Source organism: Rhipicephalus microplus, chromosome 3, assembly GCF_043290135.1.
Source record: "Rhipicephalus microplus isolate Deutch F79 chromosome 3, USDA_Rmic, whole genome shotgun sequence".
NCBI classification, from domain to species: domain Eukaryota; kingdom Metazoa; phylum Arthropoda; class Arachnida; order Ixodida; family Ixodidae; genus Rhipicephalus; species Rhipicephalus microplus.
In genome coordinates this window covers 225,721,256-225,793,344 of record NC_134702.1, presented here as the reverse complement: position 1 = coordinate 225,793,344, position 72,089 = coordinate 225,721,256, and the positions used below count along the sequence as shown (strand labels likewise).

Genomic DNA, 72,089 nt, shown 5'->3' with positions numbered 1-72,089 from the left:
TAACGAGCAAGACTGCAGCAATATTTACGTCTCTTGAAGAAATAATTGCCTCATTTACTATCATTTATTAAAATACACTTACACGAACACATCCCTACAAATTACAAACGACTTTATCAGGCAAAGAGATATTGCCAACGAGGCATCCAGCTTAAAAATATTTCTTGCCAGACGTTAAAACTGTATGTTTGAGTACCCCCAAATGCTTAGTTTAATGAGTATCCTTGATTTTGCCTGCTATTGTTCTTTCTATTTTATGGTTTAAGTTTAGTCTAGGCAAATGGATTGGTCAATATATTACCAACTTACTGAAATGATACATCCCAAATAGTTTAATACCACTTCAAAACATTGGTGAGTTTCTGAGTGATTTTAATAAAAACGGGGAGTAATTTAGAGCAGAAAATTCAATAGCATACTCCTTATAACCTTTGTGAACATTATTTTTCAATACAAAATAATCACTGTATGCTAGTGAGATTTTTTTCCAGATAACTGGGAGGATGCTGCAGTGAGCGATGGAAAGGAAAATGATAGGTGTAACATTAAGAGACAAAAAGAGTGGAACAAACCAGGGATAAGGATATCATATTTGAATTCAAGAAAAAGAGATGGACATGGGCCGAGCATGTAACACGTAGGCAGGATAACTGCTGGTCATTAAGGATAACTGACTGGATTCCCAGAGAAGGCAAGCGGGTTAGAAGGAGACAGAAAGTTAGATACGCAGTAGAAATAATGAAGTTTGCGGGTATAAAGCGGCAGCGAGCACAGGACCAAGTTGAGTGGCGGATCATGGGAGAGACCTGTGTCCTGCAGTAGACGCAGTCAGGCTGATGATGATGATGAAGATAAATATTTTACTGAGGAATTCCCCTTACCAACTTTAGCACTTTGGGCCGCTGAAGCTCCGCTGAAGCTGTTTCTTCAGACTTTCTTTTTCGTGACGGTTGTCACCGACACGACCATCATTAGGGAGGCCCCGTCGCAGATTCTTGAATCTGTAGCCCAAGGCAACTTTCCACGAGTCCTGAGGGGGGTATGAACAATATTATACTATCTGTTGTACTCAAACTCTCAAATAACTTACCACAAAGAAAAGGCCCATAGCACAATTTCAGCAGGCATTATATAAAGAAGTAAGAAAAAAGCAAATAAGTTCGAACACAACTGATTTTAGAAACATAAGCTCAGTACCAGTGTTTTAATCACCAGAAACAAGTAATTAAATACATTACTTGTTACTCAAACAAATAAGAACAAAGGGGTTATTGTACGTTTGCTGCAGAAAAGGGTGACGCGTTAACTTTACTGACACAAAAAAGAAGTACCGGTTGTCACCTATGAATTTCTGAACCAATGTGATGTATACGAGATGACCCAGAAAATTGGTATGAAAATCAATGAGTAACATGGCACACCACATGATCAAAAAAGGTTAACCTAAACATGTTACATGTTAACCATCGAAAATTACAAAGAGCGCGTTTGAAAAGTGACCCATTATCGGTAACACCATTACTTGCACCGCATGTTCAACAATATGTCTGTACTAGCAATCAAAATTGGCTTTACACCTGTGCCACATGGGTGCTTGAAAGGCCACTAAACTGATATTTTATTGACTTAGTGTCCAAGTATGAGCTGCAAAGTGGATATAAATTATCTTTTAGTAAAAAGAAAGTAAAAATAAAGATCCACAGTGCCACATAGCTTTTATGAGAAAGTCCTGAACCACGTAGTTGCTGTTCAAATCTGGAATGTAGCAGCATGACTGAGTTGACAGAGTTGTGGCGTTTCGAAGGCCATCAACTGAACATCTTATCGAAACTTACAATGCAACACACGTATTATCTGCACCTGCAGTACTGTTGGAAAAAAAACAGGAACATAAGACACCTCATGGTACTCGGGTAGTAAAGGTTTCAGACACAATTTCTGAGAAAAAAGAAATTCAAGAGTTCATCGAGCAGTTCCTTTGCAGAAGTCATATCAAAGGTGTGAAGACGCAAGTACTACCTTTTCCTTTGTAGATTACGAAAGCTTTTGATATTACCCTAACTTTTTTTGTTTCATATCAAGATGCACATCAGGCAAATTTCTTGTTTACAGTTATTACCCTTGCAAAGGACCAGAATATTGCTGCTGAGCAAGCGCTCAACGAGCTGGGACGCAAAAGTATTTTTGTGATACTGAGTCTGAGCAAAATTGCTTTATTAAAACTCCCCAAAGACCAATGTTCCCAGTAAAATAACAATTTGCTTACAGATCCTCTTCTCAGTACATTCTTGAGTTATGGGTATTTTTCCAGCAGAAGTGAGGTCACTCGTGAGTAGGAATGACCAGATGGAAACCTGGAAATATTGGAAATATTTTGATTGGTTGTTTGCGAGATTCTAAGACGCGATTCTAAGGCGTGATTCTAAGACGAATGACAGCCTGATATTAACAACACTTTTAAGGACTTTGCGAGACAGCTGAAGAGAGCTATCGGTCAGTAGCTACTAGCACTGGTTGGTGGCTTTACCGGTTTCAAAAAAGAGATGATGGTGGCCTTCTTCCAGGCTCCAGGTAATTTTCCGGATATCCAAACTTGGTTGAAGAATGTTAAAAGTATTTCCACGGAGCGTTCGGAGAGATGGGCTAACAACTCGTAGTGTATTTTGTCGGGTCCCGGCGCAGTTTTCTTGCCTGCTGTCAATACTGTGCGTATTTTTGATAAGTATTGAGCGGTTGTATGGTTCGTTTGTGTTTCCACTTGTTGGAAGTCTTCGTTTTTCGGCTGCATGTTAATGTTTCAGAAATAATTGTGCATAATGTGACGAGCTGGAAACAGCACAGAAGAAATCACCTAGAATATTTGCCCTTTCTTCAATCCTTGTCTGTACGCCAGGAGGCGTCAGCAATGCTACAGTGAACGGATCAAACTTGCCGTCTATCTTCCGGACCCGTTCCCACATTTCCTTTGACGTGGTGGTGCTGTTTATGGAAGAGATGTACTTTTGCCACGGTGCTTTTTCAGCATTGTGACGAATGTATCTGGCCTTGGCTCTAGCTTTTTTTAAAACTTACAAAGTTTTCCGGTGTTGGGTACATGCGAAAGGTCCCCCAGGCTTTATTTTGCTTCTTTTTAGCTTCTCTACATTCGTATGTATACCATGTCTTGCGATTTGCATTTTCGAGTCCAGATGTCTGAGGAATAGATAGCCGGGCCGCTGTTACGCTGCAGTTTGTAATACATTCGTTTTGTTCATCTATGTTGAGGCCTTCTGTCTCATGTTTTTCCAGGCAAGCCTTTTCTTGGAATCGGGCCTATTCGGCTAAGTGTAGCTTCCAACGTCGCGGTTTTTCTTGAATGACGTTGTTGTTTGGCTGATTAGTATGGACAGATGGTCGCTTCAATAAGGGTCATTTAGTACATCCCCCTTAAAATCCATAAAAACAGAAGGTGAACAAATATTAAGCCTATGCAACTAATTTTTCTTGAGCTAGCAGAGCAGTAGGTTGCTATTCCTGTATTAGGTAGGCATATGTTATTGCTCAATAAAAATTTTCAATGATTTGGTCTCTAGTGTCAGTTTTTTCACTACCCAAGAAACAGAGTGTGCATTAAAATCTCCAACCACCAAAAATGGCTCTGGCAGCTGTTCTATAGGGCGGTATAAATCAGAAATGGATATTTTAGTATGTGGCTCCAAGTATGCGCTGCACAATGTGATCAATTTAAATATGCGTATGGTGGCCGCCATACCTTCTATTCTGGTTGTAAGTTTGTGTTCTCGCGCTGGTACTCCGCTCTTGACTATAATTGCAACACCACCTGAGAGCCTACTTGCCTGCTCTCGGTCGTGCCGGAATACACTGTAGTTTTTCAAAATGTTTCTATGTTTAGGACATGTTTAGTTTCTTGTAAACACAAGGCTACGGGTGAGAAAGTGGCTAGTATGTCCTTCATGGCGTTTGAGTTATGTAGGAGTCCCCTGCAGTTCCAGTGTATAAAAGCCATGTTGCATGTTACGGGTAGTGTAAAACTTAAGGTTACTTATCAGGCCCAGTGATTCTGGGCTCGTCTTTTTTCCGATCTAAGCAATCCCGCTATCGTTCTAACGTCGACGGTCCAGGACTACCGTGACTTGTGTCCACCGTATCGCCTGACACAGTGAACGCCCATCCTGATTGTACAGATTTTTTATCGTTTACATCTCGCCGCATGAAGAGAGACTTTGAGGCTCGCTGACCCTAGGGTTCGCACAGCCTGAGTTCGAGGTAGTGGTGCAGCGGGAGCTGCGTCCACTTTGTGCGCTGAGTGCCCTGCCCTGACGTCACTAGGTTGTCCTGGGAAGGCGCTCAAGGCCGCTGTGTTGCCGCGCCCTGTTGCAGCACAACGGAGTAGCTTCTGCTTTCTATCAACGAAAGACGCTTCCGCGCTTCTCTGAAACTGATATTTTCCTTAACTTTGAGAGTAACAATGCTTTTTTTCTTGTTTCCATATTGGGCAAGCAGGCGAGTACGCAGGATGACTACCCTCGCAGTTCGCACAGTGGTGTGGTTCGACTTCGCAATTTCGGAAGTGTGTTCGTGAGAGGCACACTTAGCACATGTGTTTTGGCCTCTGCAGCTCTGCGAGCCGTAGCCGTATCGTTGGCATTTAAAGCAGCGTCGCGGGTTTGGTATGTATGGGCGTAATTTGAATTTGGTGTATCCAACCTCCACAGTTTCTGGTAGTATGCTGGATGCGAAAGTGAGAACGAAGTGCTTTGTTTGTATTTCCTTTTTTTTCTCGTTTGATTTTGATTCTATACACATTTGTGACGTTTCGGTCCTTCAGTCCATCTAGAAGTTCTTCACTTACATATTTGAGGTCATCATCAGAAATGACGCCTGGTACAGTGTTTAGTGATCGGTGAGGTGCAATAGACACTGGAATCTTCGAAGGCAGTGATTTCGAAAGGTTCTCATACTGGTGCTTGTACAGTACTTCCAAAAGAAGGTCACTATTGTCTAGTTTTTTGATTTTACATCGTTGCCCTAAGGTGTCGGTCACGGTTCTGGATACTTCGAAGGGGGAGACATGTCTACCTGTTCTTCCTGCGTGCTCGCTTTGAATCACAAGAATCTTGGGAATGTGCATTGATTGTTAGTGAAAATTTTTGATGTTACATCGGTGCGCGTCCTCTTTTGAGGGTGGCGAACAGGTGAAAAGACTGGAGAGTTCATCTAATTTGCGTGTGCTTCAGCCGCAGTAGCAGCCGCTCACCATGGAGCCTAACGAGGGGACCGGACAGGGTCTCACGTGCAAGACCTGCCCACGCCAGCTGTATACCACGGCTATCACCGAATTTGTCTTAACTCAGGGTGGTTAGCCACACAAGGTTAACCCCTGCCGCCAGAGAACAAGGAAGCGAATAGAAGAGAGGAGTAGACATGACAGACAAAAAGTGGGAAGAAAGACGAAGATGTAGAGAGAGAGAGATAGGAAAAGGTGACTGCCGATTTCCCTGGGTGGGTCAGTCTAGGGGTGCCGTCTACGTGAAGCCGGGGCCAAAGGGGTGTGTTACCTCGGCCGGGGGGCCTTAAAGGGCCAATCACCCGGCGTCGGCCCAACCGCCAGGGTCGCTTTTTTCTCGGACACGGCAAAGCCACGCACGGCTAGGCGTGGGAGGGAGTCGAAACTCCCCCGTTAGCTCGGGTCCGTAGTGTTGCTACACCTCAAACGTCTGCTTACGCAGACGCCCCTGCTGGGACTAATAATTGGTGCAAGAATACCAAACAACACAAGCATCTCGATATAGCAAATTTGTTGTAAGGGGATTGATTGATATGTGGGTTTGAACGTCCCAAAACCACCATATGATTATGAGAGACGCCGTAGTGTAGGGCTCCGAAAATTTCGAGCACCTGGCGTTTTTCAACGTGCACGGAAATCTGACCACACGGGCCTAAAAGATTTCCGCATCCATCGGAAATGCAGCCACCGCAGCCGGGATTCGAACCTGCGACTTGCGGGTCAGCAGCCGAGTAACTTAGCCACTAGACCACCGCGGTGAGGCAAGTTGTGAGGGTTCCTTAATTCCTACTTAAGAATAAGTCATGCATGAAGCTTTTTGATCCATTTCACAAAATGGAGTACATAGAGTTTACATTCACAAATCATATTTGTATACGCTGGAATACTCATAATTGAGTGTTTCTCAAAATAAACTACTTGTCTTTTCAGATGCCACGAGTACAGTTCTTTTGTTGCCCCTGGTGTGCCTCTACCCACTTTTCTTAAAGGCACTATTTAGGCACCTACGTACCGCCCATGGCCATGAACAAAACTCAGTGTGTGACTTGGGTAGCTGCATGAAAACGTTTCGTCGGTTCTTTTCATACAAGAGGCATGTGTGCAGGAAACATGCTGCCCACATATAAGGTATAGGCACTCGCGACAGTGCTCAGATGATGATAACACAAGTCAGTACAAATGCAGCACATTCCATACCCCATCATGAAGAAGAGAGACCAAATGTGCCAGTCGAACTGCCTGAGGCCGTCATGTCTTCAAGTGACTACGGCTATCAACTGGCAGCACGTTTGCTCTAATGAAAGAATGGGAGCTGGCTACCCGAATACACTGTGCACGAATTAGCCAGAAGCCATTGCAGACCATCAGCAGATGCCATCCGACAACGATGCATGCAGCTGCCAACTTGCAAGAAATTTGCATGGACCAACTTGACCAGCGGCGGACAAGATATGGCCGTACAAGTTATTGGAAGGCACAATTTCCTCTTGTTGAATTCGGAACGATAGTGTTGCATGGAACTGACACTATGGAATACGTTCCGCTTTGTGACGTACTAAAGGAAATGGTTGAACGTTCGCAACTGTCGAATGAGCGTAATAGTTACTCAAAGGATGGTTACATGCATTCGGGGTTTGATAGAAGTGCATTAAAAATCACGAATGCTTTGAGGATGATACCAGCAAACTTTGTTTACAAATCTGCAGTGATGAGCTTGAAGTGTGCAATCCGTTAGGTAGCAAGGCGGGAAAGCATAAAATGACAGCTTTCTACTTCTCCGTGCTAAATGTGTAGGTGAACTTTCGGTCAACTCTGTCATGTATTTACCTCTTGCTCTTTGTCAAAGATCCACTTACGGTTTTGCCAAGATTCTTGAGCCACTATTTGTCGATGTCAATGCATTAGCAAGCCATGGCATCGTGGTGAATGAAAACCTTGTTAACAGATCTGTTCTAATTTTCACTGGTGACAATTTATTTAGCCATAGGATTAGAGGCTTCAAATGTAAGTTGAGCGAAGGCAGAATTTGTAGGTACTGCATGGCTGTGTGAACCGAAGCTGACTACAAACACTTGGAAGGCGATTTCGTGCTTCGATTGCCAGCAGGCCACAATCATCACTTGAGTATATTGAATGCAGGGCTGCCCACTTTGTTGATCTATGGAGTCAGAGAGTCATGTGCTCTTTCCTGCCCTGGCTTTGATCCGACACTGCATCTTCCGCCAGATAAAATGCCTGATCTGCATGAAGGAGTCATACCTTTTGCACTGCAGCATGTAATATCCTCATTAATTGAGCAATTCTTTTCACTTGGTGATTGGAACAAAAAGCATTTCAGAGTGGTTTTATGAACCTCATAATATCCGCAACAAACCAGAGCCCATTTTGAAGTCATATCATCAAGGAAATGCGTTATTCAAGGCAACACAAGCATTTTTCCTATTTTGCACAGCCTAACCTTGCTTGTTGGTGAGCTAGTTCCTTTACAAAATGCAGTCTGGCAGCTTTACCTCCTTCCCAAAAAAATTGTTGACACTGTCATTAGTCAGAAAATTTCAGTTGAATATAATGCCTACTTGCAAAGAAAGATTCATTTTTCAGTCTTGCCTTCAAAGCTTTGTTTCCGTCAGCAAAAATTTCATGTACAATGCATTTTCTCATAAACTACACTTCACAAATTAAAAAATTTGGAGCATTGAGCCAACTAGGGGCAATGCGATTCGAGTCAAAGCACCAGTATTTTAGAAACATTGCTGAAAAATACGCAACTGGAAAAATATATCTCGTGGAGTCAGGAGTATCAGACAAAACAAATTAATGTGTTGTGCGTGTATGTACTGTTCTTAACCTTGTAAAGATTACTTCTGTGTGGCGTGATTTTGATACTGGCGGCCAATGACCAAGCTGGGGCTTGATGAAATACAATTTAATATCTGTGAGTGTGTCCCATGTGCTCTGCCAGCAGTCCTGAGACTTCGTTCTAGAAAAGGTTTCAAGTAGAGTACAGGAACTGGTATCGATATATTGGAAGCGGTTTTCTTGACGGAACCAGCTAGCTGGTCCACCAGAACGTTGCCTTGTATTTCGCGGTGTCCTGAAACCCAGCAAACTACATCATGCTGCTTAGATGAGTAGACAGTGCCTAAGAGCGAATAAAGCGAGACGAGGACAGGGTTCTTGTGCTTTTTGAAAGTTTTCAGTGCTTTTACTACGCTGAGAGAATCTGTATATATTAATGCCTTGGGTAGTTTTATTTGTATAATGTGTTTGACAACCGCAAGTATCGCATAATCTTCGCCGGTGAAAATGGTTGAATAAGAGTGCAGAACGCTGGCTTCCCAAAAGGATAGGCGGACGGCTGCGTACGAGACACAAGTGTCGGACTTACAAGTATCCGGGAAGAATTCAGGACATGTGTATTTCTGTTGCAGTTCTAGGAAGTATGTATTGATATGTGCAATCGGTGCATGCTTCGTAACCTCCAAGAAAGACACGTCGCAATCTATTGCCTGCCATTGCCATGGTGGCTGACATACTGCGGGAGCCATCAATTGATGTTCAAGAGGCACACTGGTTTCCTTCTATGGGCCCCTAACACAGAGTAAGTAGGCTACCTCATAGAAGGCCGTTTTTCGAACACAGCATGGCTTGACATGCCAATAATTGTGAAATGTGATGGGTGATTCTTGTATGCATTTACATTAAGATAATATAAAAGACAGGGAACGTCTCTCTAGGGGGAGCGAACATTCGTTATATTCCACGTAGAGGCTTTCCACAAGGCTAGTGCGAAAAGCACACGTGAAAAGACGGATGCCTAGATAATGAACAGGGTCAAGCATTTTAAGGGCAGTAGTTGTCACAGACTGGTATGCTATTGTCCAAGTCTAGGCGGGTACACACGAGGCTCTTATACAAATTCATTAAACACTTCTTGTCACTTCTCCACGCAGTGCGTGACAACACTTTCAGAGCGTTGATGGCTTTTATGCACTTGCTTTAAATACTTAATACGTGCTATGAAGGTTAGCTTGGTTTCTAAGATGAGGCCTAAGAATTTGTGTTTGGTGTTAACAGAAAGGCGTTGCCTGTGCAGTTGAATATCAGGTTCGGAATTAAGGCCTCTCTTCCTGGAAAACAAGACACACGTGTTTTTCTGTGCATTCAACCGGAACCCGTTTTCTTCAGCCCAATTGGAGACTTTGTTCAAACCAAGCTGAACCTGGCACTCACAAAAGGCCAGATTGCAAGATCTAAAGCCAAGCTGGACGTTATCGACTTATGTACATTAAAACATATTGCGAGGGATGGACAAGCGCAAAGAATTTATTTTGATAAGAAAAAGTGTGCAACTAAGTACACCACTTTGTGGCACGCCTGTTTTTTAGACAAATGCTTGGGAAAGAATGATGCCTACTCGAACTCGGAATGTCCGATTTGACAAGTAACTTCCGATTATGTTAAAAATTCTTTTACACACGCCAAGATGGGCAAGTCTCTTAATATTTCAAAGCACCATGTTGTATCCTAAGCCTTCTCGATATTGAGGAACACAGAAAGAAAGTATTGCTTATGAAGGAAAGCGTTTCTGATCATTGCCTCGATACGAACAAGGTAGTCGGTGGTGGATCTACCTTCTCGAAACCCTCACTGAAATTCGTCCAGCAAATTGTTTGTTTCAAGGAAATGTACAAGTCAGCAGTTGATCATGTTTTCGAAAAGTTTGCACAGGCAGCTTGTAAGGGCAATTGGCCTATAACTCGGAAGTGAAGAAGGGTCCTTGCCCTGTTTCAAAATGGGAACAACAATAGCTTCTTTCCAGGAAGTAGGGATAGTGCCAGAGAACCACATAGCATTGTACAAGCAAAGTAAGGTTTTGTTTGTGTTTCAATTGGTAAGTGTTTTTAAGATTTCGTACACCACATGGTCAGAGCCTGGAGCGGAGTCACTGCAGAAGTTCAGTGATGTTTGGAGCTGAGATAAGCTGAAAGCTTGGTTGTACGTCTTGTGTCTTGTACATTTGTGTTCGAGTTTTGCTTTTCTATTTTTGTTCTGTATTTTGAAAGCGTCAGTATAGTGCGACGAGCTGAACACCCGCTTGAAGTGTGCGCCGAGGAAGTTCCTCTGATCTTCCAATGTGTCACCCTCTGTTTACGAGTGGGAGTGTGTGTACTTGTCTTCCGGCTACCCTACCAACCATCTATTTACAGTACCTTACAGAGCCCTCGAGGAGCATTGTGTATAGAGGGCGGTACAGATAATATGTTAGAAAAATATATATACATATATATCTACACATACATAGGCAAATATTGAATATAATAGGAAATGCAGTTCAACATATGAACATGTACGCAAAAATACATACTAGAAAAGTGAGTTACAGTATGTGAAGGTGAAGTACAAAAAATATTATGACAGTAACCACAACCTAACAATAGTGCAATAACATCGGCAACAGTCCTATAATCACAGATGATTACGAAGATGCGATAGAGCAGTTTTTGGTGCATAAGTATTTTTTATGAGTCTGATGGAGCTTTGTGTGGTCTTGTTATGACGCAAGATCATCTGGCAAATCATTTCACAAACGAATAGCTCGGAAGAGCCGACTGGTTGAAAGCGTTAGTGTTGCCTTACATGCGTGATAAGCTAAAGGTGTTATGTAGTCTGCTCGAAGTTCCATGTGTTAGATTAAGGTGAACAGACGGCATCACGCTGGTGTGGCATCATGCATGGTGAGGACACCATGTTCCAAACTTTAGCCTCCTGTGTATATGAATTGATCCCTGATAAAAACTTTTGCAAACTTTATCTTCTGTCCTGCCGATGCGTTCGCCTGGCTTGAGACTTCATTTTCTTAGAGATTTGAAGATTTTCGGCTGTCGGTGAGTTTCGAAGCAAACTCCATGCTTTGTTTTGCTATTTGCGTGCATTTCAGCACTCAGAGTTCTACCATGGCACACTTCGTTTTCCAGGGTGTTCATTCGTTTGCGGGATGCATTTTTTTGCTGCATCAATCAAAAACGAAGTGAAGTAGTTGACAGCAGCATCAATGCCTAACGTACATACGTCGCGCCAACTCAAATGAGTGATGGTATAAAACTGATCCCAATCGGATTTGCCTAATGGCCATTTGGGTACCTGTGGTGGGCATTCAGTTGATGTAGGCGGGCTCAAAACTACGGGAAAGTGGTCACTTCCGTAGGGATTAGTGATGACTTTCCAGTGAAGTAGAGGCACAACGATTGAGATACTATGCTTAGGTCTATTGAGGAATAAATATTGTTTGCGAGGTTATAATAAGTTGCCTATTTTTGATTCAGAAGACATGCACTGGAAGAGAGAAGAAACTTTTCAATCAGTCGACCTCAGGCGTCACAACAAGAGTCGCCCCATAGCCTGCTATGCGCATTCAAGTCTCCAAGGAGAACATAAGGCTCCGGAAGTTCATCGATTAAGAACTGAAATTGATGTTTTTTTAGGTGATAGCTTGGAGGTACGTAAAGAGTGAAAATTGTTACGAGTTTGTCAAAAAGCACAGCTCGAACAGCCACTGCCTCAAGAGATGTTTGGAGTTGAAAGTGTGTGCTTGCAATCCCTTGATTTTATATGATGGCAACACCACCGAACACATTCAGACTTCTATGGCTTCACAACCTTCCTCCGCCCTTGATCAATCTCTTAAGAGAGGCCGCACCGAAACTAATTTTCACTTCTCGACTGAAAGTAAAGTTACTTTCGCGAAGTACTACAGTATTTATAGTGAAAGCACATCTTTAAGAAAATTATCCCCATTTTTGGTGGCCAAGTGCCTAAAAGAAAAAAATCGGACCGGTGTACAAAGCATTCAAAATGTCAAGCGGTGACTTCCTTTTGGAGGTGACCGAAAAAGACCAAGTGCCTAAGCGATCCCAACTAACCAGCATTGGAGAAAGAGCTGTCACCGTTTTGGTCCATCGCTCTCTAAACACCAGCAGGGGAATAATCTCTGAGGAAGACTTCTTAGGCCTTAGTGAAGAAGAGCTCCTCGAAGGATTCCAAGACCAACACGTCATAAAAGTCCAAAGAATAGTATTCCGTCCCGATAATCAGGAAGTGCCCACCAAACACGTATTACTAACCTTTGGAACAAGTAAAAGCTCACCTCTCCTAAAGATGGGTACGTAAAAATCAATGTCGGACCCTACATTCCCAACCCCAGACGCTGTTTCAAATGCCAATGATTCGGACACGCCTCGCACTCCTGCAGAGGCAAAGAAACATGCGCAAAATGCAGCGCAAATGATCACAAATCGGAAAACTGCACAACCTCACCCCACTGGGTTAACTGTGACGGGGAACACCCAGCGTATTCCTGGTCATGCCCATGTTGGAAAAAAGAAAAAGAAGTGATAGGTCTGACCGTCAAAGAAAAAATATCGCTCAGTGAAGCGCGAAAACTGCTGTCATACCTTTTCCACAGAAGTTACGCCGATGTGACACAGTCGGGGGCAGCATCACGAAGGCCTCAAGAGTCCACCGCTACCCCATCCAATGGTCCTGTGGTGACTCAAACCGCCCCCTTAAAGGAAGCAGCGCCAGCTGCTCCATCCACATCAAAGGGCCCGCAGACTCCGGTCTCCCTGGGCCCTAAACTCAACCGAGTGCCAAGGTCCGAGATCCGTTTCTCAGCGCCACAGACAAGGCAATGAAGATCGACCACAAAACTCCAGTGTCATCGACACCGAAGGACACGCGCTCCCTCGAACGTGCCAAACAGGACAAGGACAAAGTCCCAGTAGCCACAATAAGTAAGCGATAACCGTAATGGTTATCGTATTTGGCTCTATTTCTATTTCTTAGTATTGTCACCTATCATGTTTTACTCATATTGATCAATATTTACCTAATTTTATTCCGGCATGGCTTTTATAGTACATTGGAACTGTAGAGGCTTAATTCATAGTTTAGGTGACATAAAGGACATCATCAACAAGTTCTCACCAGTAGCCTTTTGCCTCCAAGAGAGAAATCTTGGTGCAAAACATGACCATTTCCTAAAGGGCTTCAAAGTTGCCCTAAAGGACCGCGAACGCTGCAGCCGTCTTTCAGGAGGAGTAGCCATAGTTGTGCAGGGCAGCACTCCTATGCAAGATGTCCAAATAAACATATTTTTCGAGACCGTAGTCGTAATCATTTTATCGTACAAAACCATCACCATCTGCTCACAGTATACTCTACCTCACACCCTTTTCATCAGCAAAAACCTAAAAAATCGTGTGTAACAGTTGACAAAATCATTTATTTTAGTTGGGGATTTCAACGCTCATTCAACCCTTTGGGGCAGCGAAAAAACTGATGAAAGAGGGCAAGCCGTGGAAGATTTCATTTTATCAAACGACATCTGCCTTCTTAACTCCGGTGCTTTTACCTACTTTTCACCAACCTCATGCAATTTTAGTTGCTTAGATCTTGCCCTGTGATTGATTTGATTGATATGTGGGGTTTAACGTCCCAAAACCACCATATGATTATGAGAGACGCCGTAGTGGAGGGCTCCGGAAATTTTGACCACCTGGGGTTCTTTAACGTGCACCCAAATCCGAGCACACGGGCCTACAACATTGCCGCCTCCATCGGAAATGCAGCCGCCGCAGCCGGGATTTGAACCCGTGACCTGTGGGTCAGCAGCCGAGTACCTTAGCCACTAGACCACCGCGGCGGGGCGATCTTGCCCTGTGTTCACCGTGTATTTCTAACGATCTTAAATGGGACGTCGTCAACACGTCTTATGGTAGTGATCATCAACCCGGCATCATAAAACTCATACTATCCTACCCCATTTCAACAAGCAAGCCACGCCGGCGGAAACTGCAGCTCGCGAACTGGCTAATTTTCACAGAAAACGATAAGCTCAATGAAGTTTTCTCATCGGAGCCTTCTGTTGAGGAACTGAAAAAAGAGTTCTTCGAAATTTTAGTTTTAGCAGCGGAAAGGGAATACCGCAATCATCCGGCATCGTACACAATAAACTCAACCCTTGGTGGACAAACGAGTGTACTGATGCCAAAAAACAACAAAATAAGGCCTGGGGAATTCTACGAAGATACCCCACCTACACCAACCTCATCAACATCAAACAGGCAAAAGCCAGAGCCCGATTTATTCAAAGACAGACAGAAAAGGTATAATGGCGAAAATACATATCATCAAATAACAATTCAGTCACATCTAAACACATCTGGGACCAGGCGAGGAAATTAAAACCAGAGTACTCCTCCTACACAATACCACTGCTTACAAGTCCAGACACACAATCAACTCTAGAAGACCAGTTCAACCTATTAGGAGAACACTTTTAGAAGGTATCATGTTCAGCCAATTACACCAATGCATTCCTGAAATATAAACAAAATGCATAAATACAAATACTGCCTACTACCAGTACCTCAAATGAAAGTTATAACCTTCCGCTTACGCTGAACGAATTAAACAGGGTACTTTTTGCGGGTAAAAAAACGGCAACAGGGTGTGACCAGAACACTACGCAATGTTGGTACACCTATCCCAAGCATCCGCGGAGGCACTTCTTGAATTCTTTAACAAAATATGGGTCTCTGGCATAACGCTTGAACACTGGAAAAAAGCCATAGTTATACCGTTTCTTAAGCTTGGTAAACCCCCAACAACCCCTAGTAGCTACAGGCCCGTTGCTTTAACAAGCTGCCTAGCAAAAACTTACGATAGCATCATAAATATTAGACTTACCATCACTGTGGAACCGGAACACCTAATAGACACACACCAGTGCGGATAAAAAAAGGGCTGTTTCACTACTGATCACCTTGTTAGGCTGGAACAAGAAATACGACAAGCATTTCTACACAAACAATTCTGTCTCTCGGTCTTCTTTGACTTAGAGAAAGCGTATGACACAACTTGGAGATATGGAATTCTCAGACATCTAGCTAATTTAGGGATTCGCGGAAGAATTCTGAACTGCTTATGCGTTTTCCTATCGAATAGACCTTTCCAAGTACGTTTGGGTACGGTACTATCACGAATATTTGTCCAAGAAAATGGTGTACCACAGGGCTGCATTTTGAGCACCACCCTGTTTATAGTCAAAATCAACTCCATCAACAGGCCTGTACCCTGTACAGTCATGCACTCCATCTACGTTGACGATCTCCAAATCGCATGTCGTGCCTCCAGCCTATCATCCTGCGAAAGGCAACTCCAAATTACAATAAATCGGCTTACAAATTGGGCCGACCAAAATCGTTCCCGCTTTTCAACCCAAAAAACCACCGCTGTTCATTTTACGCAAAAAAAAGATTGTTCCCTGAACCTGCGCTCAAACTATACAACATCAACACTCCGGTAAAACAAGAACACAAATTTTTAGGAATTACAATCGACCGAAAACTTTCTGGCACACATAAACGCACTGAAAACTAAAGCAAACAGAGCACTCAACGTGCTCAAAGTACTATCCCATAAGCACTGGGGTTCCGATCGACTCTGCCATATACGTATTTACCGATTTCTTGTACGCAGCATCTTAGACTACGGATGCACAGTCTACGACTCAGCGCGAAGCTCATACATCCACCGTCTTGACCCTATACACAACCTCGGTCTCCGTCTGTCCAGTGGTGCTTACAGAGTATCACCTGTGCAAAGTGTATACGTAGAATGCAATGAGCCCCCTCTATCTCATCGAAGATCCTTACTAACCTTGTCATATGTTTTAAGAATGAGGTCGTCACCTGAACATATATGCTACGAAATTGCCGCAAAATATGACTCACGCTTACACTACCTCAACAAACCGAACCTAATCAAACCCCTTGTCCTACGTTTTGAGGAATACAGCCGCTTTTATATCACCCCTGATGGATCACTAGATGTCGCTATTAAACCACCAAGACTGCCGCCATGGTTTGACCTGTCATAGCTATGCGAATTTTCACTAAGCCATTTTAACAAAAAAAGCACCCCTCCAGAACACGTTATCCAAGACTTTTATACACTTCAGCACGAATTTACGGATTACGAAAAATTTTACACAGTAGGCTCAAAAACAAAAAACCACGTGGGTTTTGGGATCGCAACGACGAAAAGTGCAATTTCTGTTAAAGTACCTTATAGTTTTTCCATTTTTTCAGCTTAAGCTTATGCCTTGAGTGAAGCAGTTCGCAAAATCATCGCTGAAAAATACAAGGAAGCAATCATATACACCGACTCACTAAGCACACTAAAAGCACTACATATAAAATCCGAATGTGAGCCAATAGTGGGCGACATTTTAAACATGGTATACTTAAACAGCCAGACAGCCTCCATCCGTTGCTGCTGGGTCCCAAGTCATGTTGGGATACCTGGAAACGAAAAAGCAGATAAGTATGCTTCCCAGGCAGTCCACAAAACAGTAACAAAATTAAAATTCTCCTTAAAAATACCCAGAGAACAATTAGCCTGGCTCTACTAGCAAAATGGCAACAACAATGGGACTCCTGCACGAACAATAGGCTCCACCTGGTGAAACCCACACTCTGAGAATGGAAGACCTGCCGTCACCAACAACGGTTCATCGAAGTTGTATTATGTCGACTTCACACTGGACACACACTTGACACACAACTTCTTACTCGAAAAAGAAGAACAACCAACCTGTGAAAAATACCAAGAAGCGTTTACACTTATGCACATCCTAATCACATGTCCCACCATTTAAACACACAGACAAAAACATTTCAGCAAGCTATACAAACAACACGTACCTTTACATCCTGCTTTTTTCCCAGTAGATGACCATATGGTACCTCTACCTGACGTGCTAAACTTTGTGAAAGAATATAATCTGGTAAATAAGGTTTAAAATTTCATCTTTTCAGTGTCCATTCCTGAAAGTCTTGTGTCTGACGCAGCATAGCCTTAGCTGCTTTTGCGCCATAAAAACCAAATTAAGCTAACCTAACCTAACCCATTGAAAAAGTTTGTCATCGGTGCGTACCCGCATCAAGCCGGTACGATCCCTAAGTGAAGGGAATGCTTTATGCATGCCGGTTTTATTTTTATTCAGCAGCGTGGCTGCCACCCATCATGGAGCCCAACGGTGGGGGGGGCGCTACAAGTTCGTAAATAATAAAAACTTGCCGACGCCAGCCGTACAATGCCACTATAATTCATTGCGCCTACACCAAGGTAGGCTATTCGCACAGGGTTAATACTCGCTGCCAGGAAACGTGGAAGAAAAAGGCAGAAACAAGAAGACAGGAAACAAAAAGTGATGGCAAAGACGAATATGTAGAGAGAGAGGGAGGGATAGGAAAAGGCGACTGCCAATTTCTCTTGGATGGGTCAGTCCAGGGGCGCCGCCTACGTGATGCCGAGGCCAAAGAGGTGTGTTGCCTCTGCCGGGGGGGCCTTAGAGGTCCCATCACCCGGCGCCCGCTCAACCACCAGGATCCCATTTTCCCCGAACACGGCACAGTCACGCACGGCTAGGCGTGAGAGGGAGTCGAAACCCTCTCGTTAGCTCGGGTCCGTGGAGTCGCTACACACCAAACGCCTACGTGAGCAGACGCCCCTGCGGGGGACGTACCAGGAGGGCGGCACCATTAGGGAGCTCTATGGTCATCTCAGTTCAGATGGCATTTTTAGAAAATGGTCAGAATGTATCACATGTTTGCCACAACGCTAGTTTCTGGAATCTTAGTAGCTCCACAGAAAGGGGAAACGAAACAATGATCGCTGTGATTCAGGAGCATCGACGTGAGCACCCAAAAGTGAACCACTTCGGCGCTGATGTTTTAGCATCGCAGAATGATGAAGAGGTACAAATTAGTTAGGTCAAGTTTGAAGTGTGATCCTGTAACTTTGTTTTCGTTGTTTCTTTTCAGTTCAGAGGACACTTCAGACTTCGTCGCATACCTGCAGAATGCTGACAACACTGTTTTCCACTTCACCGCTTGTACCCCACGAATCACTTACATGGCGGGACGCCATATTTTAGCTTTCCTTTGGTGAGAGGTCGCCTTCATTAGAACGCTGAAACATTGTCGAAAGCCATAATAATGAACTATGAAAGTATGTGCTGTCGCGACCATATTTTCCGTGGATATTTGAATATGAATATTTTGTGCAAGTACGCTGGAAACAAAGCCACATAAAGATCAGTAGCCCAGCTTTTCGGAATGGCTGAGAGCACGCTGCATAGAGTAGCGCACTGGGTCGCGGACTTCCTTGAAGCTGTCACTCCTATGTACCTGGAGATGCCGCGTATAGAAGAGAAACAGCAGACGAGCACCTGCTTTGAGGCGGTACGTAATTTTTGTTCATGAACAATTTCAGAAAGATTTGCATAGGGTCAGGCCTCTTGATAGTCGCTACGTACATTCCAGTGATAATATCTAAAAATTTGAGGCCGCATCGCGCTTTCTATAACTAAGAAAAATCAAAGAGCAGCGCTGGCCGCAACAGTTTTCACGCTGTACTAGGGAGACTCGTGGGATTTTTGGAGGCCTAATGCCGTCAGTTCAGCTGTGAACGTACAATATTATTTATGCGTATTAAGCCACGAATGGGTACTGTTCTCTGTTGTCTTTCTTTTCAGATAACAGGATTCCCAACACCAATAGGGCCATCGACGGAACACACATTCGAACCCGGTGCCCCAACAAAAAAGTCAAGGCCAGCTTCGTTGACAGACATGACTTTCCGACGTACACAATTATTTATTTGTTGAAAATACCTAAAGGACCCTGTACACATCACACGATTTTGTATGAGGAGTGGGAGAAACAAACAAGTTAAATATTATATACAAAGTGTGACTCAACAGAGTTCTCGAAATGAGCATGGCTGATGCAAAAGACCACGTCTGGAGGAAGATTGTTCCAGTCGACGGCAGTCTTGACAAAGAATGTTTGCGAATGCGTGGCAGTTCGGGAACGAGGACGATATACGGCTTTTTCAAGGCTGTTGCGATGAGAGATGCGATAAACTAGATTGCTGAGAGAAGAGTTACATAGGACATGAAAAAACTTACGAAAGAAAGAAAGCCTTGCAATGTTGCACCAAGTCTGAAGAGTAGCTAGACGTGCTTTTTTCTTTAGTTAGTTACCCTAGTCGTGTTAGAATATTCTGAATAAATAAATTTCACCTCTTTGTTGTGTACTGCCCCGCCGCGGTGGTCTAGTGGCTAAAGTACTCGGCTGTTGACCCGCAGGTCGCGAGATCAAATCCCGGCTGCGGCGACTGCATTTCCGATGGAGGCGGAAATGTTGTAGGCCCGTGTGCTCAGAATTGGGTGCACGTTAAAAAACCCAAGGTGGTCGAAATTTTTGGAGCCCTCCACTGTGGCGTCTCTCATATTCATATGGTGGTATTGGAACGTTAAACCCCACATATCAATCAATCAATCAATCAATCAATCAATCAATCAATCAATCAATCTTTGTTGTGTACTGATTCGATTAGATAAATTAGAACACGTTTAGGGGGATCCGAGACTGAACAAGCCTGCTTTAATTTAGGCCGGATTAGAGTAATAGATACTTGTAATTTCACCGGAGGAGATGCATGCGGTTGATCTCACTTTATATAGCCTAAATTGTGGTTAGTGGCATTGGTAATATTGGTAATGTGAGTAGCCTAAATGAGGTTGTTATGGAGAGTAATACCCAAGTATTTAGCACTAGGTTCTGAGACAATGACGCTGCCGTTAATAAAGTATATGAATGCCGGGTAGTCATGCCGTCTATCAATGAAAAAGAAATATTTTATTAGTCTTCATCACCTATAACCAATCACTACACCGTTTATCTATATTAGTAAGTCATTTTGGAGAGCTGGCAATAAAATACGCAGCCATCGATGAACAAGCGTATGTTTGAAGAAGCGTTACTGGGCAGGTCGTTGACGTAAATGAGGAAAAGGAATGAACCCATTGCAGTGTCTTCTGGTACCTTGGATAAGACAGGAGATTAACTTCATGATGAAATACTTGCATGAAAAAATGCGCGTGATGTGCGCGCCCTTTTAAAGATTTTTCTTAGAAAACAGCTCCTTGCCAGCGTAATCCCATGCCCCAATTTTGATCTGTGAGTTTTTGTACTCGTCTGTCTTTTATTCCCTCTTCAATTTCACTCGCAATGGTCATAAGTGACCACAATACACTTTGAGGCACCCACATCATCACATAGTCCACTATATTGCTTAGTGTTCACTTGTTTATAACCCGTACGTTTACGTGACTGTACTCACAAAAGGAATGATTATAAATAACAGGCAACACTCACTTTTGAAATATGTTCACAAATTCTGTGTACAAAACTCAACAGGACTCTAAACTAAACGGAAGTCGTCTATTGGTCCGCAAAACCTATTTTTGAAGAATTATCACAGATTTTCTGTACAAAAATGAACTTCGATGGAAGTAGTCTATTGATTCACTGAAAATTTGTTTCATTTTACCATCGATTTTCGCCCAGAAACCAAGCATTACTTTTACAAGGGATTCTTGAAACCATGCTTTTTGATTTTTCGTGTCTTTTCCAGATTCTTTCTACGCCTATTGGCAACCCGCGTCTAAGACGCTTGACACTGCAGCTGATGCTTCTGTTTATTGTACTCCAATGCCTCTTCGAATCAACTTTCATATGCTGTGTACGGGGCGTGAATAACGCTGCAAATGGCCCAGTCCTCCTCGCCGCGCCCCCATTCTTTCCCACTTTGTCATGTGGTCATGCTCAAGACTAGACGCTTCTTTGATTTAGCAGCAGATAACACAAGCCATAAGTGAACCTCAACCTTCTACCCACTCCCTCTCTTCCCTTGAGCAGAGCTCTCCCAGCTGCGTAGCGGCTGTTGCTACAGAAGGGAGTGGAAGGTTGGTTGCTTCTCGGTGTCCGTCCTGTTTTGTCGTCGCTGCTGCTGCTTGTTCGGGAATGGAGGCCAGAACATTTCAAACGTTACAACTCGACTTTATATACAGAAACGTATGTACGTATTTACAAGACTTGACCATCGGAACCGTCGCATGTTGCCTCGGCAGAGCCGATAGTGCAGAGCACTCTTTGTTGCGACCAGACTCTCCCACGAGGCCTCGGAAGCCAGGTTTTATTACCTCGGTTGCCCCTCCCGATTCTCCTCACGGCCAACCAAAACAATTTGGTCCGTTTATTGGACAGACAACACACTTGTTGCCATCCCCTCCTCTCGCTCTCTTCTTCCCGCACTCGACTGCTCGGTCGGAAAGAGAGAGACGAAAGGACCAGCCTGTCCCCAACGTTCCGCGAACTGTGCGAACGCACACAATGGTGGCGCCGTTCGGCTGCGGGCCTCCTGCATTACCGCGAGATGACTACGCTGTCCAGCATGACAGCCGTCCCGCGGACTCTACTCTTGACGGACAGGCTATGCACTGTCCTCCCATCACCCGCCGGCAATCCGCATTCCGGGGACCATTTAGCTGGTTGCTAGAAGCGGCGATTGACCGCGGTATTCTTGCCAGAAGGGGCTCGCTTACGCCGAGATTATCGTCTCCCGAGAATAGGCTTTTTGGGAAGCGCGCCCTTTTGAGACCGAGAAGACTCGCTCCCATGGCTTGTGACGCCAGACCTTACACGCCTTTTCCAAGATTCACGCAAGCGCTCAAATGCAGCTGCGCGAATAACAACATAAAGGTATGGCGCCACACGTCCCCAACCCTGTGACCATACTTCGCAGTTCCTTGAACGTCAGAGGCATTTCTGCAACGCGTGCAATATTTTCTCTGCTTAACCCTTGGGGCCCCACCAAAGGGACGCCAACACATAGCAAAAAAAAGAAGAAAAAAAACCGACACGAGGTCACTGTGCACACAAGTACAATCTATAAAGCAGGCAAGTAAAACAACAACAAACTTCTACATACTTACAGTCGTACATATACACACACAAAAACTTCACTGAAACACACACACACCCTTCGGCACATGGTGCCGTTCAAATTCAACCAAAATACCAATAACTCCTGCATGCTACACACACGCACAAGAGAAACAATACACTTCACTGAGACACATAGACCTTTCAACGCGTGGTGCTGTTCAATTGTCCACAGGTTCGCGCACGTCACTCTTGAGTGTCCAGCATGCGCCTAATCCTCTAGTGTCTCGACCCCCGGAACACCGCTGCTGATTCTCCAGCACTCATTAGGCACCCTCGAAAGCGCATCTGCGTTGCCATGCTCGACGCCTTTCCTGTGCTGCACCACTACATGATACCGCTGAAGCGCCAAGGCCCAACGGGTAAGCTTAGCCCCAGAAAGAGTGCCCTGGGTGAGAAAATTTGGTGGGTTGTGGTCTGACACCACGGTAACTTGTGCGCCGAAGAGCCAGAAATCAAACCTTTTCAGACCCCAGATGACTGCAAAGGCCTCTCGCTCAATAGTCGACCAGCGCTTTTAAGTTGGAGAGAACTTGTGGCTCGCAAATGCGATCGGCATCTCGGTACCATCGTCCGCACGTTGCGACAGGCAGACTCCAGCTGCGACCGCGGACGTGTCTGTAAACAGCCAATACGGCCTCTCGGGATCTGGGGTCGATAATGCTGCTGCCTCACACAGTGCGATCTTAAGCCGCTGAAACGCCCTTTAAGCTTCCACGGACCACGGAATTAGGTTCGGGATTCACTTCCCCGTTAGCTCTGTCAGGGGCCTCGCTACCTCTGCGTAATCTTTCACATAGCTTCGGTAGTAGCCACATAGGCCCAGTACGTTGCGTAGTTCTCTTTTAGTCTCCGGCGCCTTTAAACCTTTGATCGCTGCAAGCTTCTCAGGGTCAGGTGCATGCCGTCCCGAGCCTACCACATGTCCCAAATAACGGATCGATGGACGAGCTATCTGGCACTTATCCTTCTCGACCTTCAGGTTAACCCGCTTTAGGGTATCAAACACCTGCCCCAGGTGTTCCGCGTGCTCTTCGAGCGTTTCGCTAAAAACGGCTATATCATCCAGGTATGCACAGCAGTATCCGCTGTGTGGCCTTAGCAGTTCGTTCATTACCCTCTGGAATGTCTGAGCAGCGTTTTTAGGCCCGATGGTCATTACTGTCCAGGCAAAATGTCCGCGATGACACGCAAACGCTGTCAGCAGGCGCGAAGAAGACTCGAGTGGTACCTGCCAATAACCTCTTCGCAGGTCGAGCAGCGTTATGTACTTCGCTTTTCCTACGCTCATTATGTGTTCTTGCTGAAGGGCCATTGGGCATGCGTCCGCCACCGTCCCCGCGTTTAATGCCCAAAAATCGAGACAGAGTCGCATGCTGCCGTCTTTCTTCGGAACGCATACCAGCGGATGGGCATACGGGCTCTCGCACGGAAAAATCAACCCCAATTCGAGCAGCTCGTCTACCTGCGTCCCCACATCGGCCTGTAAGCTTTTGGGTACCCTGTACGGATGCGGGCTTCTGCGGACAAACACGTCTTGCAACCTTATCTCGTGTGGCCTTACTGCCGATACCGTCGGCCCCCCGCCAAACTGCTCCACATGCCTCTTGAACACTTCGCAGATCACCCCGCGTTCCCGTTCTACTAAATGGGCTACCATATCGCGCGACGGAAAAACTTCTTCACTACGCTTTGCCCCTGGCTGTGGGGCGCACTCTACTTCACCGAAATCACCATTCTCCTCGAACATTACTCCTACCGACATAACCCTGGACTGATATGGGAGCAGCGTATTCGCGTGCACCAGTTTCCGGTTACCTGCTGGCATCTGCACGAAGTATGAATGCTCGCGGTATCTCTCGGTGACACTGCCTGGCCCTTCTCATTTCGGAAACATTTTCCCTGGTCGTTGAAAATCAAACACCAGTACCAAATCACCGACGTTAAACTCTTTTGCCTTCGCCCTTTCGTTGAATTGCGCAGCGTAGGTGTTTTGTGATTTCGAGCTGACCATTTCTGCAACCTGCGCCGCGCACCTGAGCGGCCCTCGTAATTCTTCCATGTACGCTGCTGGCGACGCCCCCAACTTTCCCGGCACTGCAGTTTTCCCCGTCCAAGCCCTCTTAAGTATACTTAACTGACCCGTTGGTTGCCTCCCATACAGCATCTCAAAAGGCGCTACTCCAGTCGTATCGTGTGGGACTTCCCTGTACCCCCACAGCAAGAAAGGCACAAATTGATTTCAATTCCTCCCCTCCTTCTCTATTATGTGGTATAGCATGTTTTTAAAGGTCCTGTTTCATCGCTCGACCGCCCCATTGCTCTCAGGGTGCCCCGGCGTGGAAATTCGAGGGGAGCAACCAACTTTCGACAAAAACTCTCTTGTCAGTGCCGCTGTAAAGTTAGTGCCGTAGTCGGAAGCTATAACCTCGGGTATGCCTGTTCTGCTAAATACTGCCAGTAGTGCATCGCAGATTGCCCTAGTGCGTAACGAACGCAAACACACCACTTCGGGCCAGCGCGTGCATAAGTCGATGACGCATAAACAGTACTTATGGCCCCAGACTGATAGTGGCTCCAGAGGTCCAATAACGTCCATGTTAACCTGCTGAAACGGATATCTTGGTCTCGTAAGGGGTTCGATCGGGACGCTGTCCCCGCGACGCCAGTCTGCCCTCGCCTGGCAACCATGACAACTGTTGCAGTGCCGTCGTACGTCGTCTCCTACGCCTGGCCAATAAAAACTGTACTTGATCCCAGAGCACGTTTTACGGCAACCAAAATGGCCGGCCCAGCTTGACTCGTGCGCCAGTTGCAAAACTTCCCTTCTGCGGCATTCCGGCAGTACCAGCTGCGTTACCGATTGCCCCAACACCCTATCCTTATGATAAAGTAACCCGTCGATTACTAGCATACTGCCTTTTCCTATCGCCGCTCCTCTCCACGCTTCCTGTGAAGTCGGGTCTCCCCGTTGTTTCCCGCGAAATTCGTCTGACGCGGACCTTTCCTTCATGCCGATGCTCGGGGCTTCGTTAGGCAACACGCTGTCATCCCGCTGATCCCCTTCATCGCGGCTTGCTACAGCTACCTCGCTGATCAACACCTCGGTCGCGTGTCGCTCTACCAATTTTACACGAGTGTCCACCTCGTCCTGACGCCATACTGCCTCTGCGTGCTGAGGCTCGCTTTCAAACTCTGGCCGAGCGCCGCCCACTTCTGATGTACCCTCCACTACCCCTTCGAGGGTGCTCTCCTCGTGTAGTAGTTTCCATGCTTCTTCGGAAAGTAGGCAATCTGTTCGTGCCGTTAGACGGTCCGTTAACGCGCACAACACTGAGACTGGTTACCTAACGTCGGAAAAAACTCCACGCTCACGCGACATAGTCAGTGGAATAACTGCAAGCTTGGCCTGTACTTTCTCCCCGAACGCCGAAGTCAGGTTGACCATCCCATGCGGTTGCACCAACTCTGGCGGGACCACGCTCTCACGGACTACTGTAATTTCCGCACCTGTGTCCAGCACTGCTCCTATATGTTTGTCGTTGCAGTCGAGCGATACTGGGATTAAATCACTGTGTGCGGCTGGGGGACCTTCAATCGAAACACGCGCCGCTAAGCTGTCTTCTTTTACTGTTCGGAAGCACCTCCGTCGGCTGTTTCTGACGCTGCGGGCATTTGCATTTCTGGTGCCCTGTACTGCCGCAACTGTAGCAGGCCCTGGGCTTTTGTTTTTCCTCCACGATACGGTTTTTTCCAGCCCCGCGGACCTTTATTGTCTCTTCGTCGGATCTAGCCCTGCTCGCGCTTTTCGACTCCGCCACGCTTTGCTTCGCCTGCCTCGCGGCGCTGTTCGTCCCCTGTGCTTATTCAAACGTTCGCAGCAACGCGGATATCTCTGGGGCACTCATCCACGTTCTACCTTCTTGGAGTGTCACATATCGCAAGGCCTCCTCCGACAAATTTTTCTTTATTTGGTCGGCCACCAAAAGCTTGACCAGGCCCTCGAATGTCGACACCCCTCTTGCCTGAAAGTAATAGTGGAAGTAGCTCTCTAAACGTGTCGAAAAAGGTCTCCACCCTTCGTTCACACGCTTGCTTGACCCTAAAAATCTTTTTAGATATTCCCCGGCTGAAAGTCTGAGCTCGTCCAGCACCATTTGCTTGATTACCTGGTAGTTTTTGTGCTCTGTTGGGCTTAGCCGCGTGGACAAAAACGGGACTCTCTCCGCGACCAACGGGCAAACTAACCGTCCCCAAAACTCCCCCGGTACCTTGTACGCTTCTAGGGCACTCTCCACGGACTCAAACTACACCGGTGCTTCAGCCTCGGCTGGAAATTTGGGTAACAACCGTGAGGACTTTTGAATAGCGTCTCAGTTCGCTACACGGATCCCGCCAACCGAACTCGGGTCCACTCCACCGAGAGCTTCTGCCCATCATCTGCGACAGCCTCTCCATCTCCAACCGCAATTCCTGCAGTCTACGCTCCGGCGTGAGATTTTGGAAACGGTCATCTTTCTGGCTCTCCCGCGCACTACCCTCTCCCGGGTTTCCCACGTCACTCTTGTCCCCCGACTCACGACTCATGGCCTGCGCTCGCCTGTCCGGGTTCATGTGGGCAAACCTCGTGTCCATAGAACGCCTTAAAACTCAAAAATAAAGACAGCGGCACTCCTGAGATATAAGAACACCAGAGGACTCCCCACTTTTGAAGTTTCTGCTCGCTGGTTGCTCGATGTCGCCGGGGTTGTCGCCGGAATGATGAATTGGGATGACCGGGGCTAAACCCCTGGCTTCCTTGGGTCGATGGCTGCCACACTGCCGCCTCCTCAGCTCGGTGGCTTGGCTCTTCGTTGGAACAGCCAATGTCTTGGCTTTTGGTCTTGCGTGTTCTCTGCAACACGACGATCTCCTTGTTGCGCAGAGCGCTCCTTGTCGTCGTCGTCTCGATCCTGTCGAACTGCGCCAGTAAAACTCAACCTTCTACCCACTCCCTCTGTTCCCTTGAGCAGAGCTCTCCCAGCTGCGTAGCGGCTGTTGCTACAGAAGGGAGTGGAAGGTTGGTTGCTTCTCGGTGTCCGTCCTGTTTTGTCGTCGCTGCTGCTGCTTGTTCGGGGATGGAGGCCAGCACATTTCAAACGTTACAACAACTCGACTTTATACACAGAAACTTATGTACATATCGACAAGACTTGACCGTCGGAACCGTCGCATGTTGCCTCGGCAGAGCCGATAGTGCAGAACACTCTTTGTTGCGACCAGGCTCTCCCGCGCGGCCTCAGAAGCCAGGTTTTAATACCTTGGTTGCCTTTCCCGATTTTCCTCACGGCCAACCAAAGCAATTTGGTCCGTTTATTGGACAGACAACACACTTGTTGCCATCCCCTCCTCTCGCTCTCTTCCTCGCAGGGGCGCCTGCGCAAGTAGGCGTTTGGTGTGTAGCGACACCACGGACCCAAGCTAACGGGGGAATTTTGACTCCCTCCCACGCCTAGCCGTGCGTGGCTTTGCCGTGTCCGGGGAAAAGGGGATCTTGGGGGTTGAGCCAATGCTGGGTGATTGGACCTTTAAGGCCCCCCGGCAGAGACAACACACCCCTTTGGCCCCGGCTTCACGTAGACGGCACCCCTGGGCTGACCCACCCAGGGGAAATTGGCAGTCGCCTTTTCCTATCTCTCTCTGCCTGCATCTTCGTCTTTATCTCTCACTATCTATCTGTCCTGTCTTCTACTCTCTTCTGTTTACTTCCAATTTTCCTGGCGGCAAGGGTTAACCCTGTGCAAATAGCCTACCTTGGTCTAGGCGCATTGGGTTATGGCAGTGTTGTACGGCTGACGTCTGCAAGCTTTCAGCACCTGCAAACTTGCAGCGTCCCCTTGTTGGGCTCCATGGTGGGTGGCCGCCAACGCTGCTGAACAACATACAATTAGCATGCACAAAGCATTCCCTTTACTTAGTGATCGTGCCTCCTCAAAGCGGGTACGCACCAAGGACATCAATTTTTTCATTCGGCCAAGAGAAATCTTTCCTCATTTTCACGTTATACACTGCGAAAAAACTAACAAACAAGCCAGAACTGTATCCCCCTTCAAAGTGGCTAGGTGCTTAACCGAAACTCTCGGTGCAGGGTATAAGGTTACCAAAATGGCCAGCGGAGATCTACTCCTTGAAGTTCGTGACAAAGACCAATTCAGTAAACTGAACACCCTCACAACGTTTGGAGACACACCCATCAGTATTACGCCACACAGGTCCACGAACTCATCTCACGGGGTCGTATCGGACGTAGATTTGCTTGACCTGACCGAAGCTGCACTTCTGGAAGGATGGAAGAGCCAGAACGTGACAAACGTACAGCGCATTAAGATCAGAATAGATCAAAAGGAAATCCCAACCAAACACTTAGTACTGACCTCTGCTTCGAGCGATTTGCCGGAAACCATTCAGACTGGGTACACAAAGACATCCGTGAGACCATATATTCCCAACCCCCGCCGTTGCTTCCAATGTCAGAGATATGGCCACGGCTCGCAAAGCTGTCGTGGCCCGAAAACTTGTGCTCTGTGTGGAGTCGTGGGCCATGCGTCCGACAACTGCGAAGCACCTGCACACTGTGTGAACTGTGGCGGTAATCATGCTGCGTACTCACGTTCCTGTTCTTTCTGGAAAAAAAGAAAAAGAGATCATCACTTTAAAGATAAAAGAAAACATTACATTTAAAGAAGCAAGAAAAAGAGTCTCGCCATTTTATGGCCCCACATATGCTGATGCGGCGCGCCAGGGGGCAGTGTCGCACCAGCCCTCGCCACTCCTTCGGCCTGCGCAGAGCGAGCCATTGGCTGTGGCGCCTGCCCCCAAGGCGGCAGTGGTTGAGTCTACTCTGCCTACTATTGAACAGAGACCAGAGACTCCAGGGTCCTCGGGTCTCAAGGTCTCACCTCGCCAGGCGAGGCCCAAGCTTCGAAAAACCAGCTCGCATGAGCGGGCATCCAGTGCCTCCGAGGAGGCAATGGATACGGCGGCACCCCTGGTGCCAAAAGAGCGGCGCGGCTCTCTGGAGCGCGCCAAGAGAACTAAAAAGCTCATAACAGGGCCTAATAATAGCCCTGTTACTTGAGCTCGACCTTTCACCTTAAACAAGTCACTCCCTTAACGTACACACAGCACTACTTTACTTCCAATATGGAAACACAAATTATTCATTGGAACGTCAGAGGCCTGCTTAAAAACCTCGACGACGTCCAAGAGCTTTTATACAAACACTCACCTCAAGTGCTGTGTGTACAGGAAACACACCTGAAATCCTCCAACACAATTTTTTACGTGCTTACGTCATATACCGAAAGGACCAAGATGACGCTGTGGCATCATCCGGTAGCGTAGCCATTATTATTAACCAAGGAGTAGCGTGTACACATTTACCACTCCAGACATCCCTTGAGGCGGTGGCTGTTCGAGCGGTACTTTTAAACAAACTCGTCAACATCTGCTCTTTGTATGTACCTCCCCACCAACGTCTTGAAAGACGTAAATTCCAGTCTTTATTAAATGAACTGCCTGAACCTTATTTGCTTCTTGGAGACCTAAATGCATATAGTGGACTGTGTGGCGATTCTCGCTGTGATGCACGAGGTCGTCTCATTGAACAATTTCTCTTCTCTTCCGGTGCCTGTTTGTTGAATAGGAAAGAGCCAACATACTATAACGTTGACAACAAAACTTACTCGTCTATAGACCTCAGCATCGTATCACCTTCTCTCCTACCCCTACTGAAATGGAAAATCATAAATAATCTATATGGAAGTGACCATTTTCCTGTAGTGTTGAGTTCACAAACAACATATGAATGTCCTCTACATGTTCCCAAATGGCTGATAAACAAAGCAGACTGGGAACAGTTCCACAACACTACACGTTTGAGTTGGACAGACCTATGTAGGTTAGACATAGATAAAGCTGTGCAGTACTTCACAGCTTTTCTAACTGACGCAGCAGCCAGGTGCATACCGCAAACATCTGGAATGCCCGGCAAACGACACGTCCCATGGTGGAACACAGAGTGTCGTAATGCGCGAAAGGAACAGAACAGGGCATGGAGGTTGCTTCGGAACTCACCAACAGCCGAAAATCTTGACACCTTCAAGAAAATAAAGTCTCAAGGCAGGAGAACGCGTCGGAAGGCCAGAAGAGAAAGCTGGCAGAAGTTTTTATCAGGGATCAATTCATACACACAGGAGGCTAAAGTCTGGAACATGGTTGGTAGGATAGCAGGAAAACAAGTACACACACTTCCACTCGTAAACACTCAAGGTGATACCTTGGAAGATCAGGCAGACTTCCTCGGTGCACACTTTGAACGGGTATCCAGCTCGTCCCACTATACTGACACTTTCCAAAAATACAAAACAAGAATAGAAAAGCAGAAACTCGAACACAAATCCACTAGATACGAGGCATATAACCAAGGTTTCAGTCTAGCTGAGCTACGAACATCTCTAAACTCCTGCAGTACTTCTGCCCCATGTTCTCACCGTGTGGTGTATGAAATGTTAAAAAACCTACCAGCCGAAACACGAAAAACCTTACTTTGTCTGTACAATGCCATCTGGTTTTCTGGCACTATCCCTACCTCCTGGAAAGAGGCTATTATTATTCCCATTTTGAAAGAGGGCAAGGACCCTTCTTTAGCGGCAAGTTATAGGCCTATTGCACTTACAAGCTGCTTGTGCAAAGTCTTTGAAAAAATGATAAACTGCCGATCTATACATATCCTTGAAACAAACAATTTGCTCGACCCATTTCTGTGCGGGTTTCGAGAAAATAGATCTACCACAGACCACCTTGTTCGTATCGAGGCACAGATCAGAGACGCCTTCGTCCATAAACAATATTTTCTCTCTGTGTTCCTCGATATCGAAAAGGCTTATGATACAACATGGCGTTTTGGAATTCTAAGAGACCTGTCCCAACTTGGAGTGCACGGAAGAATTTTTCACATAATCGAAAGTTACCTGTCAAACCGGACATTCCGTGTCCGAGTTGGCACGGTTCTTTCCCAAACATTTGTCCAGGAAACAGGCGTGCCACAAGGTGGTGTACGTAGCTGCACACTTTTTCTCATCAAAATGAATTTCTTGCACTTGTCCATTCCCTGCAATATGTTCTATTGTACATATGTCGACGACGTTCAGCTTGGCTTCAAGTCATGCAACTTGGCCATGTGTGAGCGGCAGGTTCAGCTGGGTTTAAATAAGGTCTCCAAAAGGGCAGATGAAAACGGATTTTGACTTGACCCACAAAAAAGCACGTGTGTCTTGTTCTCTCGAAAGAGAGGCATGCACTCGGAACCTGACATTCGACTGAACGGCTAACGTCTGTCCGTCAAAGCCGAGCATAAATTCTTAGGCTTAATCTTGGACAACAAGTTGACCTTCGTACCGCACATCAAATAATTAAAAACAAAATGTTTAAAAGCCATGAATGTTATAAAAGTGTTTTCACGTACTACGTGGGGTAGTGATAGGTAATGCCTCATGAACCTCTATAGAAGCCTCACTCGCGCCCGCTTAGATTATGGGGCCGTTGTCTATCAGTCTGCTACTCAAAGTGCCTTGAAGATGCTGAACCCCGTGCACCATTTGGGCATCCGCCTTTCTACGGGTGCTTTCCGCACCAGCCCCGTAGAAAGCCTTTGTGTTGAGTCAAATGAGTGGTCGCTTCATCCGCACAGAACTTACATGTCCTTTGTTTATTTCCTTAAGGTGAAAGCAGACAAGAAGCACCCCTCATACTCTACAATTAATGGTTTCTCGAGCTCAACTCTGTTTCAAAACAGGCCTTCGATGAGGCAGCCCTTCTCAGTTCGCCTGAAGTGTCTAGCTGAAGAAACTGAAGCGTCACTTTAACACAGTTTAATGGTTCCTGTAGCATACCCGCCACCGTGGCAGTGGCAGACTATAGACTGCGATGTGTCTTTCTTAGAAGTTACAAAACATGCACCTATTGCCCATATCCGAACATACTTTCTGGAACTTCAACACAAATACACACGTACTGAGTTCTTCACAGATGCCTCCAAGACTAACTCCTCTGTGTCCGACGCTGCTGTCGCACCATCCTTTTCGGATGCTGACCCTCTACATCCACGCACAAGTATCTTCACAGCGGAAGCTTACGCGATATTGGTGGCAGCTAAACACATCAAACAATTACAAATACAAAAAGCAGTAATTTATACAGACTACCTCAGTGTGGTAACGGCTCTGCACAGTCTTAAAAAACAAAAAAACCCAGTCCTTGTCTCACTTTACTCCATTTTGTGCACACTCTACACACTCAAACAACATGTTGTAGTGTGCTGGGTGCCAGGGCACCGTGAGATCCAAGGCAACGTGAGGGCGGATCAGCTCGCTGCATCCGTCCATGAGAGCACCGCCATTACATCCATATCAATGCCGGCCCTTGATCTTAAGCCGTCTTTCAAACGAAACCTCAGGGACTACTGGCAGAGCAAGTGGGATACACACACACAAAACAAACTACACGTTATCAAGCCACACCTTGGCCATTGACCACCAGTATCAAAATCACGTCTAACAGAGGTAACACTAACAAGACTCAGGATAGGACACACATACACGACACACACACATCTTTTGTCCGGTGGTGATCCACCATTGTGTGATGAATGTGGTGAGGCATTAACAGTTCTTCACGTTTTAATTCAATGTAAACAATTGGACACTACAAGAAAACAACACTTTTCATTACCCTACCAACAACATATACCTTTACACCCTGCAATGTTCGTCGGTAGGAAACCGCTTTTTAGTTATAAATCATTGCTAGCGTTTTTAAAAGAAATTCATAGTTTTCATATCATATACCCGGGCATTCCGTAGCATGACCTCTCCTGAGAGGTTTTCGCTGCGGTGGCTACACAAGAAAGCACTTGCCTCACGGCCCTTGGACGCAAAGGTATGAACGAGGGAGGCACTTGTGCTAATGCCATACATATCCACCATCGTCTTTTATTATCATCAACTTTGTTCATCTATTCGCACCACACACACCTTTCACGGCATGGTCATGATTTTATTACTTGTATGTTTTTACCCGCCTTACCGCGAGGAATTTTATGGCCCTTATACAGCCGCTAATCACAATCATCGTCCACATTCCATTTCTCATGAACTGGCGCTCTTTGGCCATCAAATGGCCCTTGCGCCAAAAAAACACCATATATCATATATATATATCTATCCTCTCGCTCTCTTCTTCCCGCACTCGACTGCTCAGTCGGAAAGAGAGAGACGAAAGGACTGGCCTGTCCCCAACGTTCTGCGAACTGCGCGAACGCACACAATGATGGCGCCGTTCGGCTGCGGGCCTCCTGAATTACCGCGAGATGACTACGCTGTCCAGCATGACAGCCGTCCCGTGGACTCTACTCCTGACGGTTGGGTGGCTATGCACTGTCCTCCCGTCACCCACCGGCAATCCGCATTCCGGGGACCATTTAGCTGGTATCTAGAAGCGGCTATTGACCGCGGTATTCTTGCCAGAAGGGGCGCGCTTACGCCGAGATTATCGTCTTACGAGAATAAGCTTTTTGGGAAGCGCGCCCTTTTGAGACCGAGAAGACTCGCTTCCATGGCCTGTGACGCCAGACCTTACACCATATTTATTCTAAGCCTCTCGAGAGTGCCTGTTATCATCTTGGCGTTTTCTTTCTCGTGGAGCACGTGGAGATATTGTCATCGTAATGATAACTGTATCAGGAGACAAAGTACATGGACGGCATTGAGATTTCTCTGGTTTGTTGAATCGTATAGAAAGAAGGCCGAACTGTGTGAGAAGTTAAACCAAAAAGCTACCTGCGCTTTGGTTACACTCGTCTTGACGTATAGCATTGTTTACCCTTAATTGAAGAAAGTAAATCGTCTCTCAAAAATCAGGGAGCGCCTTTGTAAAAAATAGCTTCCATTATTTGTTCAGGTTCACTGATTCGGTAGCGCACCCTTTGGTTACCTACGGGCGAGGACTGCGAAGTTGACTGGTGGGCCTTTTCGAGAAACTGTTCCCACCTTCTTAATATGCAGCCAATAATGTAGCTACTTTTGATTTCATAAAACAACACACATTTAGTCTAAAACAGCGATTCGATATAGTGCTGATATGTATATTGTCACAACGCAGAAACAGCAGCACTTGGATGCAGGACAACTCGCTTATTTATACGAGAACAATGGGAAAACAGATCAGTTGGAAACCTCCTCTTTCTCTCTCACTGCGCGTACTCTTCTTGTTCTTTTGGTACTGCATAATCAATGCGGCATTTGCCTTCCTCGAGAGAGGATTGATTGATTGATATGTGGGGTTTAACGTCCCAAAACCACCATATGTTATTGAGAAACGCCGTAGTGGAGGACTCCGGAAATTTCGACCACCTGGGGTTCTTTAACGTGCACCCAAATCGGAGCACACGGGCCTATAACATTTCCGCCTCCGTCGGAAATGCAGCCCCCGCAGCCGGGATTCGATCCCGCGACTTGCGGGCAGCAGCCGGGTACCTTAGCCACTAGGCGACCGCGGCGGGGCATCCAGAGAGGATCGTCCCGATGCTTTACTACAAAGGGCGGTACAGTAGATGTAAGGTGCAAATCAGTCCGAACGATAGGGCTTCATTCGCACAACGTGCACGATTACTGGTTTGTGCAGGCAATATTTTGACGGGCTGTCAGGAACGACCACGTAGTTAACGTCACTCGGGAGTTGTACAGCTGTGTAAGGGCCAAAATATCTCTTCAGCAATTTTTCAGAAAGATGCCGGTGGCGGATAGGACTCCATACCCACACTCGCCTGGCTGATAGACGACGTGTCGGTACCGCAGATTATAATACTGGACATCGTAATTCTGCTGCTTAGTCATTTGGTCGTGCGCAAGCTGTTTCACTTCTTCTGCTCATTGAGTAAACGCTGCAGCGTCCAAATTGGTACCATTGCTTTCGTTAGTTAACATGGCATAAACCATCGTTATCACTTCACGGCCTTATGAAGAAGACTAAACGGGGTTCTTCTTGTAGTACTTGTTGTGCTATATTATAGGCGAACGTGACGTACGGTAGAATGTCGTCCAACTAAACAAGTCAGCAATAGTCTTGTTGAGGCGTTTTCTTATGCCTTTCGTTTGCGGATGATAAGAATTGGTTTTGGGATGGGCTGTTTCACTGAGCTTGAGCACTGTCTTCAAGAGCGTGGACGTGAAGGCGGTACGTTGATCCGCTATTTTATCGATGGAGCACCGTGTCTCACAACAATATTTTATAGAAAGTGTCGTGCCCTATCCATCGTACAAATTGTTTCATTAAACCTGCAATGAAGTCAATCTGGTGCAAAATAATAAAATTCACTGCTACTAGCATAGTGCATATCTGCATAGTTTGGTTACTATAGTTTGCCGCTAGGGACTTAGCAGCTGTGAATGTACCAGTTTTTATATGCGTTACCGACATTGGCACAGCCATAAGCACAAATCGTGAAGCACAGTGAGCGCTGAAGGCACGAAATCAGCTCCTAGAGCACAGCAGACACACATAATTTGTTAACCATAAACGAGATCGTATAGCTGTATTTTTCATGCTGCAGTTTAAGGCATTCTTTTAACATCTTTTGTCTCTCTCCTCCTACCAGTGTATCGTAGTAGGCTATATTACACCATCAGGTTGACTTCTCTGCTTTTCCAATCAAGGAGTATTTAATAACTAGGTGATTAAAGAGAGCATGAAACGATTTTTAAATTCTCTCAGCTGTTAGGCAAAAACATCATATTGCTTGCACCATAAATTAGGCATCGTTCCTCGAATCAAGGCAGCAATGTGCAATATTACTTCATCTCTCTCAGCACGGCCTTTCTTCTTTAAGAATCGCTGTAGTGGCCCAACAGGGTGTTTCAGTCTAAATCGTCTAACTCCAAGTCAATGCTGGCAACAGTAGTGCTCTCGCTGATATCAGCAGTAGTTTTCTATGTGTCGCGACAGGCGAAATGTGGAATTTCGCATTCAACTGAGCGAGGTGTCATGACAGTAACTGTTGTTTTCATTTACTCTGTTTTATACTAAGAATCTTCATTGCTTGAGAATGATCACAGATAAGCATAATCACAACCAGCCTAGTGTTGCCTTTTAGGAGGACATTTTGACTGCTAGTGCGTCGATCCTGGCGTTAGGAGAGAAAGATACCGACTCTTACTGCAACAGCAAGGTGGCACAACATCACCTGCCAGTTGCCTTACATCATTTCATTGCTATACAAGTTTGAGTTGAGGTTTTTTGAGTTGAGGTATTCTTTATTTATTTATCGTGAATACATTGAAAGGCTGACGACAAAAGCTGCATACAAGCAGCTTGACAGGCCCTTCAGCCCAATCCAAACGTCAGCAGCAGACGGCAGATATGCATGCTGTAGAAATTTAACGTAATAGACACAACACACCGAAGTATCAAGTTTCAAATCTCTAGATATACAGCCCACAATAAGGCTAAACAAAGTAGTATTTCAATGTGTTTCAGAAAAGAAACCTTAAGATGGACAGCACCATATATTTATACTTCAATATGGAGCGCATTTTAAGAAAGGCAGACAATGCTCGCTGTCCAAACGGATCGTTCACGGTTGCCCACAAGAAGTGGAAGCGAAGAGTTTAAGACTCGTTTGGCAAAACCACTTCAATCTGTAGTGATTGACATGTTTATTGCGTCCTGCTACATCACAAACTTGCACAGATTTTAAATCAGCGTTCACTTGATCCTTGAGACATGCTTCACTGACTCAATGTATTTGTACCGAACCATCACAATCGTTTAAGGGTACCTTTAACAGCTAAAACTAAATACTATCTGTGACCCTGTGACAACCACTACAATTCATAAAGAAGGACTCCCTCCCAGTTTATGAGTTTTTCACATTTTAGTGCAGCTGTGATTTTGGTGTGATGTTGACTATTGAATCCAGGCATGCATCAAGTAGCACAACAGCGAGCATAATAGAGTGAAAGTGTACTAAGACATTTAAATACACTTACATATTGAAGGAAACACGTATATCGCTTTCGTGGTCTGGCCTGCCACAAGCCATCATACTGCCTCCAGTAACATGCTGAAAAAAGAATAGAGTGAGAGAGAGGCCTCTACACGATTTCGAAGACGAGTCGGGACTTCACTAAATATATGACAACCGGACAAAATACCGCTCTAGAAGTTGATGCGCAGTGTCTCTCACTGTCCATTTGTGGGCGCACTTGAATTTATGAGAAGTCGAGTATAGTGTCTACAGGAGAGACATCTATATACTCATCGAACGTCTTGTCTAGTATCGGTGAATGGTAAAGCACAATTGTATTGGCTATGTTACACAAGCCGCATACATTGTGGGTCTGTTACACGAGCAGCATACATTGTGAAAATGCAAAAGCATAGTCGTGCTTTCGGTTTAGAAAGCAGTAAAGCAATATCGTCCTGGATGTGCTATATGCAAGCAAATAAACATATGCTTGGCGAGCGATCTTTACCGTACACTAAACTAATTGGCACACTGTGTGAATGCCCCTAAAGGGCTTGCCACACATGAAGCTTTTGATTGCAGGGGAGCACAAGATTCCGTTAGAAAACGCGTGGCCTGGATTCTCGCGACTTACATGACAAAAAAAAACTAGCAGATCGCATGCACAATGGGAATCGATGATATGAGAAGCAGAACCTAACAAAACGGTGATGAGGGCAAAGCGACGCAGGCAAGTAGAGAGGTCCGCAACCCACTGCTCGTCGCTGGAGGTTGGAACGGGAGCAATCGGTCTTCTTGTCGGTGCTAGCCACACTGTTTCATGTCATTTGAAACAGTCTTTGGGAAAATAAACATTAACCATATATATCGCAGAGAGCCTTCGTCAAGAAGTCTGCGGTTACTCTGCACAATGCTACTTCAAGGCTCAAGGTTAACAAACGAACCAAAGAATACGTCGACCTGCCTGAAACGAGCCTGCCGTCCGATCCACCCTGCCGCTGAGAACCGGGCACACGTTGATTGCCTGCTTGAGCGCGCTGAGGGTGGAATCTTCAAGTACGTATGTCCGTGCTCTTCCAATGTGCGGTAGACTAACTAGGCAGCGCGGCATTGCACGTAAAAACGCACACACGGAATCGCTGGCACCTTCAGAGAGCTGCGCCCAGCAATTTCGCGCGGGAAACCACACCACGTGACCAGTGTTGCGAAATCAGAAATACAAAGCCCACCAAAGGAGACCGAAAAACCCACTAAAAACGGGAAATAAATATCTAAACGCATACAATAGGTTGTTCTTTTCAAGAAACTTTTTCAAATCATTTAGGCTCAATATGATTTCTTTTAACTTGGAGAAAAAAGATGAACGTTGAGTAACCTAGGTTATCTCGTAGTTTTATACAATTGTACTTGAGCAAGGTTTCGTGTACTAGAATTATTCTGATAAACTATATGTTAAAGCACGCATTTCTCAGTAAATCCGGCGATCACGTTACCGTGAACAAAAACATTAAGAACATTGAAGTCCACACCGACACGCTACTAATGGAGGTTTTTTCCGTCATCCATGCGTCATTATTTTATTCCGTGTCCCTGTTTATAAGAAAAAAAAATAATATTTTCCGAAAATGTCTTTCATTTATAGCTGAAGTGTCCGGTCCCCATACAAGAACTCAAGGCTGTTCAGAAGGCCCACGATGTGGCGGTGAGGCTAGGCCTCCCCTTCTTACGTGGGAGCGGCCCGCGATCCTACCCCTGTAAAATGGGAGTGGGATCCTTCAGGATCCGAATAAAGTTTTTCACCCATCCATTCATCTTCAAGATAGACGCAGCGGATGTAGTAAATCCCGTTTATTTTACAAAAAAAAGAAATAGCATATTCACAGAGCGAATGATTATTAGTGGGGTGAAGATTCGGAGGGTTGTATCGGTAAACCGGGAATCGTCTGTCTGTCTGTCCTTCCGTCCGCCCGTACTTGCTCAGTGAGTAAAAGAACTAGGTGGTTACGTATCAAGAGAGACATGCAAAAATGTACTCTGCTTAGTTGTAGCACTTCATTCAAGAATGCACTGGTGCTCCCATAGTTGTTCCAGCTTAGCAGAGTCAGTTTTTCACATTGCGCTGCAATGGCTGCAATTTTTTCGTCTCGCACATTTAGAGATTCCAGCAGAGGCACGTCTTTAACAACCCGCACAGCATTCCCAACTTAGAGCAGTGAAACTTTGTTCAGCAACCGCACATTAGAGATTCCAGCAGAGGCACGTCTTTAACAACCCGCACAGCATTCCCAACATAAAGCAGTGAAACTTTGTTCAGCAACCGCACATTTTGAGGTAAACTCTGTTGGAACTGTTTCAGCAAAAGAGAGAGAAATCTGACACACTACTTGCCAAATGGACGTTCAGCTTTTAAAAAAAAACCACGCTTACTGAGTTCTTGTTCATCTTGCCATTTTCCCCGAATTTGCACCGTAATAATCTTACTGTACTTTGTAAACTATCCCGCTTTAATTGCTGGCAGGTGTGCGGGCTTAGCTATCACGTGTCCTAAGGTTCTCAGTAGACCCAAGGTTCTCAGAAGAGAATGTCAAAAAATAACTCTGGTGGTGACGCCACCTTGACATTTTCGCACCAAACACCATGACGTAAGAAATTCTGAAGGAGCCTACAGGGTCCTGTGTAGCTTGCTATCAATAAAAATGGTGTACACTGTAGTCTGTGGGAGCCAGAGACTTAGCATAAGACGGTTAGGAAAACTTATTCGAGCCAATGCCACCAAAGTAATGTACTAGAACACTGTGATGAAAGTACGGAAAATATATTTTGAATTTTTTTCACGTGAAGCACGCAGATTTTGTCGCGCAATTTAAAAATGAAGCTTCAACAATTATTTTCTCTGCCAATAATGAATTTATCAAAGTGAACCGTAAGAAATGAGAGTTCTCAAAGTGTCCTTTTGTGTGCCTTTAAACAGCTGCCAGTAAATGCTTGAAAGAATAATTTCGCAACTTTTTATCTCCTCGATAGTTTTTAGCTACTTTCACACTGCCATTCTTGCTCCCTGGCATTTGGCAACCCTGTTCGACAGTCTTTGCCAGGAAGGATCTCAAATTGAGGACGCGGCAAATGCAATGCCATTTTCTTGATTGGTGCTGTTTAGTGGGAGCGTTGCCCTTTATGTGTGTTATCGCTGTTTCAAGGCCCGAACAACGCCAGCCGGCTGGCAACGAACAATAACAAAGATGAGCGTTATGAAACAGTGAACCTCGATGGATGAATATGTGGGGTTTAACGTCTCAAAACCGCCATATGATTATGAGAGACGGTGAAGTGGAGGGCTCCGGAAATTTCGACTACTCAGGGTTCTTTATGTGCACCAAAATCTGAGCACACGGGCCTACAACGTTTCCGCCTCCATCGGAAATGCAGCCGCCACAGCCGGGATTCGATCCCGCGACCTGCGGGTCAGCAGCCGAGTACGTTAGCGACTAGACTACCACAGCGGGGTAAAACAGTGAACCTGTGCGGTGCTTCTCGCGCGTGAAGGTTTGGCGAGAAAAGAAAAAAAAACGGAACTTTGACTGGTTTTAACGGCTAATAATGAAGCAGTGTTAAGGAAACATATGGCATAAGAGTTCCACAGTGCTTTTTGTCAATCAAAACAGGGCAGCAATACACACACACATTCAACATTGTTCAATTAATAAGCATTGCTGCATTTTTTTGCGTCATAGGAGATGAATTTTAATTTGCGAGGTAAGTGCATCCTGCAAAGTGCACTTCCTCGTCACATCAGCGCGAAAGCGCTTTATTGCGCGTTCTTGCTCGCCGTCTCCTTATGTGAACACGGAAAAGTGCGGACTGTTAGTGGGACAGGCGGGGCACCGGAGCTAATTGAGCAGCCGTGCAGTGCGGCATTGCGGAACAGCATGAGCGTACGCAGGGTCTCCTTTTCGGTAGGTGGGGGGGCAAAGGTTCTTTGCAGTGCCTCCCTCCTTTTCAGATCAATGAATGGGATTAACATTGCGCCCCCTCTCCCGGGACGCACTACCCCTTCTCCGTATTAAGTCAACATGCGGGCTGACTTTGCACCCCTCTTTTTGGCGATTACTAGTTGGGTGGCCGCGCCCCACCTTGTCCCTCTCGGGCGCCGTTTTCAAATAGGGGGACACGTGAGTGAATAATGATGATGATATGTGCATGGGGTTGACGATTGAAAACCAAATCATGATTACGAGAGGTGCCGTAGTTGAGGGCTCCGTGAATTTTGACCACCTGGTGTTCTTTAACGTGCACCCAAGTCTGAGCACACAGGCTTAGAGCATTTTCGCCTCCATAGAAAATGCAGCCGGTATTTGATCTCGCGACCTGTGTGTCAGCAGCTGAGTACCTTAGCACCTATATCATCGCATGGGACCATGGACGGTGAAGAACGAAATGATTTGGGCGGGGAAGAATAAAGTGATTTCAAAAATCTCGGCGTAAGCAGTGAAAATCACCTTCAGAGCAGTAGAGCAAGAGAGTTGACGAAGAATAGTCCTCACCGGGTGCCAGTCGGGGTATTGCGTGCACCTCGCAAACGTTTTCTCACGCCGATCACACTTGCTTGACCTCTGCAAGTGACATGGGGGAGGGGGAGCCATATACGTGAAATCACAAAAATTGTCGGTCGACCTTGATGTTTGGATGATCACGCCCCTCTGTAATGTAAGCCCAGTATATATTATCTTATAGGCAACATTCACCACTAATAATCAGTGCAGGACTACCAACAACACAAGCATCTCGAGTTAGCAAATTTGTTGTGAGGGGTCCTTAATTCTTACTTGAAAATTATTCATGCGTGAAGGTATTTGATCCAAGTCACAAAATGGAATTAATTGAGTTTAGACTCACAAGTCATATTTGTATACGCTGAAATAGTCATAAAGGAGTGTTTCTCAAGATAAACTACTTATCTTTTCAGATGCCAGGAGTACGGTTCTTTCGTTGCCCCCGGTGTGCCTCTACCCACTTTTCCTTAAAGGCACTATTTAGGCACCTACGCACTGCCCATGGCCATGAACCAAACTGGGTGTGTGGCTTGGGTGGCTGCATCGAAACGTTCCGTCGGTTATTTTAATACAAGAGGCATGTGTACAGGAAACATGCTGCCCACATAAAAGGTATAGGCACTCGTGACAGCACGCAGATGATGATGGCACAAGTCAGTACAAAGCAGCACTTGCCATACCTCATGATGAGAAGTGAGACCAATTGTGCCAGTCAAACTACCTGAGGTTGTCAGGTCTCCAAGAAACTATGGCTATCAACTGGCAGCACTTTTGAATAAATGTAAGTAAGGGAGGCGGCTACCCGAATCCACAGTGCATGAATTAGCCAACGATGTGATTCATTTTGTTGAAGCCATCGCAGACCATCAGCAAATGCTATCTGACGACGAGGCAGCTGACAGCTTGCAAGAAACTTCCAAGGACCAACTCGATCAGCGGCGGACAAGATGTGGCCGTACAACTTACTGGAAGGCACATTTTCCTCTTGTTAAATCCCGAACGGTAGTGTTGAATGAAACTGACACAATGGAATACGTTCCTCTTTGTGACGTACTAAAGGAAATGATTGAACGTTCGCAACTGTCGAATGAGCGTAATAGTTACTCAACGGATGATTACACGCATTCGGTGTTTGATAGAAGCGCATTTGAAAATCATGAATACTTTGAGGGTGATACCAGCAAACTTTGTTTACAAATCTACAGTGTTGAGTTTGAAGTGTGCAATCCGTTAGGTAGCAAAAGGAGAAAACACAAAATGGCAGCTTTCTACTTCTCCGTGCTAAATTCTGCGGTGAAGTTTCGGTCAATTCTGTCAAGAATTTACTTCTTGCTCCTTGTCAAAGATAAGCATGTTGCCACTTACGGTTTTGCCAAGACTCTTCAGTCGATTTCAATGCAATAGCAAGCCATGACATCATCGTGAATGGAAACCTTTTGAAGGGATCTGTTCTAATCTCTACTGGTGACAATTTATCTAGCCATAGAATTGGATGCTTCAAATGTACGTTCAGACAAGGAAGAATTTGTAGGTACTGCATGGGTGTGCGAACCGAAGCTGACTACAAACACTTCGAAGGCGATTTGTCGCTTTGATCGACAGCAGGCCACAAGCTTAACTTCAGTATGTTGAATGCAGGGATGCCCACTTTGTCGCTATATGGAGTCAGAGAGCCATGTGCTCTTTCCTTCCCTGGCTTTGATCCGACACTGCATCTTCCGCCAGATAATATGCCTGATCTGCATGAAGGAGTCAAACCTTTTGCATTGCATCTTAATGATTTGAACAACAATTATTTTCACTTGGTGATTTGAACAAAAGCATTTCAGAGTGGCTTTATGATCCTCATCATATCCGCAACCCATTTTGAAGCATATCTTCAAGGAAATGCGGTATCAAGGCAACACAAGCATATTGCCTATTTCGCAAACTAACCTTGCTTATCGGTGAGCGAGTTCCTTTAGACGATGCAGTCTGGCAGCTTTACCTACTTCTCAGAGAAATAGTTGAAACTGTCATGAGTCACAAAATTCCAGTTGAATATATTGCTAACTTGCAAAGAAAGACTAATTTCTTCAGTCTTGTCTTCAAAGCCTTGTTTCTGTCAGCAAAAATTTCATGTAAAATGCATTTTTCCTACACTACCCTTCACAAATTCAATTCAAAAATTTGGACCATTGAGTCAGCTATAGGCAATGCGATTCGAGTCAAAGCACCAGTATTTTAAGGATATTGCTCAAAAAATACACAACTTGAAAACTTTTTCTCGCAGTCTTGCAACCAGGTGCCCGTTTTTGCAGTGTTTTTTGTTCAGCACAGGGGATGACAGAGCAACCCCTCATAGTACAGGTGCGCGGTACGTACTGAATGAGCACCTACGTTGCTGTATTGCAGATTTCATTACTCAGAATGATCTTGCTTGCAGAAACGCAGTGGTTGTGAAATCTGTGACTGTTGATGGCAGGACATACAGTGAGGGCTGCTGTCTAGACAAAAGTGTTCCACTTGGTGAACTAGCAGAATTTTCGCTTGTGTCTCAAGTATTTTATGTGAGCAAAGTGCTGCTGGTTATGGCTAAACAGCTTGAGTCTGTATATTTTGATGAGCACTTTCATGTGTATGTTGTTAGTGACGTAGAAAAGTACAGCGTTCAAACTTCTTTTTCGGAGTTTGAAGTAGAGCCATTGTACATGCATGAACACAAGGGTCGAAATGTCGTTAGCCCGCGCCATTTGTTGCTTTGAGCATATCAAAATAACTTATTCATGCAAAACTATAAATAAGCAAACTTCCACATTACTTTGAAGGAGTTCTTACACACATTTTAGGCATACAAAAAGAGAAATTTTTGATTTACGTGGCATGTAGTGTGAAAGCTCTCCACACAGCGGAGCCAATAAACATACTTATTACATTTTAGTTAGAGTTGAAAGCTTTCACCATGTGGCATCTACAGGACAACACCACCGAAATGCGATTTATTGTGAACAGTCAGCAAGATCCACTGTGTGTGCTAACTCTTCCGTTTTTTATGCGGGCAAAACTGGTGTTGGCGAGGCTCGACGATGATTCACTCATCATTGTTTACGTGCATCACGTACAGCTTACAGCAGAATCAACAAAGCTGCGGATAGTACATCCGGGTTGCTGCTCCCCATCACCACTCGAACACACTCCCGACAATAGTGAATAATTTGGTGAACTACCCTAGAGCCCCAAAAAACAATAGTTTTTTTGTACAGACAGACTAAACTATAGAAGCTTCAATATTATTGTACAAGGTTGTGAAATACATACATGTATGGTTACTGCTGCTTCTGAGCAATTACTGGCATGCAATAGTGTTGTATAATTAGGTAACATATGATCATATATGTGTCGTTGTACTCAGAAAGTACGTATTTTTGAGGTCACCTACAGTCATTTTTTCGCCTTCTAACTTAAATATAATAAATTTTTGTATTTCATAGCTTCTTGATCTATGGCATCGTATCTTTTTCTTGTATCTGTACGTAGCCCGTATAGTTTGTTTTTAGGTACTCTAATGTATGATGCTTGTTGGTTGATATGAATAGTTACTTTTGATTTGATCAAATGATCTTTAATTTTTTGTGACTTTAATATATTAATATTTTTTTCCTGGTGTGCTTGGATATTTGATGAATAATTGTTTTTCGGACCTTCAACTTGCCTTTCGCTATATGTTCGTTAAGTGTTTGCTATCTTCAATTGCATTATGATATGAACATACATTCAAGCATTCGAAAAGTAAGTCTATGTCAGATTGGGTTCATACGTAACTTTGAAAACTGAATGTGGCCTTCTAATGTACAGCATAATTCAAAATATATTAAAATTGTTCAAAGGCATCATGATAACATTTTGGTGTTCCCGACACAAACACATAGGGAGAAAACACCATAGATTCGAGAACAAGTATGAGTAGCTGTCACTGCGTAGAAAAAGGTGAACTGAAGCCCGCTATGTATTCTAATGTGACAGACGGATAAGTGTTGGTCTTTTAGAGTGATGAAATGGATACGGAAGAATGGGAGATGCAGCTGTCAATGACAGAGGGCCAGCTAACAGTTGTATGACAGCACCCTGAAGCAAAACGGAAAGGGTGCATACAATTAAAGGGCGTGAGCTAGGGTGAAAGAAGGGTGATACAATTAATGGGCGCTGAAGAGCACTCGTAAGGGTGTACATTCATCGACAAAAATATGTGAGCAACACGGTCAGCAAACATAGTTCCCCTGTGAACTCTCTTATAACTCCCATTGACATTTCTCCCGATCGTCGCTACTGCGGTTTGGAGATAGTCCATGATTTCCTTTTAAACATTTTGTGTGACATCTCTCACAAGTCTAAGTCGTGGCCAGGTTGGCCGCTTCGTCACGCGGGGCAATTGGTGGAAGCCCTATTCATATTATTCGCATTCTAACATGTCACTACTCATCATCACCACTTGAGTCGAGGCAGAGGGTCTTAGGCTCAAGTGTGAAAAAAGAAACGTTTTTGAGGCTTGAACGTTGTCTCTCAGGATTAAGAAAGAAAAAAATGTCCACATTCCTTTTTTAAACTCTTCATTCGTGTTCCTATTGGCGTCTTCGGCCGGCGGCACCGATGTAATCTTCTGTGTCATCGTGCGGGGCCTAACGTTCGTCTGGGCCCCGCGCATTCGGTGCGGCATGTTCGGCTGCGCCGGCCACGACACAAGTGCACGCCGCCGCAGTCGTAGAAGTGAACGGTGGAGCGTCATGCAATCCTGTGGTGCAGCGCGCTCTAGCAGACGGCACTGTGGCAGCGCACAACGTACCAGGAGGGCGGCACTATTAGGGAACTCTATGGGCGGCTCAGTTTAGATGGCATTTTTAGAAAATGGTCCGAAAGAATCCCACCTTTGCCACAACGCCTATTGTTCTCCTGGTACCTAGTAGCTTCACGGAAAGGGAAGACGAAACAGCGATCGCTGCTATTCAAGAGCATCGACGCGAGCGCGCAAAGGTGAACCACTTCGTCACTGATACTTTAGCATCATAGAATGATCAAGAGGTACAAATCAGTTAGGTCAAGTTCGAAGCATGATCCTGTAACTTTGTTTTCGTTGTTTCCTTCCAGTTGAGAGGACACTTCAGACTTTGTCGCATACCTGCGAAATGCTGACAACGCTGTTTTGCGCGTCACCGCTTGTACGACACGAATCACTCACAGGGTGGGACGCCATATTTTAGCTTTCTTTTTGTGAGAGCTCGCCTTCATTAGAACGCTGAAACACTGTCGAAAGCCATTAAAATGAGCTACAAAAGAATGTGCTGTCGCGAGCATGCTTTCCGTGAATATTTGAATGTGAATGTTTTCTGCAAGTACGCTGGTAACAAAGCTACACATAGATCAATAGCCCAGCTATTAGGAATGGCTGAGAGCACACTGCATAGAGTGGTGAATCTGGTCGCGAACGTCCTTGAAGCTGTCACTCCTATGTACCTGAAGATGCTGCGTACAATGGAGAAACAGCAGACGAGCAGCTGCTTTGAGGTGGTACGTATGTTTTTGTTCATGAAGAATTTCAGAAAGATTTGCATAGGTCAGGCCACGTGATAGTCGCTACGCACATTCCAATGACAATATGTAAAAATATGAGGCCACATCGCGCTTTCTATAACTAAAGAAAATCAAAGAGAAGCGCTGGCCGCAACAGTTTTCATGCAGTACTAGGGAGGCACGCAGGATTTTCGGAGGCTTCATGCCGTCAGCTCAGCCGTGAACGTACAATACTATTTATGCGTATGAAGCCGCGAATGGGTTCTGTTTTCTGTTGTCGTTCATTTCAGATAGCAGGATTTCAAACATCATTAGGGTAATGGACAGAACAGACAATCGAACCCGGTGCCCCAACAAAAAAGTCAAGGCCAGCTTCGTCGACAAGCATGACACTCCGACGTACTCACCTAATTATTTATTTATTGAAAATACCTCAAGGACACTGTACACATGACAGGGATTTGTATGAGGAGCGGAAGAAACAAACAAGTTAATTAATAATAACAAAGTGTGATTCAATAGAGTTCTCGAAGTGAGCATGGCTGATGCAAAAGACGACGTCTGGGGAAAATTATTCCAGTCGATGGCAGTATTGACAAAGAATGTTTGCGAATGCGTGGCAGTTCGGGAACGGGGCAGTATACGGCTTTTTCATGGCTGCTGCGATCAGAGATGCTATGATCTAGATTGCCGAGAGAACAGTTACATAAGACAATATAAAACCTAAAGAGTTAAAGCCTTGAAATTTTGCACCAAGTCTGTAGAGTAGCTAGACCTGCCTCTTTCTTTAGTTTAGTTACACCAGTCGTGTAAGAATATTCTCAATAAATAAACCCCACCTCTTGGTTGTGTACCGATTTGATTAGATCAATAGGAACGCATTTAGGGGCATCCGAGACTGAACAAGCCTACTCTAATTTAGGTAGCATCAGTGTATTATCAGCTCGTAATTTCATCGGAGGAGAGGATGCGGTTGATTTCGTTTATTATAGCCTAAAGTGTGGTTAGCGGCATTAGTAATATTGGTACTGCGAGTAGCCCAAATGAGGTCGTTATGGAGAGTAATACCCAAGTATTTAGCACTAGGTTCCGAGACAATGACGCTGCCATTAAGAAAGTGTTTCAATGCCAGGTAGTCTTGCCGTCTATTAATGAGAAAATAATATTTCATTAGTCTTCACAATCAATAACCAATCACTCCACCATTCATCTAACTTTAGTAGGTTATTTTGAAGAGCTGGCGATAAAATACGCAGCCATTAGTGAACAAGCGTATGTTTGAAGAAAAGTTACTGGGCAGATCGTTGACGTAAATGAGGAGAAGGATTGGACCGTTTACAGTGCCTTGTGGCACTCGAATAACACAAGAGATTAACTTCATGATGAAATACTTGCATGAAAAAATTGCTGTCGGTTAGTGAGGAACTCCTTACTCCAACGAAAAACAAGAGAATCTAAGTTAATTCGCGAAAGTTTTAATGGTAGGCATTTATGTGGCAATTTTACGAAAACATTTACGAAGTCAATGAAAAAGTTACGTCTACGGGTATGTTATTATCAGAGCCAACTTGAATATCGTGGAAAAAAGTGCAAGTTGGATTTCGCAGAAAAAAACATTTTGAAACCCATGTTGACCTTAAATAAACATTTTGCAGAATTTAAAAAAAAGTGGCAGATGGGGTATATAAGATATGTTCTATGATTTTCGAGCAGACACTGGTTAGAGATATTGGGTGGTAGCTCGAGGGGCCCTGTTAGGGACTTGAACAATCTTATTGAAGTTACTATCATGTGGCAAGGTGCTGCGTGGCAATGACTGTTGAAAAATGTGAGACAAAAAAACACTGGTTATGCACTTGGTATTTTTTAACACTATAGAGTTGATACCACCGGGCCCGGGAAGTTAACTCACCCTTAGTAGGTCAATTATTTGACAAAAGCTTCGGGTAAATCTGTAGTGCGGATAGATTATTTTTGAACTTATTTTTTGGACAATCCCGTCGTTGTAATGACTCAAACGTTTTGAGGTATATTTTATGAGCACGGAGCTGCCTGTAAATTGCGAGGCTGCCCAGTTCTTTGTCATTTTAAATGCGGCTTCCCACTAGGTGAATTCGTCATCACCCCAGTCCGCAATCATGGTCATATGTCCGGCGAGAAAAAAAAACCAAACGCGCGTGCGTGTTGAGAACGCTTCAGGAGTTCGGAAGTACAGGTTTCGGCAGATTTCTGCCTTGAGGTTTAAAAACCAGACAGCTAAACTAAATTATTTCTTGCATACTGTGTGGTGCACAACCTTTGTATCATCAATGGGGAACAGGATATAGATGACGAGTCGGCGACTGACGACAGTTCCCAAGACAACGCGAATTACACAAAAGAGAGCACCGTCCCCGCTCAGTTGCTGAGGCAACTAGACGAAGCAAAAAGGCGCGTTTTGGCACAATATTTTAACTGAAAGTTAAATACACTTGTTCATTACAGCAGGCCATTGGGGCACACGTTCAGAGCGCGAGTATAGTGAATACCATGAAGGAATGAACGTTCAATAAGGGCTTGTCCCTCTTCCTAAAAAGTTTCGGGGTGAAGAAAGCAGCAGGCGACAGCGAGCGCTACAAACCAGTCGTGATACAGAAATCGTGATCTGCTAGGCAATAGAAAAACCGTAGTATATTGACGCGTTTTCTTTTTTTCACTGAATTTGCAAAGAGGCGGTGCAGATGAACTATGCGAAACGTTTATAGCGTTGTACTTCAACGACAAAGAAAACAAAAATATTTGGTAATAAAAAGATTACTTTTTTTAAAACAACTGCTTCATGACGGCCAACGTTTCCTGGTTTCTTTTTACCTACAGGCTCCTCTCTGCCCTTGTGGATCATCCACACGACGTGCGCGAGCGACTGCGAGATTTTCTCGAGAGGGCGATGCCGAAGCTGCAACGTCGCCTTTTTGAGCAGCACCCGATCCGTGTTCGGTGGCAGTCGCCTGGCAAGTGGAAGTGCTGCTTTGGCTCAACTGATACGGGTCCCGCTCAACGTGTCCGACACCCTGTATCACTTCTGGGAATACAGTGTAATCAGCTGCAGCAAGATTTCTGATTTCGTCAGCGTAAGGCACTTATATCGGGGTGATCCCACTCTGCCTGTTTTGTTTACAGGCATTGTTGTATCGATTTTTTACTCTATTTAACAATTGTATCACTGAATTGGGGTTCATTTAATCTCGGCTTCAGTATGCAGTTCCCGAGTGATTGTGGTCTTCACGGTCTTCGCGTGTTTGAGCTTCTTCATAGAGAAGACTTCTGGCATGTAGTTGGTAAATTTATGTTGCATCTGCGTTTTCCTTCACTCCATAAAGTCGTGTCCTTGAACGTCTGGACGCCCGCAATTGTGTCCCATGCAAGGATATAACGATACACTATAAATAAGGTTTCATTTAGCCCTTTCCTCTGCACTCTACAGACGTTTCGTCCGCATAAAGATATGCACGCAATAATTATTTATTTAATATTTTACTTAAAGATCGAGTACATGTTACATTTTTTCGGGCATGGATGACTAAAACCGAAAAATTAATATATGCACATAAATCTCTTGAAAGAAAGCCGAAATCTATAAGTGGTCACGTGAGAAAACATCGCGCAAATGGTTCACGCGTGCCGCGCTGCTTACCACTTTACAAACTCTCAGCCGGTGCCTCGGCGCTTCCACGGCCACTCGGTTGCAGCGACGCAAGAAAACCAGGAACTTGAGATGAATGTAATATTTCATGCAAAAATTAACAAAAGGAAATCAAATACAAACACTGAATCTTCAACTCGAAAGTCTAAGCATGCGTATGTTACCTCCGGCCCAAAAACAAGTTACTTCAAATGTTATATTTAGCTGCCTGGAAGTTTTTCAACTGTTCGTCAGTCAGTTCACATCTGTGGTGCAATTATGTACACAATCCAAATCTGAACGAAGTCATTCCGTTCTATCGAGTCGCACGCTATCGGCCGATTCAAGCCGTGATGAATGCCGTGACATTTTATGTGACATGGGTCAAGGTGTCACGTAACTGTTTTTTCCGGTTTTCGGATGAAGGCGAAAGAACGGACGGAGAGAGCGTTCGAAACGAAACGAATGAATTCAGATGGCTGTGAGGTGGCATGGATTGGATTGAAAGGGAAGAAGGCCACCCATCTTTTTAGCATCGGGGCACTTTGACAACATGGCGTTTCCTTTCACTGCCATGGCTTTTCGTCTCACCTGTGCGGCAGCTGCAGCCGCGCAGAGATGACGACGCGAGGTAAAAGATGCATTTGAAGAGTTCACTGAAGAGGAGTTTCGGCAATGTTGTTGTCTGTCCAAACGAACAGTGGGCAACTTGTGCGACAAACTTGACCCCATCATCGGATGCCATCAAGCCAGTGGTCTTTCCACAGACAGGAAGGTGTTGTGCACGCTGCATTTTTTTTGCCACTGGTAGCTTCCAGTGGAGCATTAGCCGCGAGGAGCACATCGGCATAACTTAGCCAGTGGTGAGCAACACCATTCACGAGGTGACGGAGGCCATCATTACCAAGGCTGCTAGTAAAAAGCTGGTGGACTTCGCACTTACAACAGCTGCCAAGAATGAGGCATAGGTGCAGTCTGCGCGACGCAGTTGCATCCCAGGCGTGCTTGCGTGTGTCGACAGCACGTTGGTCGCCATTCGCAAGCCAGAGGGATACAGCCTGGCCGAAACGGCGAGCTTCATGTCGAGAAAGAACTATTGAGCCATGAACAGCATGATCCTAAGTACCATTAGGATCCTTTCTTACTCGCCCATCAGAGCAATTGTTCAGAAGTGACGTCAAAGCTGGAAACATTACTGACTCAATGAATAAAAGAGAACCTGTGGAGAACTGGGTGAGAGCTAGTTGGTGGCTCGCATAGCTTCGATAATCATAAGTGCAAGTATTTGTGTGCGTGAGCCAGTTACCGTTTTTGTGTTTTCGTTCTGGCGTGCATGCGCAATGGAGTTGGCCATTTCGGAGGTAATCAGTAATATAGGCCGCAGTCGTAGCAAAGTACATACACGATAGGGAAGTATTTCAAACATGAAAGTACTTACAAGCACAATTGCATTGGCTGTCTTTCGTATTTACGAGTGTTCTTTCCCAATAGCAAGGCATTGATTTTGACTTATCGATCATTCAGTTGAAGTCGTAGCCATGTGTACCGAGGAAGGGTCACGTTAAACAACTGCAGGTGGTCGAAATTTCCGGAGCCCTCCACTACGGCATCTCGCTTAATAATATGGTGGTTTTGAGACGTTAAACCTCACATATCAATCAATCAATGAATGAATCAATCAATCAATGAATCAATTGATCAACCAATGGACCCCCACTCCTCAGTTCCTACACCTTGTGTTACCTTCTAAGCGAAGCTGCTTGTACTAATGACTGTTCTAGTATGCATGGTTTCCGGCATATGCGTAGCAAAAAGAGATTTATTTGGAGCATATATGCTCCCAGTGGTATTTTGTATCGCTCATCGGAGGTGCAAAACGCGCGAATGTGCACCCTTGTCCTGGACCCATGAATCCCAGTTTCGTGCCACGACTCCTGGATGTGCGAAAACAACCATCTGCTTGCACGCTTAGCTGAACAGCTGCTGCCTGGCTAATATCTGCTTGGTAAGAAAATTAACATTAGGCGTGTCAACAAAGAAACCCCGACAAAGCACCTCCTTCTTACATTTTGCACAAGGACACTTCCAGAATATATGAAAACAGGCTACTTGAAGTTGAAGGTCCGACATTACATCCCCAAACCCCGACGTTGTTTCAAGTGCCAGCGATCGGCCACGGTTCCCACAGCTGCCGCGGCCGTCAAACCTGTGCAATCTGTAGTTCGCACGAACACTCCACAGACAAATGTGAAGAAGCCACTACCCGTTGCACTAACAGCGGTGGTGGACAACCCGTTTACTCTCGTGCATGACCTACATGGAAACATGAAAAAAAGTACTCACCCTGAAAGTGAATGAAAACATCTTGTTTAGGGAGGAGCGCAAGCGTCTACTAATGCAAGGTCCTTCGTTTGCGGAGGTGGCACGAAAGGGGACAGTGTCACCTGAATCTGCGGCGACCGCGCTTACCACGAAAAGTGGACGAGTTGCAGCACCATTCAGCCCCTCAACGGACGTAGCACAGGTTCTTCCGCCACCAAAAGGTTTGCAGGCCTCCGGACCTGAAGCCTCAGGGCCTTCTGTCTCAACAGATAGCCCTAAGATCTCTTTGCCTGCACGGGTGAACCACGAGCGGGCATCCAGCACCTCGTCCGAAGTGATGGACACAACAGCAAGTCCAACGGTGTCTTCGGCGCCGAAGGACAAGCGCGGTTCTTTGGGCACGCCAGAAAATAAAAAAATCATCATTTCAGGGCCAGACAAGGGTTGTTGACTTGACGCAATACTTCTTTAGTATACACACTCAATTACACTAATATTGGACGCACAAATATTACAATGGCACCTCAGAGGACTGCTTAGAAAACTCGACAGTATCCAGGAACTCTTACACAAACACTCCCCAAGTGTTGTGTGTACAAAGGACACACTTAAATTCCAGAAACACCAATTTTCTACGTCGTTATGTAATGTTCAGAAAGGACCGCAGTGACGCTGTACCGTAATTTGGCGGTGTGGCCATTAGAGTTGGTCAGGTTGATCAGGGCGTAGCATGTACACATCTACCGCTACAAACATCCCTTGAGGCAGTAGCTGTTCGAGCGGTTCTTTTGAACAAACTTGTCACCATCTGCTCTCTTTACATACCTCCACAGTACCGTCTCGAAAAACCCGAATTCCAGTCACTGATACATAAACTATTGGAACCTTATGCGGTCCTTGGAGACTTGAATGCACATATTGGTCTTTGGGGCGACTCTCTCTGCGGTACACAAGGTCACGTAATTGAACAGTTTCTCTTTTCTTCGGGTGTGTGTCTGTTGAATAGAAAAGAGTTAACATACTTTAGCCTAGCCAACAAAACCTACTCATGCATAGATCTCAGCATTGTGTCCCCATCGCTTGCGCCCCTACTTCAATGGAAAGTGATCAACAATCCTTTCGGAAGCGATCACTTCCCGATTATACTAGCACACCACTGGAAAAAGGTCATCCACATGTTCCCAGATAACAGACAGACAAAGCGGACTGGGAACAGTTTCAAAACACTACTCGTTTAGGTTGGACTGACATATGTAGGTTGAACATAGATGAAGCTGTGCAGTACTTCACAGCTTTTCTTACTGATGCAGCAGCCAAGTGCATCCCGCAAACATCTCTGATGCCTGGCAAGCGCCGCTTCCCATGGCGGAACACTGAGTGTCGGAATGCGCGAAAGGAGCAGAACAGGGCATGGAGGTTGCTTCGAAGTTCACTGACAGCCGTAAATTTGACAGCTTCAAAAGAAAATAAAGTCTCAAGGCAGGAGAACGCGTCTGCAGGCTGGAAGAGAAAGCTGGCACAAGTCTTTATCGGGGATAAATTCATATACACAAGAGGCTAAAGTCTGGAACATGGTTGGTAGGGTAGCAGGAAGACAAGTACACTTATTCCCACTCGTAAACACACAGGGTCACAGCCTGGAAGGTCAGGCGAACTTCCTCAGTGCACACTACGAGCAGGTGTCTAGCTCGTCACATTATACTGAAGCTTTCCAGAGGTAAAAAGTAACGATAGAAAAGGAGAAACTACAATACAAGTGCACAAATTACGAGGCATATTACCAACCTTTCAACTTAGCTAAGCTACAAACATCAGTACACTCCTGCAGTAATTTTGCCCCAGGCTACGACCGTATCACGTATGAAATGTTGAAAAACCTGCCGCTCCAAACGTGAAAATTTTTACTCTTCCTATACAATGCTATCTGGCTTTCTGGCACCATCCCTGCTTCCTGGAAAGAGGCTATTGTTGTCCCTATTTTGAAACAGGGCAAAGACCCTTACTCAGTTTCGAGTTATAGGCCCATTGAACTTACAAGCTGCCTTTGTAATCTTTCTGAAAAGATGATAAACCGCAAAATTTTACATTTTCTTGAAATACACAATCTGCCTGACCAATTATAGTGCGGGTTTAGAGAGGGTAGATCCACTAGGGACCATCTGGTGCGCAATGAGGCAGAGATCCGAGACGCTTTTGTTCACAAACAATACTTCCTATCTGCGTTTCTCAATATAAATCTAGAGAAGGCATCCGACACAACATGACATTTTGGCATATTAAAAGGCTTGTATCACGTGGGTGTGCGCGGTAGAATGCTTTCCATAATCACATTTGTCCAAGAAACGGGAATACCACAAGGTGGTGTACTTAGTTGTACACCTTTTATTATCAAAATGAATTCCTCGCACCTGTACATCCTCCGTAACATGTTCTATTGTACATATGTCGATGACGTCCAGCTTGGCTTTAAGTCATGCAATCTGGCAATGTGTGAGCGGCAGGTTCAGTTAGGTGTAAACAAGGTCTCCAAATGGGCAGAGGGAAAAAGCACGTGTGTCTTGTTCTCCCGAAAGAGAGGCATGCACTCAGAACCCCACATTGAACTGAACGGTCAACGTTTGTCTGTTAATGCGGAGCATAAATTCTTAGGCTTAATCTTAGACAACAAGTTGACCTTCGTACCGCACATCAAGTATTTAAAACAAAATGTTTAAAAGCCTTGAATGTTCTAAAAGTGTTGTCACATACTAATTGGGGTAGTGACAGGCAATATCTCAGGAACCTGTATAGAAGCCTCATTGACATCTGCTTAGATTATGGGGCCGTTGTTTATCAGTCTGCGACTCGAAGGGCTTTGAAGATGCTGGACCACATGCACCATTTGGGCATCCACCTTTCTACGGGTGCTTTTCCCACCAGCCCCGTAGAAAGCCTTTACGTTGAGTCAAATGAGTGGTCGCTTCATGTGCAGAGAACTTACATGTCCTTTGGATATTTCGTTAGGGTGAAAGCAGACAAGAAGCACCCCTCATACTCACTAATAATGATTTGTCGAGTGCCATTCTGTTTCAAGTCAGGCCTTTAAAGAGGCAGCCCTACTCACTCCGCTTCAAGGGTCTAGCTCAGGAAACTGGTGTGTCACTTGAACACAGTTTTTTGGCTCCTGTAGCATACTCGCCACCGTGGCAGTGGCAGACTATAGAATGCGATGTATCTCTCTAGAAATTACAAAACACGTGCCCATTGCCCATATCCGAACATACTTCCTGGAACTTCAACATAAATACACCCGTCCTGTTCTTTAAAGATGCCTTTAAGACTAACTCCTCTGTGTCCTCTGCTGCTGTCAGCCCATCCTTTTTGGAGGCTGACCCTCTACATCCAGACACAAGTATCTTCAGAGCGGAGGCTTACGCGATACTTGTGGCCGCTAAACACATCAACCAACTGCAACTACACAAAACAGTAATTTATACGGACTCCCTCAGTGTGGAAATGGCTTTGCACACTCTTAAAAAACAAAAAACCCTGTCGTAATCTCACTTTACTTCATTTTATGCACACTCTGCACACGCAAACAATATGTCGTAGTGTGTTGGGTTTCAGGGCACCGTGAGATCCAAGGCAACGCGATGGCGGATCAGCTTGCTGCATCCGTCCACGAAAGCAGTGCCACTTCACCCGTATCAATGCCGGCCCTTGATCTTAAACCGTCTCTCAAACGAAAGCCCAGGGACTACTGGCAGAGCAAGTGGGATAGACACATACAAAACAAGGTACACGTTATTACGCCAAACCTTGGTCATTGCCTGCCAGTATCAAAATCACCTCGTACAGAGGTAACACTAACGAGGCTCAGGATAGGACACCTACACGACACACTAATATCTTTTGTTCAGTGGCGATCCACCATTGTGTGACATATGCGGTGAAGCACTATCAGTTCTTCACATTTTCCAGTGTGAACAATTAGACGCTCTAAGAAGACAACACTTTCCATTACCCTACCAACAGCATATACCATTACACCTTGCAATGTTTGTCGGTAGGGAATTACTATTCACCCATAAATTGTTGCTAGCTTTTTTAAGAGATGTCCGTTCCTACCATGTTATATACCCAGGCATTGCGTAGCGTGACTTCTCAAGAGAGGTTGCTGCTGCAGTGGCTACATTAAGAAGCACGTGCCTCGCGGCCTTTGGACACAAGGACACTGATGAGGGATTTGTGCTAGTGCCAAATAGTTTTACACATCCTTTTATTATCAAAACCTTAAGTAACCTATTTTTACTATCCATATTACGCCACTGTCATGATTTTATTAGTTATGTTGTTACCCCCGTTAGCGCGAGGAATGTTAAGACCCTTATGCATCCATGGACCATTTCATTGTCCACATCTCTAGTCACTGAAATGGCACTCTTTAGCCATCAATTGGCCCTTGCGCCATTAAGCCCTACACATCATGTGCAAATAGCCTACCTTGGTCTAGGCGCATTGGATTATGGCAGTGTTGTACTGCTTATGAATGCAAGGGTTCGGCATCTGAAAACTTGCAGCGACCCCTTATTGTGCTCCGCGGAGGGTGGCATCCAATGCTGCTGAATAAAAATAAGACTGGCATGCATGGAGCATTCTCCCTACTTACTGATCGTACAGACCGAAAGCGGGTATGCACCATTGACATACATTTTTCAACCAGCCAATAGATACATTTTCTCACTTCCACAATATTGAGTAGGAGAAAACTGGAAAGCAAGCCAGGACCGTATATCCTTTCTTAGTTGCCAGGTGTCTTACCGACACTTTCGGGGCTGGATACAAAGTAACCAAAATGGCTATTGGAGATCTCCACATTGAAATTCGGGACAAAGAACAAATGGTAAAGCTAGACGGCTTCTCATTTTTAGGTGATGTACCAACCACTGTAACACCACACAGATCAATGAACATAACTCGTGGAGTGGTGGTGTCTGATGCAGACTTACTTAACCTGACCTAAACTAAACTTTTGAAGAGGATGAAAGAGCCAAATTGTGAGTAATGTGCAGATAATTATCATCAGAAGGGATAACAAACAAGGAAACACTTACGAAACACTTAATAATCACGTTTACTTCCAGTAAACTGCCGGAATCCATTCAAAGAGGGTACATGAAGACCTCTCGCAGGCCGTACATAACAAACCCTCGTTGTTCCGATGCCAGAGGAATGGCTATGGCTCTAGAAGCTGCCGTGGTCACCAGAGTTGTGAGCAATGTGAAGTCCTAGGCCACGTGTCTGAGAACTGCAAGCAACCGTCACACTGTGTAAACTGTGAAGAAAACCATGCCGCATATTCACGCCCCTGTGCATACTGGACGAAAAAAAAGAGGTAATGACATTGTAGGGGAATAAGAAGATTTTATTTATGAAAGCACGGCGAAGAGTCTCACCATTCTATCGATCTACATGTGCTGCTGTGGCGAGTCAGGGGCACCACCGCACCAGCCCCCGTCACTCCTACGGGCCACGCGTAGCGAGCTGGCGGTTGTGGCACCTGCTCTCAAGGCGCCTGTAGTGCAGACTACTCCACCTACTCGCGAACAGGGACCAGAGACTCCGGGGTCTTCGGGTCTCAAAGCCTCGCCTCAACAGGTGAGGCCCAGAATCACAAGTACCAGCTCGCACGCGCGGGCATCCTGTGCCTCCGAAGAGGCAATGAATAGATTGGTTCCCTTGGCGCCGAAAGAGCGGCGTGGCTCTTCGGAGCGCGCCAAAAAAAAAGCAGATAGCAGGGCCTGGTGATGGCCCTGTAACTGGAATTGAAGCTCCTCACCTAAACAGCCACTCGCTTTTCGTACACACAGCATTACTTTACACTCACCATGAACACTCAAATTATACAATGGAACGTCAGGCGCCTTCTCAGAAACCATGACGACGTCCAAGAACATTTACACGAACACTCACCAAACGTATTGTGTGTACAAGAAACACACCTAAAATCAAAACACGCCAACTTTCTCCGTAAATACGTAATTTTCCGAAGGGACCATGATGATGCCATGGCATAATCCGAAGGTGTTGCCATTATAAAAAAATCAAGGGATTGCATGCACACACTTAGAACTCCAAACGTCCCTTGTGGCAGTGGCTGTTCGAGCGGTTCTTTTTAATAAACTGATCACAATTTGCACTGTTTACATCCCTGCAAGCTATCAGATACAAAAACTTGATTTACAATCTTCAATTGACAAACATCCGGAGCCTTATGTTCTCCGTGGGAACTTCAATGCACATAGCAGGCTAAGGGGTGACTCTCGTTGCGACGCGCGAGATCGAGTAATTGATCAGTTCCTGCTCTCGTCGAGCGCGTGTCTTCTAAATTCAAAACAACCGACCTTTATAATGTCGCTAATAACACCAACTCCTCCATGGACCTAAGCTTAGTATCTCCATCTCTTGTGCCTCTACTCCAGTGGAAAGTTATCAATATTCCTTACGGAAGTGACCACTTCCCCGTAGTTTTGAGCGCAACTACAGCAACTGAGTGTCCACCACGGGTTTCCAAAAGGTTAATAAACAGAGCCGACGGAGAAGAGTGTATTACCATCGCTCTTTTAGGTTGAAGTGACCTATTTACTTTGAGCATTGATGCCACTGTCAACTTCTTCACAGCGTTTTTGATTGATGCTGCAACAAAATGCACCTAAAAAAACGAATTGACAGCCAAGAAAACTACTTGTGCCGTCGTGGAATTCTGAATGCCGAAACATGCGCTGACAGCAAAACAGAGAATGGAAGTTGATTCGGAACTCTCCAACAGCCAAACATTTTGGTAGCTTTAAGTCTCAAGGCAGAAGAATGCGTCGGCAGGCCAGAAGGGAAAGCTTGCAGAAGTCTTGTCAGGGATGATTTCATAGACAGAGGAGGCTAAAGTCTGGAAAAGGGTTGGTAGAGTAGCATGAAGACAAGTACACTTACTCCCACTCGTGAACACACAGAATGATACTTTGGAAGATTAGGCCAACTTCCTCGGTGCACACTTCTAATGGGTGTCCAGCTCGTCCCACTATACTAATGCTTTCCAAAAATACATAACAATAATAAAAAATCAGAAACTCGAACACAAATTTATTAGATACAAGGCATATAACTGAGCTTCCAGGTTAGCTGAGCTGCAAACATCACTAAATTTCTGCAGTTACCCTGCCCGAGGTTCTGACCGTATGGTGTATAAAATGCTAAAAAAATCTACCAATCGAAACGCAAAGAATCTTAATTTGTTTGTACAGTGCTATCTGCTTCTCTGGAGCTATACCTACTTCCTGGAAAGCGGCTAATATTAGTGCCATATTGAAACACGGCAAGGGCACTTCGTCTGTTTTGAGTCAAAGGCCTATTGCACTTACAAACTGCTTCTAAAAAATTTTGGAAAAAATGATGAACTGCCGACTTGTACATTTTCTTGAAAAAAAAAACAATTAGCTCGACTGATTTTCATGTGTGTTTCCAGAGGGTGGATCCACCACTGACCATCTTGTTCGTATAGAGGCACAGATCAGAAACGCTTTCGTTCATAAGACATTCTTTTTCTCTGTGGTCCTCGATATCGAAAAGGCATATGGTGCAACATGACGCTTTGCAATACTAAAAGACATGTTCTACCTTGACAAGCTTGGCAGAATGTTTACTGTAATGAAAATTTACTTGTCCCACCAGACAATCCGCGTTCGAGTAGGCAGCGCTGTGTCACAAACATTTGTTCAAGAAAAGGTGTGCTGCAAGGTGAATTTGGCTGCTCACTGTTTATTGTCAAATTATATTCCTTGCGCTTGTCCATCACCCACAATATGTCTTATTGTACATAAGTCGACGACGTTCAGCTTGGCTTCAGATCTAGCAATCTGGCCATGTGTGAGCGGCAGGTTCAGCTTGGTGTGAACAAAGTCTCTAATTGGGCAGAAGAAAACGGTTTCCGGCTGAATGCACAGAAAAAGCACGCGTGTATTTTTCTCCAGGAAGACAGGCCTCTATTCCGAAGCTGATATTCAACTGCACGGGCAGCGTCTTGCTCCTAATAATAAAGCGAGATAATGCTCCAACTTCTGATAAATCTCCTTTGCCGTATTCTATTTTTCTCGCCTCACAGATCCGGTTGAAGTAGAAAGATTAATTAGAAAACTTAAAAACAATGTTGCATCAGGGATTGATGAGATAGGTTCTGTTGAGTTAAAAATGGTGTCACCATTGATATCTAATGTCTTGGCCTATATTATCAACCTCACCCTCACTAACGGTGTATTTCCAGAGCAGCTAAAAGCAGCAAAAGTCACTGCAGTACATAAAGGTGGTGATATCAATACTTTGGCGAACTATCGACCTATATCCGTACTTTCAACAGTATCAAAAATATTTGAAGGGGTTATTTATGATAGACTTGCATCCTTTTTTGATAAGCACCAAATAATAACAAAAAGTCAGTATGGTTTTCAAAAAAATAAATCAACAGAACAAGCTCTACTGTATATCAAAGATAAGATAATCGAAAATATATAACAAAAATTATACTCTTGGGCTCTTCCTCGATCTTCAAAAGGCATTTGACTCCATACAATTCAAATCATTGATTCATAAATTATCAAGTTATGGGGTGCGTGGAGTTGCACTACAACTGTTTAAAAGTTACCTAGAAGATCGTTATCAATATGTAAAACTGAATAACACTATTTCTGCAAAGATAAAGTTGAACCAAGGAGTCCCCCAAGGGTCTATACTGGGGCCATTATTGTTCCTTGTCTATATAAATGATATTGTCGATATACCTCATTCTCATGAACTTATAATGTACGCTGACGATACGAATGTTTTCTTTTCATCAGACAATCTAATATCACTTGAGGTCAGTGTAAATCATTATCTAAGCAATCTTTCAAATTGGTTAAGGCAAAATGGACTGCGCTTGAATGCAAAAAAAAAACAACCTATATGATATTCCGACCTATAAACAAACCTATTAGTAACATAGCTGTAAAATTCGAAGGAAATTGCATCGCACATGTTAGGGAACAAAAGTTTCTTGGTGTATGGTTTCAGGAAGAATTAAACTGGAATACACATGTAAATCATCTGATCACCGCATTAGCGCGAATAGTTGGTTGTTTTTTTAGAACAATGCACTTAATCCCATTGAGGTTAAAAATAAGTATGTACTATGCACTCTTCCATTCTAAAGTAAGTTATGGGATGTTAGTCTGGGGAACGACATCACAAGGGAATTACCATAAGTTAATAACTATACAAAAGAAAATATTGCGCTGCTTTGAAAATTACAGGGGGAATCTACAAGACTTGCGCACTGCTCCACTATTCATTAAACATTCCATACTCAGAATTGATCAATTATATCATTTTAAATTACTTCAGTTAATACAAAAGACTAAGCTATATGAAGAAAGTTGCACCGAAAGACCACACTACAGTATGCGAGAACAAAAGAAACGAGCTCCTAGAACAAGAACCAAGTATGGAAAACATAGTATTGCTTACCAGGTACCTCAGGTTTTAAATACCCTTGCAGATCAGTTGAACTTTAGGGCTAGTAGTGCGACTTTCAAGAAACAAATCAAGAACTTATTCATAACCACCGGTCTACACTATCGAAACTACGTAATGGAGTCTCATGCCTCTGCATGAGACTCCATTACGTATGCATTTTGTGTCTGTTTTTGAGTTGTTTCATTGATATTGTTTAGTTGTGAATTATAACGAGAGTGACCTCTAATTCTTAAAATGTGTTATGTAAACTTCTTATGCTATTTATGATTGAATTTTGTGTTTACAATTTCAGGTCGCTTGAAACCGATGTATTGAATATATATATTGTTTAAGCTTTGCACTGTCACGGACTGCGGAGGGACAAGGGCCTTTGTCAGGCTGTTCGCCTTTAGCCCTTTGCCCCTGCAGTGAGCTCTGTATCCGGCTTACTGTAAATAAAAATACTACTACTACTACTACTAATACTGAACATAAGTTCTTAGGCCTAATATTGGACACTCAGCTAAGCTTCACACCACACATCAAGTATTTAGAAAACAAGTGCATAAAAGCCATGAACGTTCTAACAGTGTTGTCATGTACTACGTGGGGAAGTTAAAAGAAGTGTCTAATGAATCTATATAAAAGGCTCATACTTACCCACCTGAACTATGTGGCAACAGCTTATCAGTCTGTGACAGCTACTGTCCTAAACCTGCTTAACCTTTTTCATGGTCTAGGTATCCACCTCTCTACGGGTGCTTTTCGCACTAGCCCCGTCGAGGGCCTATACGTGAAATTCAACGAATGGTCACTCTACCTACAGAGATGTTACATTTATTTTAAATATGATCTTCGTACTCTCGTCTCCTTGGAATGGCGAGCACTTCGGCATGCAACATCTGCGCCTGCGAGGAAACGCTTGAGCACATTCTATGTCATTGCCCGGCATACCAGACCGAACGACGTATTATGGAAGCCAAGCTCTGTCAGCTGGATTCACGGCCGCTTACAGAAGAGAAGATCCTGGGACCTTGGCCAACGGCTTCCCATACGCGCAAAGCCACGAAAGCCCTCTTGTACTTTTTAAGGAACACCAAACTTCACGACCGCTTGTGAAAGAACTGTGCGAGGCCGTGCTGTGTAGTTTCGAGCTGACTTTTTATGCTTCTCTTTCTTATTCCTCTTCTTTTCTGTCTCTTTTCGTTCTATTATTCCCCTTTTCCCCCACCCCAAGAGTAGGGTAGCCAACCGAACCAAGCTTGGTTAACCTCCCTGCCTTTCCTCTCTATTTATCTCTCTCTCTCTCTCTCTTAAATATGATCTTAATCTGAACGCAGACAAGGAACATCCTTCACATTCTACAATTAATGACATGTCAAGCTTGCTGCGTTTGAGAAACGGCCTTCTATGAGACACTCCTACTCACTTCGTTTTAGGGGCCTAGCGAATGAAATCGGTGTGCCACTTGAACACCATTTGTTAGCTCCTGCAGTATGCCTGCCACCATGGCAGTGACAGGCGATAGATTGCGACGTGTCTTTCGCGGAGGTTACGAAGCATGCACCAATTGCACATATTCAGACATACTTCCCAGAACTACACCAGAAATATTCATAACCTGAATTCCTCACGGATGCTTCGAAGTCCAACAACTCTGTCTCGTACGGAGCCGTCGGCCGATCCTTGTCGGAAGCCAGCGTTCTGCACTCTGATTCAGGCATTTTCACCCGCGAAGTTGTGCGATATTTGCGGTCGTTAAACACAATAAACAAATAAAACTACAGAAGACAATATTATATACAGCTTTCCTGAGCATAGTAAAAGCTCTGAAAACTTAAAAAGCACAAAAGCTGTCCTTGTCTCGCTTTATTCACTGTTATGCACAGTCTACTCATCCAAGCAGCATGCCGCATTCTGCTGGGTGCCAGGACAGCGCGAAATACAAGGCAACGTTTTAGTGGACCAGCTAGCTAGATACGCCAACAAAACCGCTACTGATACATCGATACTAGTTCCTGCACTCGGCTTAAAACCTTTTCTAAAACGAAAACTCAGGGGTTATTGGCAGAGCGCATGAGACACACACACACAAGTAATGAATTGCAGGTCATCAAGCCGCAACCTGGTCATTGGCCGCCTTAAAGAACCCCAGGTGGTCAAAATTTCCAGAGCCCTCCACTACGGCGTCTCTCATGATCATATGGTGGTTTTGGGACGTCAAACCCCACAAATCTAATCATTGGCCACCAGTATCGAAATCACGCCACACAGAAGTAGTACTTACAAGGTTAAGAACAGGATATACATACACTACGCACTCATACGCCGGTGGCTGCCAATCTTTGTGTGATAGATGTGGAGAACCGCTCACCGTTCTTCACATTTTGATCCAGTGTAAAGAACTACACCCGCTAAGAAAACAACACTTTCTATTACTCTACAGACAATACCACTTAATCCAGCAATGTTCGTCGGTAGGGAACCACTTTTCACACATAAATCATTGTGAACTTTTTAAGTTCGTGCTTTTTATATCATATACCTGGGCATTCCGTAGCACGACCTATCCAGAGAGGTTTCCGCTGCGGTGGCTACACTCATCAAAGCACTTGCCTCACGGCCCTTCAACGCAAGGGTGTGAACTATTGAGGCACTTGTGCTAATGCCATACATGTCAACCATGGTTTTTATTATCGCAAACTTTCGGCATACAATAACACCACACACGTTTCACGGCAGGGTCATAAATTTATTACTTCTATGTTTCTACCCGTTTTAGGGCGATTAATTTCAAAGGCCTTATACAGCCGCTAATCACAATCATTGTTCACATCTCTTGCCTCGTAAACTGGCGCTCTTTGATCATCAAATGGCTCTTGCGCCACAAAGCACCAAACATCATCAAAAGTGCTCATGATTACGCGTATAGTCGTTTTCTCAGCTCTAAAAACACTTTTCTTTGGGAGGTAACACTAAATACACAAAAAGGATACGCAAGCCTTGTATTCCAACCAGTTTGCACTAGAGAATAAAAACAAAGGTCATCGTCGGTTTATTTTATCACTTAATGCGTTTTGCTTGCAGAATTCAAGTCATAATGCAATGACTTAGAGAAAGCGAACATTTTCTACAATTAGTCTCTCTATGGAAGCTAGAATGTACTTCGATGTAAGAAAATTATCGAAGGAAAGAATTAATCTAACAAGGCTATAGTAAAGTGTCGAATTAACATTGCAGCTTTTGTTTATCAAAAGACGGATGTAGAAACCCTAAGAAAAACGAACGTGTTGTTGTCCACTGTTGGCGGCGACTACGGGCCTCTGATTTCAGGCAGTAGTTATACTGGTGCGCAGCTTTTCATTCATTAAGCACTAGCCAACTCAATTACTATCTCTGTGGTTGATGAACTGTAAGTCACGATTTTTATTTGTGGAATTAGAAATAACGTCGCTGATGGCTTGGATGGGCAGAGTGCCGTCTCTTTTAAGCATGCTGCTCGTATGATAGCCCACTTGTTGCCAAGTGTAGTTACTAAAATGCTAGAAACAGATATGTTTTTTTCTCTGGATCTTGTGTGATTGATGCCCTTGTATAAAAGTGAAGCTGTTAGCGAAACGGCGTAATGCCGGCTGATATTCGTTCTGCCTGTCTTGTCCGAAGTATTTGAGATTGTTAATAATGAATGGCTCGTTAACCTTTTGACTAAATAGCGAGGGCATCATCTAGTTGAGCTTTTGGAAAGAAAAGTCTACCGAAATGGCATCACTGCAGTTTAAAAAGAAAATTCTCAGCAACATAAAAAACAAACTTTTCATTTTGAGCGTTGGACTATTTATCGATTTCAAAAAAGCATTTGACTGTGTGTTCACAATATTCTTGTGTCTAATCTGCATGATTATGCTGCACTTGATCTTGCCTTTGAACTCATGAAAAGCTGTGCATCTGGAAGCAGTGTTAGAACATCAGTGACTTGATGTCTCCAGCTAGTTGTGTAAAATACGGGGTGACCAAGGGGTTACATGATAACTGATTCACCGAAATTGATCATGTGTGCTGATGACATTCAAATTTCTTTTAGGTCCGCAGCATTTCTTAGCGTACTGCAAGCACTTTTGGCGTCAATCTGCATATCTCTCGTAACTGGCCGCCTAAATCTGGGAGCTGTCATCATGACGCCCTTGACTTAGAGTACACGAGAATTAGTACAGGAGGGTAAGATGGGTTGACAAATATGACACGCTGGTTATGACATGAATTATGTCACAGTTCGTCACATACGTCATTGTTTTCCAAAAACAGTGCCACATACCCGGATACTAGTATGTGCCACTTGTATGCGAATATGTGCCACAGGTAAAAGGTGTTTTATATCTACCATGAACGATGCGAAAAGACTGACATATGGAGAAATGACCAGGCGATTACGAAAAAACAAATTTTTGTCCGTGTAGGAATCGAACCCTAGTATTCTCTTGGCAATCAAGTATTTTGCCACAGAGTCATGCCCGGCTTCGGTTATACTTTTCAAATTGACCGTAATGTTCGGGTAAATTCAACTTTTGCTGGAGTCCTGGTTATCAAATTTTATAACAATTACATATGTACTCTTAGGATATAAGCGTCATGTGTAATTAACGTCAATTGTAGTGAGGCGCGATCCTGTGAGGTATTTGTGTAGCAGTGTTGAGGGCTACCGTCCTCGCGAGTCTCAGCGCGAACACCAGTGCCTCATACCAGCTTACTACTTTTAGTGTGGAAAATATCTATGCCTCTGTTGACATTGTTACGCAACTGCAAACAACTGCTAATATCATCACAGGTGTAACATCTTCCCATAACAGAATAAAATAGATGTGGCCATTTAACGTATGTGTGTGCATGGGTTTGTACATATAATGAGTGCCACTTCATAACATATCGCCCAATAAAAATAAAGTATATTCACCTTGTCTCCGCATGCTTCGCATAACAAAGATTCCCAAGCTACATGGGATCTGCCGAAATTGTAGTAACTAGCTTGTAACTCTAAAGCTACTATAAACAATTATCTATTTGAACATAAAAAATTGCTACAGTTCAAAGTATTATGTTTTAGGTATTAAGAACAAAAATGCATTCATGACTACAGCATACATAACAGGCAAGCGCTAGTACCACATGCATAACACAATACAGCACAGCTAGACTAGAATGTTGTTTATTGGCACTCACTAATCTTTTAAAACCCTAATAAGCTTGAGTGCTCCATTCAGTTTGTTCAAATTGAATGTGCGTGATTACTTGTTGAATAGCTTTTTTACTCAACCTAACAAATGTTTCATGTGTGCATCATGCTGAATTAGTCCTTGAATGTTCCTTCTATATAGCAATATTTATATTTCCTTTCTACAATGTCATTTCTTTTTGTACGTGAAATCTGTTGTATGCGCTACCGTCTCTAGGCCTCCAGGTGTTGTCATGTTGCTTACACAGCTCTTCGCCTGGGGCACTTCAACAACCGTGTTTATGGTTGGAAACAAAATGGATTCTGACGCTGACTTCTCCTAACACAAAACTAAGAAGACTCCAGCATGATGGAGCCGGTAGCATCTGGGACACTCTGTCTTGTGAAACTCTTAGTGATTGCTTCTTGCTTTATTTTAGGCCTCAGAGTATGGATGTGCTGTAGACAAGCATCGCCCTGACACCACTTCTGTCGAAGGAACTAAAGTCGCATAGGCAGCTGAAGACTGTGCATCCAAATGTGAACAGCTGTCATTTAGTAATGTCCAAGTTATTGAATAATCATAATATATTAATTTAATACCTCTTGCGTTACCTGTTCTGATTTTGTATAGCACAAGTGTAGAAACACACACATATATAAAGGGGGAGCTGTAAATAAACCATGGACAAGTTTGTAGTAAAGTATTTTAGCATGATGAAAAAGGCATGTTATAAAGCACACATGTTCTACCACACACCTACTTTGCTCTTCCTTTTCTTTATCGACTATGTGCACACTGGCAACAGCATCACCATGTATGTACCTTAAGACTTTTGGTGCCTCGAACTTCAATTTTTATTGTTGGAAATAATTCATTTTTGACATATTGCGCAAGAGTGGAAGTCAGAATGTTAAGAGTAAAAAAAGAGTCGCACAAAAGATGTCTATTCATAACAAATAAATTAAGAAAACAGAAAATTGATCCTCATACGGATGTCACCATTGCAATAGGTGCTGTATGTCTTAGCTCATATTTAATATTATTGTCAATCTTTATAATTTATATGAAATGTACGAAAAAAGAGTTTATGTGACTATTTGCCTCAAGTTTGTTTATTTTTCGTAAATTTTCTTTCAAGCTTTATATCTTGCAATCTCACTTGCAGAAAAGCTCACGTGTGCCACACAATTTAAAGGAGTGCAATGTTGCCAAGTGCTGCATTTAGTGCATGTTATCTGCATGTCCTTTAAAGTAAATATATGGCTGTTGAAATGATCACCAGCATTCAAACCTTACAAATTTTTTGAATTTGCAGGTTTATATATCTGTATGGTGACCAGGCATCCACAAATTGGGTATGCTTGTGTGCAGGATGGAGCCTTGGATAGATTACGTGCATTCTTGTTCAGAAATGGGTAGCATAGGCTATATACGCCCTCTGGGATAAGTTTCGTCAACATTGAAACAAAAAGACAGATTATTCAATATAGCTTGCTTTAAAATATATAATACATATTGTCTACTTCCACTGTGAACATTCGCCATGCAGCCGACGCTCTGCTGAGTGCTTCTCGAGGGTGCTTGTATAAATTGCGTGCAAACGTACAGATAGCTGTAAGCGGGGCCTTCACTTTGTTGATTGCTAGACAACGCCAGATTTACCTAATCACACTTTTTTTGGTGAAGCTCTTTGCTCTCACAACAGTGCATGCTTATAGAAAATTCAGCACTGTTCTCAAGAAGTGCAGTAAGTGCGGCGTATTCAATCCAGAGCATCAAAGAGCCTGAGGAGCAACACCTGGACAGAAGGCACAACTGCAGCACTTGTCGATAACAGTGCCGGATTCTCAATTTGCCTACACATAGAAACAGCCGAACACTGCAGCCAACCTAATAGTACGTTCATTGCAGAACCATGGTGCTTTAAAAGACGATGCTGCAGAAGCCCCACTTAGAGCTGTCACTCTGCTTCAATGTTAGTTTTATAAGTGCCTTTGACAGGCACTCTGTGGAGTGCCGGTCGCACAGTGCACGTGTTCAAAATGGAAAGAACGACATCGCCCATCTGTTCAAGTATTACAAAGTGTATGTGGCCTTTCAACCAGCATGGTCTACAAAGTATAGAGCATCCTGCATTTCCAACCATCTCCAGCGTCGACCCTAGATTTGACCCACCGGTCCGTCTATGCCTAACACTCTTCTAGCACTTATTTAAAAGGGTGTTATGGCATTAGAGCACCCTTTTCACACGGATGCACTCATTACACCCTTTGAAATTTTACCTGAGCTCTGCTGAGCTCTGTACACTTTCTCAGATTCCTGTTTCGAACACCCATTAGGGAGTAAAGAGTGCTGGTCTGGCGACAAGCTCTTTTATACCCTTAAGGGTGGTAATTGGTTTAGTGTGCGGCGCTCGTCTGGATGCATGTCGAAGGTGAAAATTTGTGCAGTTGAACGTCACGCGCACTTAGACTGCTAAATTAAAGTATGGCTCAGGTATTTTATTTTGCAAGAACTGCCAGAGTTGCGTTCCTAGCGAGGCGACATCAAGTGACACGTGTATTATGGCGCAGTAAAACTTTTTGCAACCAAACACTTGTAAATGAGCTTGTTCTATGGACGACACATTAAGGGTGTTAATTCAGCACTTTCCAAAAAGCGTGCTTTGACATGCACCCTAAGAACAGGGTGTACATGTAAAAAACTGTAGAGTGTTACAGAAACACCCTTAAAAAGGGTGCCTTCAAGGTCCCTCACTTTTAAACACACATTGAGCAGAGTGCCCGAAGGGTGTACAAGGGCGTTGAGGGCCCTTGGCAGGGGTGCCAGTATTTGTTTAGAGTGCACTTATAGATGTCAGTATGCAGGAATAACGCAGTACTTGAAGGAACTGGTCCTGATTGGCGATGGTGTGCCAACTGTCGAGCTCCATTCAATGAGTGAGCAAAGAAATTTATAGCGCCTGAAATCGTGCATGAACTCATGTTGATACAATATGTTTTGCAGTAAATACATGCATATAGCACCCTACGGAAAACTAATTTTTGTTGCCCTTGCATATTGGATTCATTCGTTCAGAAACTAGAACACATGCAGCAGTCCGTGCCATTCCTGTATACTTTTTACTGACACACATTTTGGTCACCAGACGTGTAACATGCATACATATATGTATGCATACATATACGTAAACCTGAGACGCTACGCTCAAAATGTTTAAATATATTTTATCAGTTTTACGTTATTGAGAATTCTTCAAAACATACAATATAGTGTTTTCAGTTTAGAACTCCTTCAAGTGCACAATCGGTGACTAGAAAGAAATACACGCAAGTATATACTGATAATTCTTTAAAACATCTACAATCCCAGTTGTTTTTGTTCAGTATGCTCCTTGATGTACACAATCACTGACTGGAAATGAAATACACGAATATATATATATATATATATATATATATATATATATATATATATATATATATATATATATATATATATATATATATATATATATATATATACTTTCAAATATGCGCCATGAGGGCGGTTTCAGAATATACGCCTTCATATACGTAAGTCAAGAAAAATGATGTACACGCTATTATATACTGATTACTCTTCGAAATGTTTACAATAACAGTGGTTTTTGTTTTGTATTTCCCGAAATGTAAGAATCAGTCACGAGAAATGATGTAAATGCAAACAAATGCAGGTTTTTAACATACAACTTAAGCGAATACCTGATGAAACCAATAAAAATTGGGAAGCACAATGAGCTAAAAATAAACACAAAACTTAGCCTGGACACACAAAAACTAAAAGAAAGAGGCAATTGATTGATTTGTGGGGTTTAACGTCCCAAAACCACCATATGATTATGAGAGACACCGTAGTGAAGGGCTCCGGAAATTCAGACCACATGGGGTTCTTTAACGTGCGCCCAAATCTGAGCACACGGGCCTACAACAGTTTGGCCTCCATCGGAAATGCAGCCGCAGCAGCCGGGAATCGAA

The 72,089-nt window shown here is 44.5% G+C and overlaps 1 pseudogene; it reads left to right on the top strand.

Annotated features, from left to right (window-relative positions):
* Positions 1 to 18,471: 18,471 nt before the first annotated feature.
* Positions 18,472 to 43,221, top strand: LOC142803148 (uncharacterized; annotated as a pseudogene).
* Positions 43,222 to 72,089: the final 28,868 nt, after the last annotated feature.